The sequence below is a fragment of the Delphinapterus leucas genome, chromosome 5 (assembly GCF_059928025.1).
Source record: "Delphinapterus leucas isolate spDelLeu-1000000601 "Yukka" chromosome 5, BTC_Dleu_Yukka2, whole genome shotgun sequence".
NCBI lineage: Eukaryota > Metazoa > Chordata > Mammalia > Artiodactyla > Monodontidae > Delphinapterus > Delphinapterus leucas.
Genome location: NC_143133.1, coordinates 51,397,782 through 51,469,530, shown reverse-complemented (window position 1 = coordinate 51,469,530; position 71,749 = coordinate 51,397,782). Strand labels below are relative to the sequence as shown.

At 46.7% G+C, this 71,749-nt stretch overlaps 1 protein-coding gene across 1 annotated transcript; it reads left to right on the top strand.

Moving 5' to 3' along the window:
* Positions 1-13,672: 13,672 nt before the first annotated feature.
* On the top strand, positions 13,673-40,921 carry LGI2 (leucine rich repeat LGI family member 2). Its single transcript, XM_022567149.3, has 8 exons — positions 13,673-13,869; positions 15,793-15,864; positions 16,851-16,922; positions 18,911-18,982; positions 24,062-24,133; positions 24,825-24,994; positions 31,172-31,336; positions 39,364-40,921. The coding sequence occupies exons 1-8, from the start codon at positions 13,673-13,675 to the stop codon at positions 40,179-40,181; spliced, it is 1,638 nt and encodes a 545-aa protein (XP_022422857.1). The 3' UTR covers positions 40,182-40,921.
* Positions 40,922-71,749: the final 30,828 nt, after the last annotated feature.

The following is a 71,749-nucleotide window of genomic DNA, read 5'->3' as shown; positions in this document are numbered from 1 at the left end:
GCTCTCTGCCCTCGGGCTCCCCCAGAAACGTATCGCCTCAATGCCGTCCCCTCATCCACCCATTCTCCAGTATTTATCAAGAGACTATTCACCGCCGGGGGCTCTTCTAGGCCTTCCAGAGACAGCAGAGAACAGGCCAGGCAAGGCCTCTGCCTTCATGGAGGCCACATTCTAATGAGAAAAACAGTATTAAACAAGTAAACCAGCCAGTGAATATACACTCTGTCAGGCAATGGGAACTGCTTACAAAGAAAAAGCTACATGAACTGACGGAGGGTGATGGAGGGTCCGTTTTTGGCGGGCTGGGGGCAGGGGTGGCCTTGCTGAAGACGAGACACCTGAGAAAAGATCCGAATGAAGTGAGGGGTGAGCCTCTGCCGAGTGGAGATGAGTGATGGGTTATTATTCTTCCCACGGCAGAACCGACAATGAAGGGAGCCCATGTGGGCTCAGTCTCTGTGGCCTCTGAGCCGGGGAAGGGGTCTTCCCAGCGTCCCTTGGTCTGCCCCACCCACACCGGGCTCATGAATTTGTGTCTGAAGTTGCCCAATGACAGCGAAGCCAGGGGACTGTGGAGAGTCAGCTGGGATAGTCAAAGTCAGAGGGGCACAAAGGAGACACACCGCACGAAATTGCATGCCTCCTGCCTCCTGGGAATTTTTCATCCGTTCAGGAGAGGGGAAGGCATCATTTCCCAGAACTGCTTGATCAGAACCTAATTATCCCTGGAGCCATGAGTTTGAGCAGTGGGGTTTTTGTCACCTGGCTTTGGGAAATGGGTCAGCAGCCAGGACAGACTGTGCCACCCTCACCAAGTGGGCAGCCTTGCCAACACGCACATCAGGACACAGCTTCGGTACAGGGACACTTTCCCAATGGAACACACTTAGGCTCAGCACCTTTTACAAAAAGGAATTGTGAGGGGCTTCCCTGGTGGCGCAGTGGTTGAGAGTCCGCCTGCCGAAGCAGGGGACACGGGTTCGTGCCCCGGTCCGGGAGGATCCCACATGCCGCAGAGCGGCTGGGCTCGTGAGCCATGGCTGCTGAGCCTGCGCGTCGGGACCTGTGCTCTGCAACACGAGAGCCCACAACAGTGAGAGGACTGCGTACCGCAAAAAAAAAAGGAATTGTGGACACAATCTCCCAGACAGAAGGAGGGCACTTACCCTCCCCAGAGGCACTGCCCCTCGCCGCACCCACAGCAACTCTAAGTCCACAACCTTCTCCGTCTCCACACCTGACAGCACAGGAAGTTGCCTCCCTGTAACTCCCCTCTTTGCACACAGGACATGCAGCTCTTTGGGGTGTTCCTACCTTCTGCCAACCTTCCTGAAAGCCCGCAGGCATCATCAGTTGAAAAGCTCTGGGGTCCTGGGGTCTGGTGCTCGCATATGAGGACAGGAGACCCAGGGGTGCTCTGCTGATTTATCCAACGCCCGACAATTGCCTCAGGGCTGAGCCAGGCCCCATGCCCTGTCCGCTCAATGTCACGCCAGCCTTTCTCTAGTCTGCCCTTTGACTTCCCCTTCACTGGATTCGGTCTCCGCTGCACTTCTTCAGTGGCTGAAGTTCCATCCTCAGCGTGTTTCCTCTTGGCCATGGCCCCCTTGCTCCGTGGAGAACTTGACAGATTTGACTTGAATCTCCAGCCTGGGAAAGGCCGGGGCCCCACCCATGGTTTCTACGAATTCCTGGGTTGTCAGGGTCCCTCCTCCTTGGGCCCCTGCTGCAGGCAGACAGACTCTGTTGGACTCAGTGTGGATCTGACATGAAAGCCTCGTTTGCTGGCTTACACACACACACACACACAAAATCACTCATTGTGAGCATGTGTGCTTTCGGCAGTTTTCCCAAAGACTGGGCAGTGGCGAGGAAGGGCTCATAGCTAGCAGAGCCTTCCTCCTGTCTCTGTGTCTGTCCTTCCTGCTCTCTCCCTGTCTCTCTAGCCCACTCTCACCCCCAGCAAAACATACCCTGCTCCTCTTTCTCTGCAAACAAGGCACTTAGCCAACCTGAGACCCACTGCTTCCCTTGGTAAATAAACAGGTCTCCACCTCCTAGCACAGCAATGTCCTCTCCCCATGTCTCTCCCAGGCCCTTTCCCAACGCCAGTCTCTTGTCTGCATTTCAGATGCAAATTTCCACCTGGCTCTTCGGCATGTCCACCTGGATGTTCTACAGACAACCCAGGGCTGGACCCACTATTCTTCCCTAGAATCCTCCCTCGTTTCCCTCCTCATCCGGCTATGTGCCCTCCCTGGTGGCCACTGGTGTCATTGGTCTCCAATTTACCCATGTTAGGGGACAGCGTAGGGTTGGGAATTGACTTGCAGGTCAGGTGACCCGACTTAGACTCTTGAATCAGCTACTGCCTATGCAACCTTGGACAAATTACTTAACCTTCCTGAGACTCAGACTCTTCTCCTGTATGTTGGGGATATAAACACCTCCTTGGCAGAGATGTTTCAAGTCCTAAGTAAAATAAACTTATACAAAGTGCCTAACACAAATAGGCATTAGAAAAGTGTTAGCTACTATCCTTGCTGTCGTTATTAATCAGTGGCTTTGCTCCTTTTATTTCCTCCATGCAGAATGTCTCTCTCTGTATCTGTCTTCTCAGGCCCTACCCATCCATCAGGGCCCAATGAGAGCAGGCCTGGGAAGGCTTACAAATTAGAAGAAATGACTCCTTTTTCTGTACATTTATGGCACTCTGTGTTATTAACTCCTGTTAAGCAGTGAATTTAGAAGAAGAAATCACTGCTAATAGTGTCTTGGGTCCAGAAAGACCTGAAGATCTCCTGTAACAACTTTTATCGAGTTCCTCTCAGTTTTTGTCAACTGATCAAGCCCTCAACGCTTTTCTTTTCAATAGAGATTGTATGATCGCTTGCATTTCTTTAGTTATTTATCTGCTGCTTAAGTGCCAGGTCTTCGAGCACAGGGCTTAAGCCTCAGGAATCTTTGTAGCCTCAGTCCTTCGCTCCAGTTGCCATATTCAAGGACCTCAACAGATAAGTATTGAAAGTGCTCAGTAGATGCTTATTGAATCAACCAGTGAAATCTGAAAGGGTGGAATTCAATGAACCGCAGTTATCAGCTCTTCTTAAGCAGTACATTTCTCAGAAGAAATCACTGCTAATGTTCTCTTGGGTTCAGAAAGGCCTAGAGATCTTCTGTAACAGCTTTTACCAAGTTCCTCTCAGTTCATGTCAATTGGCAAAGCCCAAATGTCTTTTTCACCATTTATAGCAGACCCAGAGAATCACAACTCAGATGTCTCGTTGTGAAAGGCCTGGCTCTCCAGCGGCCAGGAGTGGGCTTAGCTGCCAGTCTCCAGCTTCCAGCTCCTTCTAGATCCTTCTCAGCTTGCAAGCCGAGCTCACTCTTCTCTCAGGGAAACTCTGCACTATGACTGAGCAAAGTGGAGGTACAAGGGCTGGCCATTTCTGCTGGAAGTTGGACCCCTTTACCAGGCAGCAAGGTCGGCTGAGCTTGGTGGGGTCTGCATTGCAGTCTGATGGCTCCCCCCCTCCCCCGACCTGCTTCTCCCTGTTTTCTTTTATAGGCATTCCTCCCTAATAGAGCTTTTGCAATTTCAACTTCAGCTCAGCCTCTGCTTCCTCCAGTTCCCAAATAGCACACCACTGTAGACCAGTGTCCCCAAAGAGCCTAGAAAGAGCCGGAAGGAAGACCGACCTCATCTTCCAGGAGAGATGCACACTTATGGCAGGTGAGGAAATACAGAATATTGAGCTGATCTGACAGCACCAACTTTGGCCATACTCTGACCATTGGAAGCCTTTTCCAGTGGCCTGTCCAGATACTACAAAGGATGCCAAGGGATCTTTGGTTTTTATGGGGAAATCCAACTATAAAATTACATTGTCTAAAATAGTGAAATCGATCAGGAAGAATGCATCCTCATGGCACATTTTCTGATTTCCCAAACGAGTCTAAAAATAAGACATTATTGATGAATTCTATTATTCCTCTCAGAGGACAAAAGATAAAAATAAAGAGCACTGCCTGGACTGTACACTCCAGGGAACTGCCTCAGCTTGTATGGGGATGGAGAAGAGTGTGGAGGGTTGCTGGGGGTAGTTTTCTCAGTTGGCCCTTTTTTGGTCTGGAGGCTCCAGGATTATTCATGATCTACAAAGGTGACTATGCCTTTTTCTCTCTCTGCCTTTGTCACCCTTCAGCAACTCTCTCTTGGTTCCTGGGGATTTTTGCCTCAAGCCAGGTCTCATGTGCATCAAGGAGAAATTTGTAGAGGGCCTTCATTCTGCCTTCATTCTTGTAGGTCACGTATGCCTAAAAATCATCAAGACCCACCCTCTGAGGGCTTGAGGAACGGTAATATTTAACATTGCTTTTGGACAATAGTCCAACATAGAGATATGCCTTCCTCTTCGGATACTTAGATGGTTTGCGTATCTTGGTTATTATGAATAATGCTGCAATGAACATGGGATTGCAGATATCCCTTCAAGATCCTGAGTTCATTTTCCTTTGGGTATATACCCAATAGTGGGACTGCTGGATCATATGGTAGCTCTATTTTAAGTTTTCAAGGAAACTCCACACCGTTTTCCATAATGACTGCACCAATTTATATTCCCATCAACAGTACATGGGGCGGCGGGGTGGGGTGGAGAAGATATGCTTTCAAATAACGGGGGGACAAGATGGAGAAAGGAATGCCAGGGTTACTGTTTTCTAGAATACTGTGAAAGGCATTGATTTTTTTTTTTTTTTTTTTTTTTGCAGTGCACGGGCCTCTCAGTGTTGTGGCCTCTCCCGTTGTGGAGCACAGGCTCCGGACGCACAGGCTCAGCGGCCATGGCTCACGGGCCCAGCTGCTCCGCAGCATGTGGGATCTTTCCGGACCGGGGCACGAACCCGTGTCCCCTGCATCGGCAGGCGGACTCTCAACCACTGCGCCACCAGGGAAGCCCGATATGTATTTTTTTCCCAAGCTGTCCCTAACACTCTCCCCAATACCCTCCAGCAGTATTGTGATGGGATAGGACAACTCTGTCCACTGCACTCTTTGACACCCTGACGTTGGCTGCCTGATCTTGGTCAGGACACTTAAACTGTCCACACCTCAGTTTCTTCCTCTGAAAATGCCTTCTGTTCATGAGGCTGCAATTGAGATCATGGAGTGTGAAAAGGCTTTGTAAGCTATGAAACTGCTGTGTGAATGTCAGATCCTATCACTGCACCCTCTTTTTTTTACAGTCTTTTATTGAATTTGTTACGATATTGCTTTTGTTTTATGCTTTGGTGTTTTGGCGGGGAGACCTGTGGGATCTTAGCTCCCCAATCAAGGATCCAACCTGCACCCCTTGCATTGGAAGGTGAAGTCTTAACCGCTGGACGGCCAGAGAAGTCCCCTATCACTGCACCCTTAAGAGGTACCTTACTTCTCCTGCCTGGGAAGGTAAATATCCCTACACAGAGATGCTTGAGTTAGAAACACTTGCAGACCTTTTTTTCAACAGAGGACAAGCCTTTGCCTGACATGAGCTAAGATGGCCTGCTGAGGACAAACTTGGGATTTACTACTGCCCTCTTCCTGAAATGACTGCCCCTGTGGGTCAGCATTCGTGCCAGTGGATACACCCCCTTGGCTTCCTTAAATGATGGATCCCCTGCTCTCCTACCGAATTAGCAGTCTTCAGGAGCCACATAAATTCTAAGCTCCAATGTCATCCTAACGATCGAGAACAAGGAGTCATGAGGTTTGTTTAAGGGATGTGAATTTATTTCAGTGCAGTGGCAGGTCTGGTCTTGCCCTGGTCTCGCCCTAGTGTAATGTGAGTGTGTGTGTTGGGGTGGGGAACAGCGTGCTGGAGTCACCACCATCTTGCCCTTTGGCCAGGCTCCTGAGATTCTGCCCAGTTGCCTGGGGGCTGCTAACCCAGGCACGCAGGACATCCTCCTCGATTTACTGCATGTGCAGGGCTGGCCGAGGGCAGTGGGAATCCACAGCTGGACCACATCTGTCTTGTCCACCACTGTATTCCCAGAGTCTAGCACAGTTTCTTCTCAATAAATATTTATTGGCCAATTAAACTAATTTTTCCAGCTTTCAGATAAATGCACAGATTCTGTCTCTTGGGATGTGGAAAGAAAGTGGTGGGGAAGAACTAAGACCCTTCTGAGTACCAGCAGGCTTTTTTGACATAGAAAAGTCTTATTTCCTTGGGTACTTTTTTTTTTTTTTTTTTTGCAGTGCGCGGGCCTCTCACTGTTGGGGCCTCTCCCGTTGCGGAGCACAGGCTCCGGACGCACAGGCTCAGCGGCCATGGCTCACGGGCCCAGCCGCTCCGCGGCATGTGGGATCTTCCCGGACCGGGGCATGAACCCGTGTCCCCTGCATCGGCAGGCGGACTCTCAACCACTGCGCCACCAGGGAAACCCTCCTTGGGTATATTTTAAGCTCCCTGAGGAGAATCTATTTATATTTAAATCTATATCTATCCATATCTATATCAATTTTTATTCATATCTAAAGCTATATCTTTATCTATTGTGATTTGTGGCTCTCAGTGAACAGGTAGAGCCCAACTAGCTAACCATGTAATTAATCACGTAATTAACTAACTTCAAATATGAAGAATTTTCATATTCTTCAACTGATTTCATCCTTCAAGCAATCCAGGGTGATGTGCATCGTCCTCTCCCATTTGCTGAAGAGGAAATCAAGGCCCTTTGAAGATGAGACCTGCCCAGGTTTCAGTGGTGATAAATGGTGAAACTGGGATCCATATCAGGACCCCTGACAACACATTCCATGATGCCTCCCACTCCACCCGTGGGTCCTAGTACTAGATTCTGAAGAGCTCAGGCAGGAAGTGTCGAGGGAGGACTCTGAAGATAAGCTCTTCCTATAAGACATGGGTGGGTTGAAGAGGGGAGACTCATAGCCAGGTCTGCAGGTAGCAGTGGAAGACTTAGTCCGTTTTCTGATTTCAGGGAGTCTGTCTGAAATTCTTCTCTTGGTGTTGAGCTTACTCCTGAAAGCTATGTTCAAACACAAACATCCCTGGGAAGGGCAGTCCAGTGAATTAATAGCCATTGGGATTAAATGTGGATGCATTTCAGATACTTCCCTCAGAATATATTTTGACGTGGGCTGGGGCGGTTTGAGCAGAGGGCATAAGATCACAGAATAACTCAGATGCTATTGAATGAAAGAAAAAATAAGCCCCAAATGTCTTTAATTTAGTCTTATTTAAAATTAAGTTGAGACCAGAGGCCACAGGCTTCAACAGCAAGAAACTTAAGAGGCTATATATCCTTAGAGAATGCAAAGCTTTGAATTAGCCACGGTTTATGGATTAGAGAAGAGCTTAGACGATATTTAAAGACCCATTATTATACATTGAAGTTAAATCTGTACTCATTTTGTAACTTGTTCTCCTAAAGTAGAATTTCTAAGTCTGTTTGCCAAGAAGAGTGAAGCGATTACCCATAAAATTATTATATTGACTTGTAAATTTGAGACTGTGAAAGTTGGTTATACAGAAAACCGTCCTTGTCTTAGGAGATTGACTTTACTCACAGACCCACTGTCTGGGACTCACAGATGTACTTCTAATCAACTCAACCCAACTCGAAGATCGGGGACGTTCTCCTAGAACTAGGAACATAGTAAAGGCCTTCTGATATAAATATAAATAAAGTGATGTATTCATCAAGGTTCTCCAGAAAAACAGAACCAATAAGATATAGATGAGGGGATTTATTATAGGAATTGGCTGGTTGCAGTTAGGGAGGCTGAGAAGTTCCATGATCTGCTGTCTGTAGACTGGAGACCCAGAAACACTGACAGTGTACTTTAGTTTAATCCAAAAGCCTGAGAACTGGGGAGGGGTGGATGGGTAGGGCACGGACGTGATGCTGCAAGTCCTGGTTTGACTCCTGCAACCTGAGATAGAGGAGCACCAATGTCTGAGGGCAGGAGAAGACAGATGTCTTAGCTCAAGCAGCGATAGCAAATGCGCCGTTGATCCGCCTTTTTGTCCTATTCAGGCCCTCAGTGGATTGGATGACGTCTGCTTGCACGGGTGAGGCTGGTGAGGGTGATCTTCTTTCCTCAGTCTACCAATTCCAAAGCTTACTTCTTCCTGAAATCCCCTCACAGACACACCCAGAAATCATGTTTTACCAGCGAGCTGGGCAACCCATGGTCCGGTCAAGCTGACACATAAAATTAACCATCGCAAGTGACTCTTGTGAAATAAAGTGACTTGTAAACTAACGTTACTCTGATGAACTCTTTTTAAAAAGGTGCGAAATTTCAGAATAAGTAGTAGAAAACAGGCGATGAAGATTAAAACATAGTAATGACATAGAGAACAAAGATCAAATAGAAAGAGATCAACAAAGGCATAGCTTGAGTCCTTGAGAAAACTAATAAAATAGACGAAATCCTGGCAGTATTGACCAAGAGAAGAAGAAAAATGACAAAAACAGTATAGAATTTCAAAATCTCCCTGACAAAGGGGAGGGAAAGGACATCACAAAATTGGGGAAAGAGGGGAAAGAGCTTTGAGAGGCAAAGCTGGGGACGCTTACTGAGTTTTACCTGCTTCTCAGTTTCATCTTGAAGGTGCTATGTATTGTCTCTGATGTCTGCATGCACTAATGATGTCTGAATGAACTAGTGATGTCTGGATGGACGAGGCAGGATTCATATTGTTGCAATGAACCAAAATCCATACTCCGGCTAGTTAAACAAAAAAGGGAAGTTATTATCTCAGAAAACTGCAGAATTTAATGGGTGACTTGATCTGAGACCCAAATGATACCATCAGGATTCCTCTCCTGGGTGTGTGGGGGGGACACCTTCTCAGGAACCTGTGTGGGTTTCCAGGCTCACACCACCCCAACTCTTCGGCCAGTGGAAGAGTGGGACTGCTTTCCAATATGTCAAGCACAGGTCCTGTCAAGCAGTTTTGTTAGCCCTGATTGCTCCAGTTGGATGAGGTATTCACCACAGAACCAGTCACTGTGGCTGGGAGAGTGGAATGTTCCGGACTGCTCTAGTCTAGAGCCATGTGCCATGGGAAATGGAAGTATTCATCAAGTGACCCACACGGATTGAATGTTGGGAAGGAATGATTCCCTCCAAAGCAAAATTGTGTCCTGTTGTCATGAGAAGGGGTGGCTCACGCTGGGCAACAAATTTCCCACAGGTGTCCGTCCCACTGGTGGTACGGTCAGCATCTTGAGGGCCTTTCAGCTGATTCAGGAAACTGCATGAAATATCCACAGGCGGCTCTTCAAGAACATGACTGAATTCAAGAGGCCAGTCTGGGGCAGATTCAGAATGAATTCCAGACTTGTGACACCCACTGAGTTTATGAAGCAAGGAAATGATGGGAAGCCAGAAACGGCATCTACATTTGACCAGCAGCCAACCACAAGAGTGGCTTATTAGGGTGATGTGGTCAAAGAGGGATTGGCAAACTCTTTGATTAAAAAACAAGAGAGAGACAAGACTCTGTTTTGTGTTTTTTGGGGTTTTTTCCCCAGAGAATCCAATTTGTAGCCATTCAAACCAAGTCTTTGAGGTTTGGATGAATAAGTTTTCTTCGGTTGTTACAGCAAGCATCAGAGCCAGTTAGATGTTAGTGAATGCTTTCCAAAGCTTAGAGCTCTGGTGAGAACACCAGCAAGGTGGGAGAGGGGAGGGTGGCGCGGTGGGGGTTATTTGAAAAATGGGGGAGGGGGATAAGAAGCATGATGAGGTCTCTGAGATTCTTACAAGATTTACAGTTTGGTTTAGAATTTGAAGATTATGCTTGGTTTAAAAATAGATCCCCAAACTGCAGTATTCTTAGATTTGCAGTTTCCTGCAAGATTTCTGTGATTCCTTGCTGATTGCACCTGAGAGAGATTTTCTCTTGAATGTCTTTAATGTTCTTATGTACAAAATATCATTCATTCATCCCCTCATTCATTCATTCAATCAACCAACATTACATTGAGGGCTTACTGAGGGAGAATCAAGGTTTCATCTTGAAGATTTCCTACCCACCACCCCCCATCTCCTCCTTACCATTTCCACTGGTCCTCTAGCTGCCAACTCAGCATTGGCATGTGGATGGCTCATGGGCATTCCGGAGTCAACACTTCCAATACCAAACCATTGATACCTGTCTCCCAGCCAAACCTTCTCCTCTCCTAGGCTTTCTCATCTAAAGGGATGGTGCCTCCATCTACCCACTGGCTCCAGTCAAAACCTGGGAGGGGGCATTTTTGACTTTTCCTTCAACTTCATGCCTAAATCCAACCCAGCACCTAGTAGGCTCTGAATCAATACTGACTTAATGACAGGTGGTTGAATGAGAGGTGAATGAATGAACAACGCTTTGAGCTGCCTACACATGCTACTCCAGCCTGTGCCTTTTCATCTCCCATAGGAATGTGTGCTCCTGCCATGGAGATACAGCTTGAGTAACTGTACATCTGAACAAGGATTTTTACATTTTGAAAAACTTGCTATTTCCTGGAAACAGATTGTGTCTCTCTGATTGTCTATTAAGTTTTTTTTTTTTTTAACCACTGAAGATCTTGGAATCAAACCAAAGTAATCTGCATTTCCATTTTTATATCTTAATTTATAAACGGCACCTTATAATTTACAAGCATTCACTTAGTGTCTCTAACGGAGCCGAAACAAATACCAACCGTGCCAGCTATACCACCCAAGTCTTCTCTCTGCACCCTTCCTATCAGGAACTTTCTAGTTTTTCAGGTTGGAGGGAATGGGTTGGAGCTAGACCTAGCTTGGGGAGGGTAAGGATAGAAGTAATAATGATATGTCACATTTATTTAGGGAAGAAAGAGGAAGGTCTCATTATACCCATTTTATAGATGATAAGATATAGGCTGGAGATAGGAGTGACATGACCAAGAAGGTTTGCTTATGAGTGATGGAGCCAGGCCTAGAATCTGCACCTCTGGAATTCTTCATGCCAAGGGTCTTTCTAGGATACTAGATTAGGATCTCTCCACTTTGGCACTGGTGGTATTTTGGGCTGGATCATGCTTTGTTGTGCATTGCAGGATGTTTAACAGCATCTCTGGCCTCTACTTATTAGACGCCAGTGTCACCCACCCCACTGTGACAACCAAAACTGTCCCCAGACATTGTCAAGTGTCACCCCTGCTTGAGAACCACTGTGCTAGACTGTGCCCTTGTCCTTGATTAAAATGGAGGCACAAAGGTTAGGAAAATTCATCCCCTTTCACTGCCTCTCACACCCCACCCACCACCCGTTCCCTCCAGTCCCAGGGTTTATCTGAGAATTGCCCTGCCCACAATATCACACAGATCTCTGAACAAATACCTAGTACCTCTTGTGTGGCATTGGATCCTTTATAGTCTTGATCTCATTTAGCTCCCAAAGGTGCATACAACTATCCCATTTTACAGGTGAGGAAAGTGAGGCATTGAGAGGTCATAACTTGCCCACAATTAACACAGTTAGTAAGTGGCAGTTTGGGTTGCAAACCCACAGCTGTCTAGCTCTGGGGACAGAGAGTTTACCTTCCCCAGCCTTTTCTCCTTGCTCCTCTTCAACACAGCTGAGAACCTTTTCCTGGGTCAGCAGGAAGGCACTGTGTTTGAGAATCCCCGCACCCTCCTCTCCATAAAGCAGTAGCCCATCTCACTTAAGGCAGACATCTTTCAGGATGTGCAGGACACACACCCATGATTGTGGGTTCATGTGCCTATCACCCTCTCCAGACCGTGGTCTGCGTCCTCAGTGCCAGCACTGGGCCTTGCTGAGTAAGGCATGTGGGCAATGCATGTCCACACAGCAGTGAGGGCTACGCACAGCAGCCAGCTCTGGAGTAGGATTCTCCTGGCTGTGTCCTGTGTGACCCTGGGCAAGAGAAAAAACATCTCTGAGCTCAGTTTTCCCATCTGTAAGATGGGAAGACCCATTTCTCAGGGCAGATGTGAATTGTGTGATGATAAATGTACACTGGTTCCCATGGATGCTAGGTGCTGGCTAAATGGTGACCTGTAACGAATGTCAACTCCCTCCATGAAGTTACCTGCAACAAACTGACTTTCGATTCCTGAACCCCTTTTGGTCGATGTGTGACCCCCATGTAGCCACGTGGACTTGCTTCTTCAGGGCTATCTGCCCAGCTAGACTTCAAGCTCCCTGAGGATAGGACCTGTCCCTTTGTTCCCCTGCCCCCTCCAACCAGTGGCCAGCCATACGTGCTCCAAGTGACTGCTGAAGGAGTCTAGTATTGGTGATCCCTACAGTAATAATAACCTTTTGCATCGGTCACTGCCTTTCCAGGGTATAGCCTAACATATGAAATGGTTTTCCTTGGCTAGTAGCCTGATGATGGGCCCTTGATTCCCCACTCTGAGCAGCCCTGGTTTTCAGCAATTTTGATTCTGCTTTGGCCATTTTCTTTGATTTCTCCAGTTCACACTACCTTGTGGTAAGATTCAAGCTCCCTGCACCAAAGGTGCGGAGAGAAGAGGGACCCAGTAGGGCCTGGTTACCAATCCCCAGCCCAGGCTCTCATCCCCATCTCTCCCCAGCCACTTCCTCCTTGATCACCGGCCAGTTACTGATGCTTTCGGTGCCTCAGTTTCCTAATCCGTAGATTAGGACCTGCCTCAAAGGGTTAGAAGATTAAATGTACAGAGCCTAGAATGTATCACGCCATTGATCTCTATTAACAATTGCCCCCTGTCCTTTAACTGGGGTGAGTGCGGTGCCTAGTGAGCCGCCGAGGGAGGGAGAACTGGTACGGGCGTTTGAGCTCTGCGGCAAGCAGGCGGCAGGCCCCAGAGCAGCCGGGCACGCACTGCCGTAGCAGCTTTGCTTGCCTACATGCCTTCAGGAGGGAAAGGGGGCTGGCTTCAGTGAGCCCAGGGCGCCGTGGGCAGGGAGCCAGCCCCATCGCGCACCCCAAAAGACAAGCAAAGCCATGCCCGCTGAACTCAATGGCAGTATTCACGTCTTTTAAACATTAATAAAGGCTGCTCAAAATTCCGTACTCTTCAGAGACCCGGGACAAAGTCTCCCTTCCCAGTCATCAAGCCAGTTCCCCAGGCTCTACTCTTTCCGCCGCCAGCCCCTCACGTTTTGGCCCGGCTAAAAGGAGCCCAGTGTCTCCCCCAAATTATTTCGAGCCGGTGGAGGGACTGCGGGCTTCTGATCCCCAACCGCTCGGCCAGGTCCACAGAGGGTCTCCGTCCAGGCCGGCTCCTCCCCTAAGGTCACCCAACTTTCTCCTCTCTCCGCAGCTCCTGGGAATGGTCCGGGAGGGGCCGGCGGGGCGCGGCGGGGGGCGGCGCGAGGCCCCCTCCCCTGCGGGCGGGCGCCCGCCCCGCATTATTCATTGGCCAGAGCTGGCTGCGGGCTCGGGTGCTGATGTCAGGCGGGCGCGGGCGAGGCCCGAGCGCCGGTGGGGGGGCGCCGAGTGGGGGTGACGGCCAGCATGCTGCTCGGCTGCGGCTCGGCCTCCCACACCCGCGGCGCCCTAGTCCTAGCCAGCAGCGGCGGCGGCGGCGGCGGAGCAGCGAGCGGCGCCCGCGTCTGCAGCGGCGCGGAGTCCGAGCGCGCGGCGCGGCAGCGGGGTTCGCGGCCGGGGCGGGGACCGGGGACGCGGCATGGCGCTGCGGCGGGGCGGCGGCGGGGCGCCGGGTCGGCTGCTGTTGCTGCTGGGAGCCGCGTGCCTGATCCCGCCGAGCGCGCAGGTGAGGCGGCTGGCGCGCTGCCCCGCCACTTGCAGCTGTACCAAGGAGTCCATCATCTGCGTGGGCTCCTCCTGGGTGCCCAGGATCGTGCCGGGCGACATCAGCTCCCTGTGAGTGAGTGGGACCCCGGCAGCCCCTGCCCCGTCCTGCCCCACCCGGCGCCCGCCGCCGCCCGGGAGTTGCCTCTGGCGCCGGGACAGCGCGACCCTGACCCCACTTCCCAGCCCCTTCCTTTGCGTTTGGGTTGGGGCGCGCGGTGGGACGTGGGTTGGAGTCTCGGGCCCCGGGGAGGATGAGGGGAGCCCGAGATCCAGAGTCTGGGAAGCCAGACAAGTCCCTGGGGCAGTGTTTCTCAAAGTCTGGCCCGCGGGCCACCTGCATCAGATCCACCTGGGGGGGCTTGTGCCAATGCAGATTCTGGGGCCCGCACCGAATGATGCAGGGTCTGAGAGAGGAGCCTTGGAGTCTGCGTTTGGCCTCCCCAGGTGATTCTGGGGCGCATTAAAGTTTGAGAGGATGTGTGTTGGGGGTGGGAAGGTTGTGTGGGGGGCTTGTGTATGCAGCCGAGCATGACTGGAGCGCTTGCAGAGGGATGAGGCCTCACTGTCCCTCCTGAGGTCTGGGGCTGTGGTTTACACGATGCCCTCCTCTGGACCTGTCCACACTGCAGGTGGGGCAGTACCTGGGAGAAGGCATGTCACCTCTAGAAGTGGAGATGCCGCCGCATGTGGCCCGGAAGAGGGAAGCACAGAGGACCTGGCGGAGCATTGGGGAATGTGGGCATCCAGCCCAGAGGGCAAGTGCTGGGAATCAGCCGGACTCCTTGCCCTGAGCTCATAAGGGCTTCTTGCCCCCCTCCTCACCGCGTGTTGTGCTGGCTGCTTATTCAGTGCTGGAGGAACGGACAGGAAAGGGCTTCCCATTATTGGTCCACCTGCTCAGGGGCTTTCAGCCTGGCCTCACACAGCCACTCAAACCACATGGCCAGCTCTCATAATGGCTGGGGAAGGGGCTACTGGGCAATATCTTCACTGCCGGGAAATGTTTCCTGCTGAAATGACTCCCACATCCAGGCCAAGGTGCTGGGTGATGCCCACTCCGTCGTAGAGGCAGGGATTCCCATGGGGGAGCAGCGGGTTGCTCTCACTTGCTCTTGTGCTCCACTTCCGTGTCTCCACCCCAGGCAAGGCGCTGGAGCCTGGACCCAGGAGTGAAGGGCTTCCTGTTTGCATTTATAGGCAGTCAGAAGAGTCTGGCTGAGCAGAAACAGAGGGCCTGTTTGACGCCTAATATTGCTAAGTCGGGTGACATGGAGCATTCCAGAAATGAGAATTCCCCTGGTTAAATCCCTTAGGCCAGCAGCTTCTTAACGGATCTGCATATTAACTGAAATAATTCTGAAATGATGTATTGAGGTCCTACTGCGGCCAGAAAGGATAGGGGCCCTGGTGGCTAAAATAGTCAGGTTCCTTGTTCTGATTGGCCGTTAACTCTGGAAGATGGCGTGGCCTCCCACCACACATTCAAGTTCAGGTGTCTCTGGGTTGTTTCCCAAGGCTTTCACGGTGCATTTAATCAGAAGCGCTCTGAGCGACTTTCAGAGATGTGCTCCCAAGGGGAACGCTTAATCCTACCCTTGAGTTTCGTCGGCCAACACTAATGCTGTGTCTACACAAACAGAATCATGGGCAGAGGTGAAGGAATTATCCATCTTCAGCTAGGGCCTCCTGTAGTTAAGAAAAGGAAGTGAGGGGTTATTGATATAAACCGGCTGAGATGATGTCTATGCAAGGAGCTAGACTGATAGTAACGGTTTCTATTATTCAGTCCAGTTTTCCTATTGATCCAGTTCATTGGAAAATGGCTGGACTCATCTTGTTCGTACCCCTGAGAAGACCCTGGCCAACCATTTGAAGCCTCATTCCTGAGTGGAGGAGTTTAAAGCACAGGTAGAGGATAAGGCCTCTCGTCCATCTTGCCCGGCACTTCCTCAAAGCAACCTAGTCCTTGCTTTGTTCCTCTCTTGCCCGTAGGAGCCTGGTAAACGGAACGTTCTCGGAAATCAAGGACCGAATGTTTTCTCACCTGCCTTCCCTGCAGCTGCTGTGAGTATGGGAAGTCCTCTCTGGAAATGGCTCTCCTGGAGGTGCGGTCCTGGGAAGAGCCGTCTCTGTCTCTTGGGTATCAGTCCTTCCCAAGATACCCAAGCTCCACAAGTAAACTGTGGCTGGCTCTTAGTGTTTACTTGCCCTGTTGTGTCCCCACTGAGCTGAGTCCCCAGTGCGCAGTGTCCTTTCCTTCTTTCAGCACATGTTTTCCTCAAGGACTTTATTTATTTATTTATTTTAACATCTTTATTGGAGTATAATTGCTTTACATTGTTGTGTTAGTTTCTGCTTTATAACAAAATGAATCAGCTATACGTATACATATATCCCCATATCCCCTCCCTCTTGTGTCTCCCTCCCACCCTCCCTATCCCACCCCTCTAGGTGGACACAAAGCACCGAGCTGATCTCCCCGTGCTATGCGGCTGCTTCCCACTAGCTATCTATTTCACATTTGGTAGTGTATATGTGTCCATGCCACTCTCTCACGTCTTCCCAGCTTACCCTTCCCCCTCCCCGTGTCCTCAAGTCCATTCTCTACGTCTGCATCTTTATTCCTGTCAAGGACTTTACTGTAGATGCCATCGCCCATATCCAGCAACTGGGGACATGATTACACTGAATTATGACCTGAATTTCACCTAAACGTACCATTTCCCAAACACCTCACTTTAAAAGAGAGCCTCCATTTTTAACCTCTAAATGTTATTATGGAAATAGGAGCTCTCAGGTCATATTTACTGAGACCCGTAGGGAAGAAAGGTGAAATAATGGGGGTGACCAGAAAATCTGGCCAAAGAGAATCCACTTGCCATTGTCCATCAGTGTCTGAGTCAGGTTGCACACCGAATGGGCCAGTTTTACACTGAGAAGAGCCCGTGTTTGCCCGCAGATCAGAACATAACAAAAGAAACAGAAATGGCTTCACTCCGTGACTCAAATTTTACACTTCTGCATTGAAACCTAATGTCTCTTATTTTCAGATTGCTGAATTCTAACTCATTCACCGTCATCCGGGATGATGCTTTTGCTGGACTTTTTCATCTTGAATACCTGTAAGTTTTGTGCTTTGTGTATTTGCTGAGTGTTTGGTATGTCAGTGGAATGGCTGTATTGCTTTCCAAGCTGGAACAGCATCTCTTAGAGAGCTTAAGGGTGGAGAAAATTCAGAAAACCCCATTCTGTTTTCAGCGCTGACCTTTTATAGTTTACTTGTGTATAAACATGCTGAGACAGGAGGAGGTTGGAGACAAAGAGGGGGAAAGGAAACAAAGAAGGAAAGAAGGAAAGATATTCATTCATTCTCTGCTGACATTTAATTTGTCATGTCATAAGCACAATTGGAAATTATATTGGATATTTTTACCTCTCAAAGCTAGACATGGATTTGCTGATCAGCCAGAAATGAAGCTGAAGGATTCTGAGGGTTACATACTTTTAAGAAAGTCTCCCTATTTGGGGATACAGCTTCACGTTTTTAGTTTACCTGCCCTATATCCCGTTTGCAGTGTCTCCCGTGAGCTGCAGCTGAGGGTCTAATTTTTTTTTTCTCCTTTAAAATAAAGGTTATTTTTCCCTTTTCAGTTGTGCATTTCCCCCCCCCCCCCACCCCCAGCAATGCCTGGCTCTGATTTCTGCCTCTTCACACTTTCAGGTAGTCTTTTTTTCCCCTTAAGTTCTTCCACCCTTGTCTTCTGTCACTTTGTAATAATATTAATCCTGCTATCAGATGGGATTTCCTTACCTAGCATTCAGGGGGATTTTTAAAATCCATGTCTCTGCTTTCTTATCTGAGGTTAACAGGTAGATGTTGGAATTCTAAATACATCCTGGGTCTAAGAAAGCTCTCTGCTGATTTCCTGTCCTCAGGAAAGATGTCTCTGGAGAAATTGTTTCTTCAGAGGATACATAATATGGGTACTCTCATAATACTTGATAGTCTGGGTAACCTGGGAAGAGTGGTCAGGCTGAAGTGCTAGGCCAACTAGGTTCTATCAGAGCACATCAACAGCCGATGGAGGTGGTGAACAAAGAACCATCCATTCTCTCTTTCAAGCAGTACATCTTCCTGTCAAGGTTACTGAGGAGGAAGTTCGCTTCTCAGCTTATACTGAAGTCTATTACTGAATAGACCCCTGATTTAAAAAAAAAAACCAGGCACCGGATCATTCTCAGTGTACGAATCAAGAACTGTTTCACTAACGAAAAACATCATGTTGCAAAGTTTCCCTTGGACCATCTCATCAGAGACTTTCTTACATTTGAAGAAATGCGATGCCGTAAACGAAAATTTAGTTCTCTGTGGCCCTAGGGAATAGTCCTAGTGCATTCACTTCATGTATTCCCCATTTTAAAGCATGGCTGGAGTTATTACTGCAAGGTCCTGTGTGCAAGCCCTAAGACATCTTAGCACAGAGAAAGAAGTGTGGCCCATGCTCAACTTCCTTATACTTTCTATTTCCAAGTAGCCTAGAGATCTTGAGAATATCCTTGCCTTGTCACCCACTTGTTCAGAGATGACACTGTGTAGGACATGATGAACTCAAGCTTGCCGGAAGCCAAGCTTAATGGAATTCTCCCTGGGCAAAGACTTTAATATGAAGAGGTAAAACAATGGGCTCCCCTCAAGGGGCAATGATGTTAACAGAAGTATTATAGCCAGGCACTGTGAAATGTAAGAAGGTTGGAGGGGGGAAGATGTCTGGAAGCGTTCCAGTCTTGTGGAATTTGAGAATATCTTGCCTTTGTGTAGGGCTTTCTCCTCCTTTTTCCCCCAAGATGTTTTTACCCATGCTGCCAATCCTGACTTTGAAGACTTCCAGGCTGCTTCTGGAAGGAGTGCAAAAAGCACACTTGTGTGGAGGCACTCTTGCACACACACCCAGCTCCCACTTGGAATCTGGTATAGCTGACCAAGCCTTTGGAGATGAATTTCTGAAATTTATAAATGCTTTTAGATTTCATTCTGAAAGCATCCCAGTATCGTTTTTTCGAGATATTAAGCAGAGAAAATTCAGTTTAATTATATGGCTGTTCTCCTTAGGTTCATTGAGGGGAACAAAATAGAAACCATTTCAAGAAACGCCTTCCGTGGCCTTCGTGACCTGACTCACCTGTAAGTCCTGTGAAAAGTGTTGTAAGCCCTATTTAATGTGTAGAGTGAGGGTCACTTCCCAGTGCCTCTCTCTTTCTTGACTGTTTTCTACATATTGTGATAGCTTCTGAAGGAAACTCATTGCCAGATTGCCCGAGCGGTTTCTGTAGTGTCGATCAGACACCAGCCCATTGTGATCACTCACACACTTGGCTTTCTTATCTTCTCCGTCCTCCCGAATTGCCGTTATGGTCCACATGACTGCATGTGACAGGAGCGCTCTGAGCTGGGAGTGATGGACGAGGTGGGAAGGGATGGAACATGTATCATATACCTACTCTGTGCCAGGCCCTGGGCTGAGTGCTCACTAAGCCTTCTCTCTTTATATTTCACCATAATCTGTGAGTCCCCATTGTACAGATTTGGGAACTGAGGCTTACCTGACTCATTGAAGAATGTTTGTTGAATGGAGGATCAACATTAGGATGAAGTAGAATAGAGACATTTTTGTGGTTCCTTTAATTTGGATGCAAATAGCTTTTCTTTTTTTTATGTTGGATTAATCTGTGGTTTAAGCTAAGCTCTCTGGGTTCTTTAATAGCTTTCTGGAGGAAAAAATTAAACAAATTGATTTGAATTGGCATATCAAATAAAACAAGCACACACACTTAGCAAATTTAGAAAACTGGAAGAATAGTGCCTGTGCTTATGAAAATGTGAACATCGTCATTGTCTTGGCAGGAGCAATTTATTAACCATTTGCACGCTAGAAACTTTGTGTTTGAGTAGGATAACATAGGATAACATATCCCATCTCCATAGTCAGCTTATCTGTGGTAAAAAGACAATTGGGGAAGTTACAGGGCTTTGAGTAGGGGTATTAGGCAGGGTGGCAATACCTCCAGGGTGTGTAACCGAAACCGATACAACATCTAAGGAGATAATCATTCACATCTGACCCTGATAGAGGCAAAGGTGTCTGTCAGTAGGCTCAGTAAGCACTTGATTCTGGAATGCTACCGATCAGAAGTCCTGCCTAAGTTACAGCTTGTAGAGTAAGGAGATGAGGGAGTGGAAATGGGAGTCTCTAAACATCTGGAGCAGCACAGCCGATCCTGGACAACATCAGACTCTTATTGGCATCATTCCTCCATGTTTTCTTTCCTTGCTATAAAAGTCTTGATTGTTTTTTCAGATTCAACCTAGATGCCAAATCCCCACGTTCTCGTAGGGGCGAAGACCATGGGCTTTGAGTCACAATAGACTCGAGTGCAAATCTCAAGGCCACCATTTGTTAGTATTACTTAGCCTTTTTCGAGCCTCACTTTTCTCATCCTTAAAAATGGGGATGATTATACAGACCTCATAAGATTGCCGCACGTAGTGGGTTAGTGCTTGCTTGCAAATCATCCGGCCCATTATCCACGGTAAATGTTCAAGGTCTGGTTGGCGTTGTTATCATCATCGTCGTCATCGTTCACAACAATAGCATCATTCCCTCCCTCCGCTAATGAAGAAGCCTCAGTTTTTTCCTGCGGCTGCCGAGTAGCCTTGGCAGTTTGGGTGGCTAGACAGGATGTGCTAGGAAGACAACTGTGGGGGCCTGGAGAAGAACAGCTGTGGCAAGACAAAGCCAGTTCCCAGAAGTCAGGAATGAAGGGCTTTGCTTTTGAGCAAAGGCTCTGGGCAGATTATACGCCTAAAGTAAAGCCCGTGTGACTGGTTGAGCTCGCCCAGATGTCAACTTTCATCTGACCAGTTGGCTATGGGTCCTTGGTCTGAAAACAGATGTAAATATGCAGGTATTGTGCATATGTATTTGCATATCTTTGTGCATGTGGGCCCTTGGGTACATGGACTTCTACTCATGTGTGCACATAACTGTGTGTGTGTGCTTGCACATTTGCACATACAACCATATGCTGTGTATCACCCATATGTGTGCAAGAGGCACCTCCTTGTCTGTGTGACATGCAGGGGGCACACACAGAGGGAACAAAGGAGTCCTTTGTTTGGGTCCAGAGCGCATCTGATGCATTAGAGGAGATGTAAGCCCATCCAGCGTGTGTTCCCATCCCACAGTCAAGCCTATGGGGCCCGCCTCCCCCCAGCTCTCCAGCTCATTTCCCTGAATGTGCCCACAGCACTGGGCTCTCAGGGTGCCCCTGTGCACACCCAATTCACCCCATTACTGGGCCTTTCCCTTACATCCTTTCCCTTGCCCAGGATACGGTTTCTTCTGCCCTTGATCTCCTGGAATCCACCTTTTCTTTCACAGTCCAGATTAAGTTCTGTCTTTTCCTTGGAGCCATTCCTGATCTCCCCTCCACACCTCTTGCAGCCCTCCTAGCTGATTCCACACAACCGGCACTTTGCTGTAGACACTGGCCATATTGGTTGGTGCCCTTTCACGGATGTTAGTTTCATCTCCCCAGCTGTGTTGAAAGCTCCCTGAGGGCAGGGCCCCTGCTGATCTTCCATTAGTTCTGCTCTTCCCCCAGGGTCTCACACAGGGCTGAGCCAGCAGGACATTCTTTCTGATTCACTGACTGACCAATGAGTTACTAAGCTGGGTTTTCCATATGTGCTCTACTGCAGGGCAAGTCTTATGACTTTTAAAGTTGACTCCTCTGGGCTGGAGATGTTCGTAGTAATAAAAACATTTAATACACTGTTGAAAGAATGAACTGATCCTCCCAGCCCACCCCATCCCCCTTTTTTTGTAAACTTCTAAGCAAGGAGAACACATCAGGTCTCTAAAGTTCACTCCTGTGCTTAAGGAAGTGACTATCTGGAAGTTGCTTGTTTTAAGTATCTGCTTTTTACCTTTATGAACTTTTCCAACACCTGCAGACTCACATCCATAGGTAAAGAAACATAGATCAGGTTTCAAAGCATTGAAGGAGCAGTGCCAATCTGTAACTAAAATCTAGGACATTTGTTTTCCAGCGGTCCCACAAAGCCCAAGGGACCAGTTGCTGTTAAGTAGTTTTAGAAATGAAGTGCCATGAACTTGTACACAAAATGAAGTGGAAAGTGAGATGTTATGCACGGAGTCTGGGCGGGGTAGGGGTGGACAGTCCATCTAAATAATTCAGCTTTCTGAAATCTAAATTGAACACTTGGAACAGTTACTAAACATTCAGCTTTTTTTCTTTTGGCCTTGACCATTCCGTATATGCTTATCACTTCAATCCAATGCATTTCAATTCACTAAAAATGTTTCGCTAAACTAGTAACCTTTAATTAGCTAAAAATATTGTACTTTACTTTCCAGAAAAAGTGACTAGCAGCCAGAAAAAAAAATCAAAACTGTCTCCTTTTTAAATGTCAAGAAACTACTTCTAGAGAATGTTCAGTCTGATTAATCTACAGTCTGTAGTTACGATTTCAATCTGCTCAGCCTGTTTTCCAACATGTTTAAAATTGTACCAATAAATCATTTAGGAAAGGAAGGTAAAATAATACATGAAATTGTATTGTAATCCATTCGTGGTTAACTGGATGGGAAAAGACATAATTTAGAAACTATAGGTCTCCCTGTATTCCATGGCTCTCACTCAGCAAGAATGTTTGGATTTAAAATGGGCACAAACTTTCTACCCTAGTTGACTCTAAGGAGGAGCACCCTTTCATTCCTCCTTCTGGGATGGGTCATTATGATGCTACAAAAGATTAATTTCATATATATTTTTAGAGAGGTTGGTGCTGAATTACCTACATGTGGATTATCATTTCTATGTTTTGCTGTTTGTATACTCAAATGTATAAAAGAAAACAAAAGTAAGCATTGGTTTTTTGGCTGACTCACATTAGGGCATGATGCCTGGGAGAAATCAGACTTGATGTACGTCATTTCAACACCTGTCATCTTTCTACGTCAGCAGCCCAGCACGCCGTACATTCACCTTCAGCAGGATGATGACAGGGCACTGCATAACCCTGAATCATCAGAGAAAGCATTGATGATGTTTGTTCAAGTCTGCTTCCCGGAGATGGGGGGTAGATTAGGACATTTTAGAAAGATCTCCAACACTAAGGGCAAAAATACAAAATATGGTTTCTGGTCAACCTTAATTAATGAGAAAATGAAATTGATCACAATCAGTCATTCCCTAAACATTGTGGTTCACTGAGATTTTCTATTATCATTAGTGTTAGAGCTGAGATTCTTTATGTAAAAGAATATTTACATAAAGTAAATACTATTTTTTAATAGTCACAAGTAATAAAGTTCACTTAGATGCCCCATGAGGGAACTTCTTAGGATAAGGCTGTACATCTATCTTTTTATCATTCTCATTTTAGTGCTTAAGTCATCCATTCAGAAAGACTTTACTGAGTACCCACTATGTGCCAGGCACTGTTCTAGATGCCAGGGATACAGATGTGGACAGACAAAAATCTCTGTCCTCATGTTGCTTATGTATAGGGAGAATACAGAGTCAGTAAACAAATAGATAGATAATTAATAGATATTGTATGCTAAGTGACAGTAGTGCAGTGGAGATCAACAGGGCACGGAAAGGAGTTGTGTAGAGATCAGGGAAGGTGGTGAAAGTGGAGGACAGACCTAAAGGAGGTGATGGATGAACCACACCTAGGGTGAGAGCGTCGGGCAGATGAACACCGAGTTCAGAGAACTTGAGCTGGGAGTGTGACTAGCCTGTGGGAGCAATAGCAAAGGAACCAGTGTGGGTGACCTGAGTCATCAGAGATTCAGTCCCACAGGTAAGTGGGAATGGAGGTAACTAGACAATGGAGGGCCTTGGGTGCCATCAAAGGGACTTTGACTTTTATTCTGAGAAACGTGAGATGCCATCTGAGGATTATTAACATGTGTATCAAGAGCTTAATAAATGCTTGTTTTAAAAACAAAACAAAAAACGGACATTGTATGCTCCAGCATCTATAATGTTATCTTTGTATAACTAAACTCATTTCTTTATCTCAGTATCAATGACCAAAGCCAGAAATTGAACTACCTTTTGCTAAAGAGGCTTAGAACTCTGTTTTAAATCACTTGCTTTATTTAAGGGACTTCAGAGGGATAGGACATGGAGATAATAACCACATTAAAATGTGACTTTTTTGTTCTAGTTCTTTGGCCAATAATCACATAAAAGCACTCCCAAGGGATGTCTTCAGTGATTTAGACTCTCTGATTGAACTGTAAGTAATGAAAATTAAGTTTATGTGTGCTTGTCTTGAAATCCCCTCTCCCCCTAGACTGCATTTTTTTTGTGTTGTACCTAAAAATCTATGACAAAGTAGCGAATACTGGGAAACAGCATATAGTTTGTATTGTGTTAGCTTTGCCACATACTTAGTAGCATTAGGCCAATGGTAATTCGGCATGCTGGGTCGGGGGGTGGGGGGGGCTTCCTTTCTCCCAGAGAGCAGTAACGTATCCATCTGCATTGTCTTCTAGTGCTTGTCACTCCTTGCTGGGCAAAGTTTAACAAGATCTTAAAGTTTCAATTGTGTTTGTCCAAACTATCTTCCTGTAATGTCCTGTTTTTGCTTGCGAGAACCTCTGCTGGGTGGTGTTCTTCTGTCGCCCCTCCCCCATTTCCACCATGGCGTGGTGACAGTTTCAAGAGGATTTGGAAAAATGGTGCTGTGTCAACTCTGAGCACCCTCTGCGTGCTATACGGTTAGAATCATGGGCACTGAAGAGTGTTAAATAAAGTCAGTGGTACGCAAAAGACATCGGATGTATTAAATACAAAACTAAAAAGAAATTCCATTTGGGGGAGTTATTAAATATGTCAGGGTATCAGGATTTCTGGAGTTTCATGTTAGGGCCAAAATATTTCCGACATGTCTGTTTCTCTGTGTCTGTGTTTGTTTTGCTTTTTAGAGATTTAAGGGGCAATAAGTTTGAATGTGACTGCAAAGCCAAGTGGTTGTATCTGTGGTTGAAGATGACAAATTCCACTGTTTCTGATGTCCTGTGTATCGGTCCACCAGAATATCAGGAAAAGAAGCTGAATGACGTGACCAGCTTTGACTACGAATGCACAACTACAGGTATTCAGAACCTCTATCATCCAAGTCTGATATTTAGAATAACCCTTTGTTTTTCTTTTAGACTGTCAACAGGGAGTGGGGAAACATGGGGGTAAAAGTTTGCTATCAAAATTATTTTAGGGGAAATTTAAGCATTCTCAAAGAAATGATTTGATGTGGCAAGGAAAATATCTCAACAGTTTGGAAGGATTTTTGTTAACTGCACTGGCTTTACTTTTGATTCTTTTTGATTCTCTACAAAATTCAAATTTGTCTAAAGATTTTTTTTTTTTAAGCTCAAAGGTGAGTTTGGCATGAGAACATTTTCAAAGCAGTCTAGGTTTCATATAAAGACAGTACAGAGAGACCTAAGTCACTGTTCTCTTGATTGAATACTATGAAATTTATAGGACATTTAACTAATAAACACCAGACTTTAAAATTTATAAATTGCTTTTGTAGTTCCATGTAAAATGAGATAGCTAGGCATCTTAGTCAATGGCAAAGTAGGAATATAAGTTAACAAGTAGTTATCAAAAGGAAAAATTCACATTGAGGAAAAAAATGTCAAGAAAGTTTGATTTTGTTTTCCACAGTCTGCCTCAGGGTTTCAGTTTATACATTTTCAGGTTATAAGATAAAGCTAAAATCTAACTGCCTCAACTGTCATATCTTGTAGAGAGCCCAAGAATATCTCCATATGAAAGGCTTAGATGGAGTTTCTATAGCTTCTAAAAGCCAGATTTTAAAGGAGAGTGGATCAATCCACAGTATGAAACCTGCTTACCGGACTTATAAAAATAAACACTTAGGCTGACAGTTGGTATCTACAAAGCCTCAAGTCATGTCAGTAGGAGCAGCAGAAAAGAGAACTCAGTAAATAGTTATGGAAGCTCAAAAGACAAAAAAACCCTAAGAACAAAATATCACATTTAGGCTAGTCCTACTGCTATCCCCCGATCTAATAAACAAACTCAAAAGTAAAAATTATTTCTAGATATCTTTGTAAATAAGGGACCTGACAAGTTCTGTTCTTTTCTGAGAGGAAACCTGAAGTCTTATGGAAATGCCCTTGTCTTTCATCACTGAACAAGGACTTATTCAGCTGTGTAATTGACAGGTGCCCTTTAGCCAGCTGAGGCCACTGGGGGGTTATTTATTGTATTGTAGAGCAGTGCAATCTATCAGAGGTCACGGTCAGTGACGTTTGCACCAAAAGGTGGCATTCAAGGCCATGCCGTATGAAACGTGAAACCCCAGCTCGCTGGGGCGCCTCTCTGCCTCTTCTCATTTTTCTGGAGAGTTCTCTAAACCCCATGCTGAAGTGAGCAGCTTTTCCATTGTTTTCTTCACTCCCGGCCCTAGTGTGTGACAACGTTGCCAATCTCAGAGAGAAATGGCTTGGACGATAGAGGGCCTTGGAAACTAGGAATCTGTCCTAAACCCAGAATCTCTGGGGCGTCATGAGCCCCTTAACACACTTGGGGGCATTCTCTTATACATATTTATCTTTGCTAACAAGCTTTTTGCTAAAATTTAGGAAGTCAAGCCCCCCCTCCGCGACCTGGAAACAGGGAGAAGATGATTCTGTCTTTGCTCTTGTTTTATCCCTTTAAGGCTCATGAACAGATGAGCTCTCACCCACGGTGTCTTCCATCACGAAAAAATCGTGCCACCAAGTTGTGACCCCCTCCCCCCAAATGTAGCCCCTGCCTTGTAAGAACTAGGTCGATAAAGTATGAGTTTTGGGGGTTCCTATCTTCTGGCTCAGATCAAGCCTCACACGCTGGTGCTCTTTTTAAGGCCAGGGAGGAGATAGGTGAGGATGGATGGAAGTTGGAAAGCCAAGTCTAAGACTCATGGTACCGTTACCACATCCTCACTCGAGTTTGGGGAAGAAGCACATTTTCTGAGTGAACTGTTTTCCTCTTAGCTCGGGGTTTTAGCAAAGGAGTAAATTCTTCCGGTAGATGTCTCACCTTGTTCTTCCCAGGGAGAGGAGGGTACATTACCATCCTGTTCCTCAGCACAGGGGTGTAATTAGCACCACAAAGCCACCCCTGGCCCGTTTCAGCTTTAACCAGTCCCTCCATAACCCTCTGCTTCAAGTCTATTTTTAACCACCTCAAAAACCCCTGTTACCTACTCATAATTCCCCATGTTAGGTGGATAATTCACTAAATTCCTTAAGAGGGAGTGAATTTTGCATCCTAATTGTCCCGTTAGTTTCCCTATTTCAGGGCTGATGAAAATGCAGAGAGAAATAATGCATTAATGTGCAGTTTCTCTCCCAATAGGATCAGCATCATGTATAATTTATTTTCTGCAAGTGCTATAAATAGGTATGTAAAAATCTGTTGATTCCAGTGGGAGCAAGACCTAAATTGTAAGAGTCCCACTGACATCATGAACTTAATCCAATGTGAATGGAAGTGGAAGTGCTTTTTGCAGAGAAGGCCATTAATACTTTAACACCAGTAAATTGATGTCACATCAGCGTGTGGATTGTTTGAGATCTTTCCACAATGAATGTGCTTTTGTCGTTTGTGAGAAATAACTTCCGATGGTGATGGGGGAAGATGTTTAAATTCCCTGAGTCCTCTCCCCCATTCACACAAACACACATTCATCAATCATATTGTTTCACCGGTTTCTTCCCTTCTTCCTTCTTTCTCTTCTCCTCCTTTTTTTTGGACAGGAGCAGGGAAGGGGGAGAAGGAGTGTCCTATTAAGAATTAGATTTATAACTCGAATGATTTAACAGTCTGTGCTGTGCCAGATAGCCAGTATATAGAAAATATTATGAAACCAATGTTTGGGGGAAATCAATGAAAATAGGACCATGAAAGGCTAGATTTGTAAAATGCTCTCTGTATTTCTTTTAAAAATAAAATTAAAATTCTGGAATTTTTTAAAAATAAAAAACTGAAACTTTTGGGTCTGCACTTTAAACGGCCTGCATTTTTAAGCTCACAAGTGCTTGAGAATTCAGAGTGTAGTCAGGAAGCTCTGAACGCAAGCAGAGGGGGTTATAAAGCATCAGGAGTGTTGGGAACCTTGGGCAGACTTGGATGAGGCAAGGCAACCGGAGATGCTGGAGGAGGTTATAGACGTCTTGGTGGTAATTAGAAGAACGCAGCTGTACTCTCTGAGTCCTCTTCTACCTCCAGGAAAGAAAGCAGACCGTGACTGCTTCCATTTCCCTTTTCCCATTTATCAGCCTGTGAACACGGAAGCCTTTTGCAGCGTTTTCCGACTTCTACACTGGGGCCACCGGGGCCCACAGGAATGAACCAGGAGTTTTTCAGGTTTTAGTCTTTGACCAAGCAACGCTGGTATTTTGGGGGACTTGATAGGGGAGGGGGAACTAGGATCCATGGTGACTCTGCCCTAAGTCTTCACGCAGGCAGCTTCACGCTGTCACTGTTACACATGTAGAACTCCTGAGGAATCACCGCAGCCGAGGCTGGGCGCTAACACTTAATCCTCAGTCTCCTATTCGGCCTCTACAGCAACCTTGTGAAATAGACGTTGCCCTCATTTTACTCCTGGGGAACCTGAGGCTCTTGCCCGAGCTCCTGGAGCTGCAAGTGCAGGCGGGGTAGAAACCAGTCTGTCTCACCTGCCCCAGCTCTTCCGAATGTTCCAGAAGGGCGGGGTACCTCCTCCACTCCTGCCGACTGTCCCCACTGTCCCTCGGCCACCTCTTGCTGTCGGGTGCAGAGGCAGCCTCCTCTTTGCTTCTCCCTCTTCTCCCTGTACGTCCTTCATTCAGCCCCGTCCTCTCCCACCACAGTCAGGGGCGAGGCCAGCCCTCCCACACTCGCCAAGCCAGCAAGCATTTACTCAGCAGCTCCTGTCCACTGAGAAAGAGAGGGGCCCCTCCAAAAGGTAGCATGTATTGAGCACGCACCTTGTGCAAAGCACTGTTCTACGTGAGTATGGATTCAACCGACGATGAAGAAACTGAGGCAGAGAGAGGTTGGGTAACTTCCGTAAGGTCACTCAGCAAAAAGGCAGAGTCAGCGCTCCGGCATTTTATCTTAGATGCCGTTAAAATGAACACTGTCCCCAAGAGATGGCCCAGTGGTGACCAGGGCAGTGGAGGGGGACTGTCCTTGCTTGGATCTCAGTTCCATATTTATCAGTCACCTACTGTGTGCTGAGCCTGAGGTCGGCATGTCCACCGCATTACCTAGTCTGTTCCTGCCATCGAGCTTGGATCATTGCCCCCATACTGCAGATGAGTAAACCGAGGCCTTGTAAGGGGAGGTGCGCACGCAGCCCACGGAGTCAAACACAGGGAGTGGTTTCAGGTGGTCTGACTCCAGGCACAGCGCTCTTTCCAGTGCCTCACGCCACCCTTACTCCTCAGCTTTACCTTCTGCCCGCTGACGGGCACCTGCTCTTCCGGCCCCGGCTCCACACTTCCCACCTTAACACTCGCTCAGCTGCTCTGCCCCCTTACCTGCCTCTAGTCCTTTTGCACTGGCCCTCCTTACTCACTACCTGGTACCTGCCCTTTTAATGCCTTTCTCAGTTGACATTTTTTTTTTTTTTTTTTGCGGTACGCGGGCCTTTCACCGTTGTGGCCTCTCCCGTTGCAGAGCACAGGCTCCGGACGCGCAGGCTCAGTGGCCATGGCTCATGGGCCCAGCCGCTCCGTGGCATGTGGGATCTTCCCAGACCGGGGCACGAACCCGTGTCCTCTGCATCGGCAGGCGGACTCTCAACCACTGCGCCACCAGGGAAGCCCTCAGTTGACATCTTTCATGAGGCTTCTGAATCAATTATTTCTTGAGTGGCTGCTGTGGGCTTGTGTCATTGGAGCTCTGAGAAGTGTAGGACCTTCCTTAGGAAGCCCTTGGTTCAGGAGACACACCACGCTGGCTGTGTGTCCATGGCCGGGCACACACCCTCTCTGAGCTTCAGCTTGTGGCTCTAAGATCTCTCCCATTTCTTCAAATCTGACCCTGATGTCTCTGTGTTGGAGACTAAATCCTAGTAAATAATAATATGTAAACAACATTGCTTGATTATGAGTCCAGCAAGTTAGGAAGGGCCCCTGATTGGACTGGTCAGGGCAGCTTTGCAAGAGGAGATGGGACTTCAGTGGGCATGGATGAGGATTGGGTGGGGGAAGAGGTGGGCAAAGCCAGGATTTTCTCATAGGAACTACTTTTCTAAGCCAGACGTCCACCCTCAATTTACCCTGGGCACTTTTAGCCTGCTAAGAAGCAGTGCACCCTGAAAGATCTCTGGCCAAAGAAATAACTTAAACTTTATTAGTATTTTGTTTTTTTTACAAAAACTTCTTTCTTCATTGTTTCTCTAGCTACTGCACACACTAACCGTTCTTGCATCCGAGGGCATGCTAACCCTGTTTCTTGGTAAGACTGTACATTCCGTACCAAGATTTCACAGAGTAAGTCATTGTAGCTCAGGGAGCGACACAGATGATGGGTATTGACTTGCCACTAAGTGTAAGAGCAGAATGCGTGCTTAAATAGGATGGCGTCTATATTGCTGGAAAATCTAATAGATCTCCTGTAACTGCTCCCTGAGCTGCAGAGCAGTACCCAGATCCCAGGCACAGCCGTACTTAGCACTGCTACCAGTCCAGTAACCAGTAAACACACCTAGGTTAACTTCCCCGCACAGTGGGCTTTATAAACCTCCAAGACCCCGTCAAAGAGTTTGGTTTGGTTTCCAAAACTGCAGTGTGCCCTCTGGGGAATTTACTTTTAGTTTTCTTTACTACCTGTACTATTCTGAGAGAGCTAAAAAGAACAGCATTCTCCAAAGAAATTTGACCCACAGCAGCCCTTCTTCATAGAGTAAATTTCACCATAGTTTCAGGAATGTTGTCCTGCAGTATCCTTTCTGTCCTGTCTTTCTGAAAGCCAGGTCTCACCAAATTTGTTTAAAACTTTGAGATCCTCTAGCCAGACTTGTGAGCTATTTATCTCAGGGAAGCTGTATTAGAAGCTGTGCGTTCAGTCTGCTATTTCTGCACAAGCCAGAACTCTCTGGACTCATCCAGAGTGAAACGTGCCATGATGTGTGTTGCTTCTCTCCTGCCCTCCCCCGTCCCCAGTCCTCTTTGGAACTGATGAGAGAAAGGATAGAAGGGGAATGGCGGTCCATAATGCCCACAGGAGAGCTCACGGAGACTTTTTTTTAAACACTCCTTCCCAGATTTTGTTGTTCATCAGACTCTGCCCTACCAGTCGGTTTCAGTGGATACGTTCAACTCCAAGAATGATGTGTACGTGGCCATCGCTCAGCCCAGCATGGAGAACTGCATGGTGCTGGAGTGGGACCACATCGAAATGAATTTCCGGAGCTATGACAATATTACAGGTGTGTTATGGCTTTCACTGGATGTACTGACCTCATTTCAGCGTGGCCTAAAGCCCGGGAGAGAAGAAATGTTCTCTGTTATCCCGAGAGGGAGCTTGGCTCTCTGGCTTGGTTTGATTTGGGAACACATTCCAGCCCACCCTCTTCCCTCCAACTTTTTCTGGACATGGTCAGTTATTGGTGAGAGCAGAAACCTTAGGTGGTGATTCTATTTATTGTTGGTGATCCTTTTGTAAAGGGAGAGGGTGATGGGGGCCTGTGGTGGGAAGCATTTTCCTGAAATGGTGAGAAGTCACTCCCAGAATCCCTTGATTTTGAGCAGTTATGACAGCCTCAGCCTGCATGAGCGTTTTAGCAGCTAAATGAATCCTTTGACTTTTTTTTTTTTTTTTGCCGTTCGCGGCCCTCTCACTGTTGTGGCCGCTCCCGTTGCGGAGCACAGGCTCCGGACGTGCAGGCTCAGCGGCCATGGCTCACGGGCCCAGCCGCTCCGCGGCATGTGGGATCCTCCCGGACCGGGGCACGAACCCGTGTCCCCCGCATCGGCAGGCGGACTCTCAACCACTGCGCCACCAGGGAAGCCCGAATCCTTTGACTTTTGTAAGCTCTTAACTAATATGCTAATGCACACACACACGTCCTCACGTACACATATGCACACACTCATGAACCCACACACACTATAGCTGTTTCTATTGCCCCCTTGCGAAGTTCTGGTGATCACTACTTCCTTTTAATAAGTACATACACAATAAGCATAAATGGCTTCCTAATTCAAGCCTTTGGGATAAGACTTAGAGCTTCATTTGGGGCCATCATTGAATCCCAGTGTCTTAGCGCTACTAAAAATAGACCGTCTACTTGCTTTTTAAATCAGTGGATAAAGTCAAAACAATCTTTCAAAGACTTCTCATTTATCAAAGTGCAATCTGATACTAATACTGACTTTACAGACAGCACCACGTGGCCTAACTCTTGCCCCACGTGAGGGTTTCCTTCAGTGATTCCTTCTCTGGTTCGAGCAGCGTCTTGCTGGGGCAGAGAGAAGCGTATCCAGGTAGCATTTCCAGATACGGAGGTTCTGGCCTTGCAGCAGGTGCAGGGATGCAGGGAGAGCATCGTTCACCCTCGGGGAGCAGAGCTGCTAATGAGGCTGATCTGGCAGCCCGGAGAGGTCTATGAGACGTAGATCCTGACGCTCCGACATGCCATCTGGCCTCCCAGTGCTGAGCCCACATTCCTGGGAGCAGCCCCGCTCGCTCCAAGCGCAGACTCAGCACAGAGCAGTGCAGGTGAACCTGTGGAGGGAGCCCAGGCCTCAGGACCCTAAAGCCGGTCCATGTTAGAGGAAACGAGGTGAGAGAGGAACTCACCACCCGCATGGTTTTTTGCTTCCATCTTTTCTCTGACCTGGAAGGTCGGTGAGGGCTGAAGGAGCAGGCCCCTCTGCCTTCTCTCCTCCCTCTCACACGAGGAGGTGGGAGCAGAGTGAAGCCGTGCTCTCGTGCAGGCAGTTCTGAGGCCAGTGCTTGTTGCCGGTGCTGGTTGTGGGCTTGCAGAGAGCCAGGTTCGGGTTAGTCTCGTTGGGGCTCATAACAGCTGTTTGAGGTGTTATTGCGGGTTCCCTGCCCGTAGGTAGAGGACAAGCGACCTCTCTTCAAGAGAGAGGAGGCATATGAACTATAAAGAGCTCAGGTTTTGAAAACCTATGAACGTGGATTCTACTCCTGACTCTGCCATGTGCTAGGAAGTAGCTGTGGCCTTTGAGCCTCTGTTTTCTCATGGGTGAAATGGGCAGGAGATGTACCTCCCATGGATGTTGTGAGAACTGGATGAGTGCCAGGCACAGAGAAGGCAGTTCTTTTTTGTTTGTTTGTTTCCTCTTTTAAAAATTTATTTATTTTAGGCTGCGTTCAGTCTTCAGCGCTGCGCATGGGCTTTCTCTAGTTGCGGAGAGCTGGGGCTACTCTTCGTTGCTGTGCGTGGGCTTCTCATTGCGGTGGCTTCTCTTGTTGCGGAGCACGGGCTCTAGAGCACAGGCTCAGTAGTTGTGGCACATGGGTTTAACTGCTCTGTGGCATGTGGGATCTTCCCAGAACAGAGCTCGAACCCGTGTCCCCTGCACTGGCAAGCAGATTCTTAACCACTGCACCACCAGGGAAGTCCCAAGCAGGCAGTTCTTAATGCTGGCTTCCTCCTTACCTTTCCAAAAGAAGAGATGTAGGCTCAGGCATGTTGAATCACTCCACTGTTACTTCCAAGGCAGAGCCCGGGACCTGCCACTGCTGCATCCCACCCTTTCCTTCTCCCAGGTTGACCTTGGTAGGAGGCGACAGCATTGCCCTCCACCTGCCCTTCCTACATACAGCAGCTGGTCACACCCCTAGGTTCATCAAGTCATTCATTCATTTTTTTTCACTTGTTCCCAAAGATTTCTTGAGTGCTTACTCTGAGCCAGGCCCAGTCTAGGTGCTGGGGCCATAGCAGTGAACAAGTCACAAGAAAACCTCCACCCTCAAGGAGTCTGTGTTATAATGGGAGAGAGAGGGACAGTAAAATAAGACAAAGAATTGTAATACGTACAACGCATTAGATGACAGCATGCTAAGAAGGGAAACGGTGGCAGGGAGGAAAGATTTGAAGTGTTGGCATGAGAGGACTGAAATTTTAGGTAGAGTGTCCGGTAGAGGCCTCATTAAGAAGGTGTTTGAATAAAACTTGTGGGACGTGAGGGCTCGATGCACATGGAGGGTGGGAACAGCGGGGAGAACATTCCGGACAGGGAAGAGTGAGCGCAGCAGTCCAGAGGCAGGAGGCATTTTTCCTGTTGGATGAACAGGCAGGTGGCTGGTTTGGCTTGGACGGAATGATCCAGGGGCAGTTGTAGGAGACGAAGTCAGAGAGGTAGGAGGGCTGATCACGGGAGCCTTGCAGGTCCTACGAAGAACTTGGGCTTTTACCTTTGTGCAGAGGTCAGCCAGGCTGCACAGAAGGTGCAGGTGCTACAGAATGCTGGGTTGTGTCCAGCTGCTGGGCTGAGAGTAGTCCGTGTGTGGGGAGGGGACCAAAGTGGAACCAGAGCAAGCAGTTGGAGGCTATTGCAAGGATTCAGGCAAGTGCTAATGGCCTGGACCCAGCGGAGGCCGCAGAGCTGCGGGTAGGAAGTGGTCAGTGAGAGCAGAGTGGGTGTGGCCAGAGCCAGGGCTGGAGCTTACTGGTTTCCAGGGATCCCTTGGCCTCTGAGTGTTGAAGTCTGAATCTTCTGAGAGGTGGGCAGCTGGACATGCAGCCCACTGGGATCCTCTTCACAGCCAGGCCCAAGAAGTGAGCTACAAAATTGTGTTCGTTAAGTTTATGAACTCCAGCGTCACACTGGTTTTTCATAAATCTGTCTCTAGATCTTTCTAGCTGGTGACCTTGGCCAAGTTTTAATTTCCATGAGCCCCTTTCATCTGTAAAGTGGGAATTCCATCTGTAAAATGGTATCATCATAGTATTGGGCCCATGGGAATTTAACTGGGTGGCTTATATAACACTTAGCATGGGGCCTGGCGTATAGTAAGTTCTCAACAAGTGTTGGGATATCAGTTGCGGATAAAAAATAGATATTTGATTATTATTCCTTGCTACCACCGCTAGGGAAATCCACCAGGTTTGGATCTTTTACTCTTCTTAATTCATGAAAGCACACAGATTTCATACATCAGGGTCCCAACACACATTTCCGAATACATATTGCCAAATTCCTGTCACGTTGATTCCTGATCACATCTTACAATTCAACCACCTCTCTTTTGTTTCTCCCTTCACCTGGGTTTCCAGGCTCAAATGCAGCCTCCTACAGGAAGCATTTCTTGATGACCGGATTGGAATGAAGTCTGCCTTCTCTGCTCCCTTATTACATGAATTTCCATTAAACACAAATCTCGTCACATAATTTTTCACTTAGAGGAAGGCAACTCACATTTACATACTCAGTGATTTATAAGCTGTTTCTTTCGTCAGCTACACAACCTCATGATGTGTACTTATTGTCTCTATTTTATAGTGAAAAAAAAAATAGGAGCAGCCCTCCTTCTCCCATAGACCCTAATTCTTTGACTTCAATAAAATTGTCTCCACAACTTTCAAAAGCATAGGAGTGCCAGGACCAGCAGAGCATGGCCTGAGGGAGGCTGGGAAAGAGGGTGGTTACAGAAGTAGGGGCCTTGCTCGCTCTGTGGAGGAAAGAGTGTGGCTTGCTGGAATTCAGCCTGGTGTGAAGAAAAGCCCTGCAGCTCACACGAGCTGGGCAGATGACAAATGGATGAGCAAGGGCACAGCCCCAGAACCACTTGCCTCGAACAAGACCAAGGTAAACGTGGACCGTTCTCTCCTCATGGGGCTGTGCATGCCTCATTTATCATCTCGTTTGATCACAGGGTGATCCCAGAGTCAGCAAGAGCTGGGCAGGATTTTCTTCATCCATGGCCGGCAAGTCTGGGGCTCCGAGGAATGGGCGGGACACATGCTTCCCCCTCTGTGGCCCTGCTGGGCATTGTGCAAAAGGGACATCCATCCTCTGGTGAGAGAGGGAGACCCAGGGTCATGAGCCGCCCCGCCCCCCGAAGTTTTGCTCCTTACGTCTTCTCCTTTTTCTCTCTACATGTCTTCTCACCTCTCCTGTTTTTGGTTAATTTTGTTTGCCTTTTGATTTCTGCCCACTAAGTATGTTGCAGCATCTCTCCTCCTAGATTAAAACACATATTCACTCACACACACACACACACACACACACACACACACGAGGATTTCTGCTGCTGCTGACAACTCCATAAGCTACAACTACACAGGCTACACCTGGAAAGAGGATGCTTTATGGAGCATCTCCAAGAAAGGAATTCTTTCTTTCTCACACGGCCCCTCGGCTGAGACCAGTATAGCTGCAGGATGCTTCTGGGTAGAAGGGACCTCCGTAGCCAGGGACTCAGGAGGAGCATGCACCTCAGTTAGTGCTGTCGGGGGGAGTCAATGCAGTTTCTGAGGAGCAGTTTGGTAGTTTAAACCCAGAAGCCTTAACAATGTGCACAATGTCTACCCCGCAATCTCTCCATTTAAGAACACTGCCAGATGGTTTTCAAACACAGATTTCTCTACAGGGAAGCCTATTACTTACAATAATGAAAAACTGGAAATAAGTGCAATGTCCAGCAGTAGGGGATTAAATAAAATATGGTGCCTCCATGCAATGGAATACCACGTAGTGTTAAAAAATCAAGCTGTAGAAGACGCAATAACATGGGAAAATGTTCACAACATAGTGGTCAAGGGAAAAAAGCAGGTTATAAAAAAATCCATGTACACTATAAGCCCAGATCTATTTTTAAAAGGCACATTTGGATATGTGCAGAGATTGGCAATTAAAGAAATATATCAAGATATTAAATGTTATTTCAGCATTTGCAGTTCAAGTGATTTTGATTTTGTACTTTTTGGTACATTGGTGGTGGAGTGTAGACTGGAGCCAGACTACCTGGATTTGGATCCCAGGCTCCATCACATTGTAGCTGTGTGACCTTGTATAAGTTACTTAACTTCTCTGTGCCTTTATAAAACGGGGTACAAAATTAAGTGTGTGCTAAGTATATAATAAGCATGTAAAGTGCTTAGTATAGCGCCTTTATGTGTTACCTATTATTATTTTCAAAATTTGCTTTGATGAACATTAAAAACCTTTATACTCAGAAAAAATGTAATAATTAGTTTTAAACAAAGGAAGGGGACCAGGTTCTTGCAGGAAAGCCAAAGCAGTGGAAGAGAAAAGTAAATACCACCCGAAAATCCACCAACCGTCTGCCCCCAATGTTAATACTGAGGACAGAAATGGGGTAATTATCCTTGTAATTTACAGACCAAATTCACTTTGGTCCAAACTGCCTAGAAAATTAGGGGAAAGAAATAACTTTGAATTGAATGACCTAGATGACGGGCCAATACTCTTTGAGATGTGGGTGGTCTTATTGCTGTCTGGCTGGAACGGTGTGGGTGGGGGGTCTGGGTGCAGATAGGGAGAAGGTGATGGGAGGTGACCCAGACAGGGGAGTCAACGACTGAAAATGTTACCCTTTTCCTGCAAAGTTCTGGTTTGGTGGCACCTGAGCTAGATCATTCAGATCATGGCTCGTGATCTCAATTGCCTCAATGACCCAATAATGAGAGCGACTAGTTGTTGATCACTTCCTGTGTGTGCAAGCTCTGTACTAAAAACCCTGACCGTGAAGTTTCTCAGGTAGTCTTTACAGCGGCTGTGTAAGGTCAGGGCTGGCAGCATCCTTAGTCTCATCTGGTAGGGGAGGAGCCTGAGCACAGGGAGTTGAGGGAACTGCCACAGGGTCAGAAAGCTTATGAGGTGCTGGGCCGTGTGGTCTAGAGTCACCAGGTTTAACACTGGTCTGTTCTGCCTCCGCTCGGCTTCAGAAATCAGAAAAGGTCAAACGTCCTCAAGAGCTCTCATTACATTTTTTTTTTCCTGCCTCTAAGTCCTGACTCCTAGCTTTTTACCCCCCAAGAGAAGAAACCCGTTTAAATGCCTCATTCTCCCCTATGGAGTCGGGAATAGCATACAGACAATTCGCTTGGTGTCTTAGTGAATTTCCTGAATTATACACCTGCCTCTAAAGATGCCAGAGGCCCAGGTGACCAACACTTACCTATTTCGATGGAGGTACTTTTAAAACTATTTGTTTTAATTGCGGGGAAATATACATAACATAACATTTACCGTCTTAACTGTGTTTATGTGTGGTTCAATAAATGCATCAATCCCCAGAGCTCTTCATCTTGAAAAACTGAAACTCGGTACCCATTAAACTGTAATTCCCCATTCTCCCCTCCTCTCAGACCCTGGCAACCACCCTTCTGCTTTCTATCTCTATGAGTCTGACACCTCTAGGTACCTCATATGAGTGGAATCAAACACTATGTGTCTTTTTGTGACTGCTTATATCACTTAGCATAATGTCTTCAACATTCATCCATGACACAGCATGTGTTGGAATTTCCTTCCTTTTTAAGGTGTAACAATAATCCGTTGTGTGTATAAACCACATTTTGTTTATCCATTCATCCATCAGTGGACACTTGGGTTGTTTCCACCTTTTGGCTATTGTGAATAATGCTGCTATGAACACGGCGTACACATATCTCTTCAAAACCCTGCTTTCAGTTCTTTGGGTACAGACCCAGGAGTGGAATTGCTGGATCGTATGGTAATTCTTTGTTAAATTTTCTGATGAATCGCCATACTGTTTTCCACAGTGGCTGAACATGTTATATTTCTCACCAGCAGTTCATAAGGGTTCCAGTTTCACTGTGGACGGGCATTTTTTTTTTTTTTTTTACCTAAAGATTTTATTATTGTTTTGTACCAATTAGATTTACATAAAGATTTATCCTTTTCATTCTCTTGATTAAACGCAAAAAATATTCTGATTGTTTAATATATTATTATTCAATACAGTTAATTTACCTAAAGAAATTTTTGTTATATATAGTTTAGATTTACATAAATAAATATTTACTCTGTTCATTGTTCTTTGTTATTTCTTTTTTTAAAAAAATGAACTATAGTTGATTTACAATATTGTGTTAGTTTCAGGCGTACAGCAAAGTGATTCCGTTTTATATATATATGTGTGTGTGTGTATATATATATATTTCAGATTATTTTCCATTATAGATTATTATAAGGTATTGGATATAGTTCCCTGTGCCATGCAGTAGGTCCTTGTTGTTTATCTGTTTTACATATAGTAGTGTGTATCTGTTAACCCCATACTCCTGATTTATCCACCCCCTTTCCCCTTTGGTAACCATAAGTTTACTTTCTATGTCTGTGAGTCTGTTTCTGTTTTATAAATAAGTTCACTTGTTTTATTTTTAGATTCCACATATAAGTGGTATCATATAATATTTGTCTTTCTCTGACTCTGGACGAGTGTTTCTCACGGTGGCTGCCCTAACCCCATCTCCCCTCTTCTGGAGCGCAGGTCAGTCCATCGTGGGCTGTAAGGCCATCCTCATCGACGACCAGGTCTTTGTGGTGGTGGCCCAGCTCTTCGGTGGCTCCCACATTTACAGATACGACGAGAGCTGGACCAAGTTTGTCAAATTCCAGGACATAGAAGTCTCTCGCATTTCCAAGCCCAACGACATCGAGCTGTTTCAGATCGAGGACGAGACGTTCTTTGTCATCGCAGACAGCTCCAAAGCTGGTCTGTCGACCGTGTATAAATGGAACAGCAAAGGATTCTACTCATACCAGTCTCTGCACGAGTGGTTCAGGGACACGGATGCCGAGTTTGTTGAAATAGACGGCAAATCACACCTGATCCTCTCCAGCCGCTCCCAGGTCCCCATCATCCTCCAGTGGAATAAAAGCTCTAAGAAGTTTGTCCCGCACAGCGACATCCCCAACATGGAGGATGTGCTGGCCGTGAAGAGCTTCAGGATGCAGAACGCCCTCTACCTTTCCCTCACCCGCTTCATCGGGGACTCTAGGGTCATGAGGTGGAATAGTAAGCAGTTTGTGGAGATCCAGGCTCTCCCATCCCGGGGGGCCATGACCCTGCAGCCCTTTTCTTTTAAAGAGAATCACTACCTGGCCCTGGGGAGTGACTATACGTTCTCCCAGATATACCAGTGGGATAAAGAGAAGCAGCTCTTCAAAAAATTTAAGGAGATTTATGTGCAGGCGCCTCGTTCCTTCACAGCCGTCTCCACTGACAGGAGAGATTTCTTTTTTGCATCCAGTTTCAAAGGGAAAACAAAGATTTTTGAACACATAGTTGTTGACTTAAGTTTGTGAAGGTGTGATTGGTGAATGTAAAAGACGCGTAGCTTTAGCTGTCACAGGAGAGGACCAAGGGGGCAAAAAGAATCCAGGTTCACAGGTCTGAAATTACAAATGCACTGGGGAAATAGTTAGAAGTTTTCAAACTTTTAGAACTCATATTTTAATCAGGGATTGCATTTATTGGCTAACTGCATGACATGTCCATTCTCCCACTTAAAAACACATCTGAAAGCCTGTAATTACTGAGAAAAGAGTACAACGTTAAGTCTTACCATCTAGGGAAACAATGCGCCTTTTTTTCTTTTTAATGAGGAAGGAGAAAATCGGATAAGATGGGACAGCTCTTATAACGAAATAAAAACAAAAAAAGACCAAACACACTATGGGCCCTTCTCATTCCATTTTAGCAATCGAGTGGGTGAGGACGCTCACAGCCAAAGTCAGCTGAAGAGATTTGGTGACGATTAGTTTAAAAATCGGATAACGCTCAGCAACGCTATTTTGAGCCTTCCCTGTTTCCTGAATCCCCCCTAATAGCAGAGCCTTGACTGTTTCATTGGCTCATATAGATGGATGTTCATCACGGGTGTGTTAACAAAATAACGTTTAACATTGCTTCCTCTGCTACAGAAAAAAATATTCTGCTGACACATGTATTGGTCCATCACAGGCTGTGGACCCAGGAGTGAGACAAAGTTTCCCCCTCTTCTTGGGGTTCAGAGATGACCCGCATGGTGGCCAGAGCAATTGTGCTTGTTTGATGCTGTCCATGACTCACCTGCTTCTCTGGACCCATCCTTCGAGTTTGTGGGTAACCAGCAGACAGGCCAAAGACTGAATGGTGCTTTTTATTCTGTCCTTTAGAGCAATAGAACAGGTATTTTCATCTGTTGAGCATTTGGTAGAATTTTTGAAGTAAGTCTTTGTGGAGTCAGAGAGGGCTTTTTTATACAAGTCTTGATGTTCTTTGAAACCTAGAGATGATTCTGTGATGGATGGAATGTCCTATAAATATCAGTTAAGTCCATCTTGTTTAATGTATCATTTAAAGCTTGTGTCTTCTTATTTATTTTCATTTTGGATTATCTGTCCGTCGGTGAAAGTGGGGTGTTAAAGTCCCCCACTATGATTGTGTTACTGTCGATTTCCCCTTTTATGGCTGTTAGCGTTTGCCTTATGTATTGAGGTGCTCCTATGTTGGGTGCATAAATATTTACAATTGTTACATCTTCTTGGATTGATCCCTTGATCATTATGTAGTGTCCTTCTTTGTCTCTTCTAATAGTCTTTATTTTAAAGTCTATTTTGTCTGATATGAGAATTGCTACTCCAGCTTTCTTTTGGTTTCCATTTGCATGGAATATCTTTTACCATCCCCTCACTTTCAGTCTGTATGTGTCTCTAGGTCTGAAGTGGGTCTCTTGTAGACAGCAAATATATGGGTCTTGTTTTTGTATCTATTCAGCCAGTCTGTGTCTTTTGGTGGGAGCATTTAGTCCATTTACATTTAAGGTAATTATCGATATGTATGTTCCTATTCCCATTTTCTTAATTGTTTTGGGTTCGTTATTGTAGTTCTTTTCCTTCTCTTGTGTTTCTTGCCTAGAGGATGATTCTGTGATGGATGCATGTCTTTGTCCTCTGGGCAACTTAATATTTCAAGTAACTGGATACCAGCCTACCTACCTGACCATCTGCCTACCCGCCTACTCACGTCACAGTCCTGCTTCGTCGACTTGCTTATATTGCTGCTGCCACTCCAGTCCTTCTGAAGGTGCTGTGGCACCAAATTGCAGAACCCCGGGTATTCGTGATGGCAATGCCCCTTCCTCTCCCAGCACGTTTGCAGAGGAAACCCATGCCCTTACACAGGGTGACGTGCTGGCAGGGGCTCATCTGGTACAGGCTGGGGTTGGGGGTGGGAAGCGTCTCAGGTTGATCCAGAGGGACCAGATTTGGAGCCAGACATACTGAACCCCGGTCCACACGCAGGGGACAAGATGGCCTCTCTGGTGTGGCCCATTTAGGAAGCTCATGGGGTCTGGTTTTGTAGAAGTTTCCAGGTAGATAGTCTGCCTGGTTAGCTGGTTCTCTTCAGAGAATATGAAATGAGCGCTTTCAAGAGTGGCTCTCAAAGAGAAACCCAACAAGTTTTCTTGTGGCTGTGAAAGTAGCACAGTCACCTTGTATTGTATTGCTGTTTTTTTTTTGTTTGTTTGTTTTGTTTTGTTTATCTTTGGCTGTGTTGGGTCTTCGTTGCTGCACACAGGCTTTCTCTAGTTGCGGGGAGCGGGGGCTACTCTTCGTTGTGGTGCACGGGCTTCTCACTGCGGTGGCTTCTCTTGTTGTGGAGCACGGGCTCTAGGTGCACGGGCTGCAGTAGTTGTAGCTCGTGGACTCTAGAGCGCAGGCTCAGTAGTTGTGGCGCACGGGCTTAGTTGCTCCATGGCATGTGGGATCTTCCCGGACCAGGGCTTGAACCCGTGTCCCCTGCATTGGCAGGCAGATTCTTATCCACTGCGCCACGAGGGAAGCCCTGTATTGCTGTTTTTTAATGATTGTTTGCCAAGTCATGAGTAGGTAGATGTTTTGTCACAAATATGGATGTGTTTGTTGTTTCCAGACTTTGAGCGGTGCAGATGGAGGCAATAAACAGCACTTAGAGAACGATGTGGTCATGTCACAGCAGCGCTCTTGGGAACATTGTGGGACTGCAGGCTCAGGGCTTCCAGCCGAACTAATTCACCCACACATAGTAGCGCTGCTGCTTGAAACTTTCCTACTAACCATGGAGCAAACAAGAAAAAAGTGGTTTGTTTTCATTTTTAAGCACAAATCACTCTTTCTTCCATGTTCTTTTGCCTTCCTGGTTTATTTGAGTTGACTAGAAATACCCAGATCCTCACATCAGAGGCTGATCTGCCTTTCCTCTGACTGTCAAGACGGGCAAGCTATGCTTTCTGGCGCATGGAGCCCCTCAGGCAACAAGCCTGGGTGGAAAAATGCGCACTCGGCAAGGAGTGTAAGAGACATTTAGATTGTCCTAGCACTCGCGCCGGGTTGAAATGTAGAGGAGACAGCAGGAGCATCTTTTCTCAGTGCTGTCTCCATGGAGCAGTGACCACCTTCCCAGCCTTTACCTCTGAGGGCGGAGTTAGGGGCCGCCCTCTGCACTCACCATGCTGGGAACCATGGCCTGGAATCTGGAAAACCAGGGAGCAAAGGGGGCGGGACTGGGAGTGGGGGGACTTGCTAAGTCCAGATGAGATACTGGAGAGTGAAAGGAAGATCTAAAGCAACTGGGGATGGGGAGGGGTGTGGGGATGAGAGGGTGGGAAACCCACTCGGCTACAATCAGTTTTTCTTTTTTAAAAATTGCAGACAACATCGGAGGCTGCAGTGTACAGTCGCCGTGCTAAGGGAGGAGGTATTTGTTCTGGCCAACTTACCGAAACAGCATAGATGTTTTTGACGGGAGGCTGTGGAAGCTTTGCTTCATTAATTTTACTGCTCCGTCCCAAGAACCCCAAGAAAGAATTTCTGCAAGAAGCTTTCTTCCAGTAATAATGGAAGACAAACAAACAAAAAAACCCCAAAGAGCAGCAACAGAAACCCAAAGCAGAGAGACATGTGGGCCCATCCCCTGTGGAGCTGGCCTTAGGAGAGTCTACTTTGCATCTCCATTCCTTCCCATTACCCACATCTTCTCAGTTTGTTTCTTCTTTATAATCTCAGCGTCTAGGCTCCCAGATCGAGTCCCTCCCCATGGCCATGTGGCCAAGCCACACAGCCTTAAATTGAGGACTTGTCCCCAGACTCCACGGGGTCAGGAATACATCTCTCACGAACACTCTAAAAACAAGCCTTAGGTGTGAGTATCACTGTGTTCTCAGGCAATGGATAATAAGACCACCCTGCATTTTGGCAAAACTTCATATTTTTCAATGTACATTTGTGTTCATCTCAGTTGTTCATAAATAGTTCTTCAGTTTTTGAAGGCATATTGGAGGGCAGATATTATTCTAATTTCAGAGAGAAGGAAATAGACACAGAAAACCTTAAGTCAATCGCTCAAGGTTATCCAGTTGTGAGTGGCAGAGCTAGAGCTTTCCCTCTGAACAGCAGGCTTTGTATTTTCTTTCTGTGACACTGCCATGCCCTCCCAGTAAAGACTTTTTATCCCAATTTTGAATGTAGCAGCACTTTGAGATAAAATAAAAAATGCCACAAAATGTGCATAGACAGAGGGAAAATCGTGCTGAACAGACACCATTCCATCAACCGGTCCATTTAACAATTAAACAGTACAGAACTGCTCTTACAAGCAAGACCCCCTTAAAAGTCTGCCAGAAGTTATAGATAATTTTCTGTTCTAAGGAGGGTTTTTAGCTAGCATGAGAGTTTCTCCCCAACCCCTTCCCCAGATAGCTATGGGAGGGATGTTAAAGTTGAGACACATCTGGTTCTTGTCACAATGTCCACAAGATCAACAAGAAGAGTTCCATGAGGGAAAAACTAAAACCTCCAATGCACGAGTGATAATGAATTGCTCCCGGGCCATAATCAGCCTTTGGGGAGCGTGCTGGAAATGGCAGTGTTGCATTTTTCTTCCCCATGGAGTGAGAGGCTGTGTATTTTTAGGCAAGAAATCAGCGTGGGATGCTGGAGGTTTGGCTGCCAGGAACACTCACGATGGAAATTTCTCCGACCTGGGTATAATGAAAGAGAGATGAAGGTCTGCAGGAGGGGAGTCTATTTGCATGCCATCTAAAGAAAATGTCCTTAGGCAGCTTCCTGATTCTTCTGCAGAGGTATCAGGCCTTCGCTGGCTCGTGGTTTTGGAAGAGAATTCTTTAATTAGGCCGTAGTCAAAGAATCTGTTAAACAGCATTCTGGAGTGGAATGCTATAATCTAGAAGTTGATGCAGTGAGCAAGGTGGCCCAGACTTGGGGGATAATGGAATGGGCAGAAAAGCAGGGCAGATGGCTGTGGAGGAAACTCTCTTGGGAAAGTAGAAATAAAGTGGAAGTAAAGAAAAAGTAATAATGGTTTCCTTTGCCTCAGCCGAGCTAGTAGATTGTGGAAAGACCAGGCAAATTTAACAGCATCCCAATTGTTAATGAAGAGAACCAAGTGTAATGCAATTTAAAATAAGAATTATATTGTAAAGCTACTGAGATCTACACTGAGGCACTCCTATCCTGACATCATTCCATTGCTTGTATCAGAAACTGCCTTTTTTCTAGTAGGAAACTATGCATTCCCTATCAATCTCTTTGACTATCAGGAATGTATAAGACCTGTGACAAACTGGCCAATATGCCATTTGGTACCATTTCTATGTATTTTAAATGCATAACTTAGGCCAAATAAGAATAGTTTATATGTATATGAAAGCAGATTTTGCAATCTACAATACAATGCAAGCTACCATGGATGAATTTTAAGGCTGAATATATATTTAGCTCTTGTTGGTAAATAGACTTAACGAATGACTTGCCTCTTAATTCAATATATTCTGTAAGCCTGTGAATAAAAAGTAACCTGTGCCTAATATGGCTTTGATTTCTGGTCTCCTTGAATCTGGATAGAGCCACTTGAGTCGTGGAGTTGAAGGGCTGCCCACAATGGGCTACTGAGGAAGGGCAGCGCGTGCCCATTTCTCTTGGTGGCTTCCTCCCCGTTTACATGGAAGATGGGCATGGCAGGTGCCTCTTGCTTCTACTTGCAAAGTAAAAAGTCACTGAAGAACTTTTACGGTTATACCTTGGCCGGATCAGCAGAATCGTAATCTTGACAGATTGACAAAGAACTCTAGGGATCTTTGGGTATTTTCTGATTCTGCTGGTGCGAAGGAGATGAGATTATAAGATCCCATTGGCTGGGTTGAGCCATGATCAACTTCAGGTCAGGACTTCTGATTTGTTCTCTGCATGTCTGAGGTCTAATCTGGTACCCAGTAGCCATGCAGTCAAAGTCGGCCACCTGCCTTTAATCTAAGACGCATTTGGTTTAGTTGAACAAATGAAGGGTCAAAACCTCAAATCATGTATGACTGTGTCCCTACTGTGTGTCAGGTACTTTGATATGCTGTGGGGCTTTTTAAAAAATACAAGACCAGAGTTCTTGCCCTCATTGGATTTACAATCCAGTGAAGAGGAAAAGTCATAATTGCATGAAGCTATAGTTACAATATGGGGTTTAAGGAATATTCTGCAAAACAGTGTGTGACTAACCGTGCAATGAATGGGACAAGTAAGGGTGACAACCAAATATTTAACTATTGGTATGGCATGTGCCCTGAATTAGTTTAATAAATGACCACACATGTAGTGGCTTAAACAGAGGCACATCCATCAGCTTCCAGTCCCCGTGGGTCAGGAGTCCTGGCCGGTCTCACCAGGTCCTCTGCTCAGGGCGTCACGAGGCTACAATCAGGTGTCAGCCAGACCACATTCTCATTTGGAGGCTCAGCTAGGAAAAGATCTGATTTCAAGCTCATTCTGATGGTTGGTAGAATTCATTTCCTTGTGATTATAGGACTGAGGGCCCATTTCTTGCTGGCTGTGGTTGGGGGGACACTTCCAGCTCCTCGAGGCCCCTCATGGCTCCATGCCACTGACCTTCACCATAGCTGTCTTCACAACATGAACTGTTGGTTTCTTCATGGTCATCAGGAATCTTGGGCATGACATTCCATCACCTTTGCCCTGTTACTGATTTGAAACAGGTCCCACCCTCACTCATAGGGAGGGAATTATAAAGAGCATGACTCCTGGAGACAGATCACCTTAGACTGTGTCCAAAACAGGCACCAGCCAAATAGAATGGATGCCTTGCTGATCAGAGTAGATACTAGTCATGAACAACCTTGACCAGTGCATTCCAGTGGAACATGAGCTATAAATACAGATAATAAATTTGTAGGAGAGAAGGTCACTTCATGCCAGGGCAAGAACTCTTGACCAGGATAGAGGGGAGAAGGGCCTCGTTCCTTTTCATGATTGTTTTGTGTTAGTGGAGACGTGCAGGAAAGAACTGAATTTTTCCACACCTGCAAGTCAGAAGCTCATTCATCTCAGTCTTTCAGCGCATTTCATCTTGGAGCTAAAATGCTCTGTGCAAGTTGCCCGGTCCTGACCATGTGCCCATTAGCAAGGCAAGCGCACTTATTTTCTCTGTTTCTCAGAGAGCTGATTGAGGGGGACTAATTGTCTAAAAAGAACTGGAGGCATAAGTAATGTGTTACTTGCATTGATCACCTATTCTTGCAATTGGCTTCTCTACCTATCTCCCAGACACTACAGCCCTTTACCAACCGTGTCTAATTGGCACAAATGACTTCTTCCAACAAATTGGTAGCAGAGCTGAGACTGAAGGCCTTTGGCGAAGCCCACCTCTTGGCCTCTGCTCCAGGCAGCCTGTTAGTAAACCTGAGATTCTCCTTCACCCAGACAACAAACCGAAACAACACAGGCAGAGAGGTCCACAGTAATGGAGGAACCACGCCAGAATCCCCAGGCCTTTCCGAAATTACATGTGAGCCCTGGAGAACATTCTCCTGCATACATCTCCAGGTTCTGCTCCAGAAAGTCTACTAGAAACCGGCCGCGCCCTCCAGACCCCACCTCCCCGCATCCAGCATCCCCAGAAATGATCCAGAGCCCCAGTCAGCATCTCCAGCAGGAGGGCTGTGAGATTCCAGGTTGTGTCGGCAGCCCAGTGAGCTCTGTCATCTCCCTATTTGCTCTCAAGGGCAGTAGGCCTGAAGAGCATCTGAAAGTAAGGTTGTGGCCTCGGGAAAAAATAGCAGTCTTGACATTTTGCCTGGCCCCGAGCGCAACTCTGCTCACCCCTGAGGTGATTCGCTCCTAATCTCCTGCCTTTGTTTTTGCTGACCCACCTAAGAATTCTGGACACATTGCAACTCCAAAATATTTTCATTTCAAGTTTACCTTGTTCCTCTGTTCCTTTGGATTATAGCATCTTGGTTCATAAATTATGTGAAAATCCAAATGATCTTTTTCACTTGATTCTTTTCCGATAATATTGAGTACCCACTATGTGAACAGTGCTGTGCTAGATACCAAGAATACAAAAGTCTTTAGTAAGAGGCAGAAGCATTTAAGAAGCTTTAAAAATAGTATTTCCTTGCCATTTTACGTTCATGGCGAAAATTCTCAGGAAGTGTGAATGTAACCCGAATAAATAATGAGGCCCATGTGATCCAGTCTCACCACAGTGTAGCACTTAATGAAACAGCCCCAAACCAAAGAGTTAACACGAGTGATTCTGATCTCTACTTGTGTCCCTGAAAGGAGAGGAAAGCCTGTTCATAACCTTCTACACACTGCTTCCTAAATCCAGTCTCCCTGAAGCCCTTCACTCTCCAACAGCTTACCCCCAGAAGCAGCCCCAGTCCTGAGTCTCCACTGTTCCAAAAACCTCCCCTCCATCACCTTGTCATCCGCTGCCTGGCCCTCTTTCCCATTTCTTCACCTCAGTTCTTCTGGGACAACAGTAGAGGGAAAGAAGCACTAATGCTCAAACATTAATATATTTTATTGCTGCTGTAGTAAATTCCGAAAATTTTAAGATTCTTCTTACTTTGCTTCTCTCTTTCTGCACCATGTTACTCACGGTGGTTTTAAAATATGTGTACAAATTCTTTGATTTCCCTCCCCCCTCCCAGGAGCTGGAGCCTGATTTCACTCTCTGAGTGCAAGTTGTAGTTGGTGACTCGCTTCTAAGGAACAGAATGTAGTGGAAGTGTCAGTGTGTAACTTCTGAGAATAGGTCTTAAAAGGCACTGTGGCTTCCTTCTTGTTCTCTCTTGGGCCGCTCCCTCTGGGAAGCCAGCTGCCATGTTGTGAGGACACTTAAGGAGCCTGTTGAGAGGCCCATGGGGGAGGAACTGCGGCTTCCTGCCAACAGCAGCACCGTGTGAGTGAACCGCCTTGGAGGTGGATCTGTCGACCTCAGTCAAGACTTCAGATGACTGCAGACCTGGCCAACATCTTGACTCCAGCCTCATGAGAGGCCCTGCGCCACTGAGCCACTCCTGCATTTCTGACTCACAGAAACTGAGATAATAAGTGTTATTATTTTAAGCTGCTGAGTTTGGGAGTAATTTGTTGTGCAGTAATGAATAACTATATAATGTTTTTATTGGCTTATAGGAATGAGATTGTTGCCAAGTGAATCCATTAATTTGAGGAAGTTTAATAGCCAACATATACACATGCCACACAGCCCCACACATACATACCACATCACACACACACTACATGCACACACACCACACTATACCACACTCCACCACACGCCATGCCACGTCAGACACACACACACACACACACACACACACACACACATTGTTTAAGGGATAGGTGCCATTTCCACAAATAGTTCATTCCTAGGTTGGTATATGCCTCCTGAGTAAACAGCTTTATTAAAATTAAAAGGAGAAAATATTCAGTTTACCTAGAAAAATCAGAAGAGGCTACCTGAAGACATATGATCAGAATCTTGACTGGGATTTGAGTGTGGAAGAGGAATGCAATTGTCTTAACTTCCTTAACCACTCCCAAGAAGAATTCTTAGTGACAGTGAGGCTTGTGGGTTGTGGTTGACCTAGAGAAAGATAGCGATGCTCTGAAGACCATCCAGGATACCTCAGAGACATCTTTGTCAACTCTTGGGCTTTGAGGTAAGCCTGTCACTAGCTGCTATGGACTGAATGTTTCCCCCTAAAATTCATATGTTGAAGCCTAATCCCCAATGGGATGATATTTGGAGGTGGGGCTTTTGGGGGGTGATTAGCTCATGAGGGCGGAGCCCTTAAGAATGGCATTAGTGGGCTTCCCTGGTGGCACAGTGGCTGAGAGTCCGCCTGCCAATGCAGGGGACACGGGTTCATGCCCCGGTCCGGGAAGATCCCACGTGCCGCGGAGCGGCTGGGCCCGTGAGCCATGGCCGCTGGGCCTGTGCGTCCGGAGCCTGTGCTCCACAACGGGAGAGGCCACAATAGTGAGAGGCCCATGTACCGCAAAAAGAAAACCAACAAAACAACAACAGCAACAACAACAAAAATGGCATTAGTGCCCTTATAAAAGAGGAGGAGACACGGGATCTCTCCCTCTGCCACATGAGGATATAACAAGAAGATAGCCGTCTGCAAGCCAGGAAGCGGGTCCTCACCAGACACAAATCTGTCAGCACCTTGATCATAGACTTCCCGCCTCCAGAACTGCAAGAAATAAATGTGGTTTAAGCCACCCGGTCTATGGTATTCTGTCCTAGCAGCCTGAACAGACTAAGACACAAGCCCCTGTTCTCTGTCTGAAAGCTGTTCTCATTGAGAAATACGAAAATGCCAGAATAGCACCTCTATAGCTGATAAGGGTCACTTCAGAGACTGTGACTTATCTGCGGGCAAGTGGGCTTCTTAACACTGAACCCCAAAACAGACTGCCATACCTGGTCACAGACTTACAGTTTGGAGGAGCAAGGGACACGCTTGCTCTCTGCAGGCAGACCAGGAGGGAGAGGGTGTGACTGGGTTTAGCACGTCCAATTTCTCATCCTAAGTCACCAATTGCATTCAGACATCTCACCCCCCTTTCCAGGGTGGAGAGAGAAAGCCAACACGCTGGTGCCAGGAATAAATGCTCCTGGGCTTCCTCCACGTGGAGGGCAACCTCAGGAGAAGGAAAGCAGCCTTTTCTCTGCCACCATCAACAGCTCAGGATAAGGCAATGTTTCTTGATCCTTGAGTGGATCTGGGGAGCTCAGTTCCCTGTTCCTTAACTCTGTTTGCAAGTCGTCCACAGGGACCAGGGGAACATATTCTTAACCATTTGGAAAAGATCTTTTGGTATAAGATAGACCAGAAGAAAAGGGAAATTTGCCAGCACTGAGGGAGGATCCTCCCTGCAGGTGATGGGAGTAGATAAGACTCAGTAAAGCTCTGTTCTCCCCATAATCCCTTTCTAAGTTTTATTTGCTATTTTATCAGCTTTTCACATTACATAGCACCAAATATAGTGAAATGTAATGTCATTCCAGGGTCCTGAAAGAAGAAGCAGGTCAACTTTATTTGTCTTTCAGTAACATAGAAATTCAGGGGAATTTTCTGGCATTCCATATTTTCAGCAAAGTGGAGTATCTGCTCTACTTACTAAACATGACAATCTCTCCCCACCGTTTCCATCTGCATTTACGTTCTGTGCGTACTGCTGAGGTAGCTTTTTGCCCTGATGTTTACTGCCAATGCATTTGCATTTTCTGTCACAATAAATAACCCAGTGAAACCCTCCAATGAGTAGGTTCTAGCCCTGGCTCTTTCTAAGCATGGAATCACAGACAATGATTTATAGTCGTGATGGCCCAGAGGAAGGGATAAGTGGACATTTGTAAAGGAAAAATAAGTGAATTCAAACAAAAGCTCAATGGCTGTTAGGAAATGAAAGGCGTGGAACTTCTATAACCATTAAAGTCGTGGGTGGAGAAGGAGGCCATGGCAGGAGGAAGCTCTCATTCCACGGGCTGTGTCTGTGGGTCACCACTGTTTCCCCAGCACCCAGTATGTCACGAGCCTGTGAAGCAGACACTCTCGTATCCTCACTTCACAGACAAGAGAATGGAGTCACAAATAGTTTGAGGGCTTCTCTGGGTCACACTGTTACAGAGTGGCAAAGTCAGGTGACTTGTTCACGTTTGTTCAGCGATTAAGACCTGGGTTGAGAACACAATTACATAGTTCACCTCCAGACTAGGGTTAAAAATTCAGGATGCCCAGTTAGATTTGACTTTCAGATAGCAACAGTGTTTTTAAGCATAAGGATATCCCAAATATTGCATGGGATATACTTATGCTAAAAAATTCTTCTTTGTTTTTCTGAAATTCAAATTTCACAGGTACAGTGTCCTGTACTTTTTTTTTTTTTTTTGCATTATGCGGACCTCTCACTGTTGTGGCCTCTCCCATTGCGGAGCACAGGCTCCGGATGTGCAGGCTTAGCGGCCATGGCTCACGGGCCCAGCCGCTCCGCGGCATGTGGGATCTTACCAGACCGGGGCACGAACCCGTGTCCCCTGCATCGGCAGGTGGACTCCCAACAAATGCGCCACCAGGGAAGCCCTGTCCTGTACTTTTATTTGCTAAATCTGGCAACCTTAATCCAGAACCCACACTTTTAACCACTGCACTGCACTGTCTTCAAGATGCTCAGCTTCACTGCAGCTGGGGAGAAGGATCCCCCCTGTCATTTTAGTTTGTATGTCTGGATAGTTTACGTCATATGTAAATTTTTGCATCTCATCTTCAAAACCAATGTGCAGGGTCAATACTAAGAGGAATCTGAGGCCCAAAGAGCTCATGTCTTTTGCCTTAAAATCACACAGAAAATGCTAATTACATCTGTCCCTTACATTGCACTTGCCCAGTGCTGGGTGCTCTTTTAAGAACTTTATACCTATTTTCTCACTTAGTCCTCACAAGTCCTGCAAGACAGTTCCAATCATTATACCCTTTTCATAGATGGAGCAATAGCATCACAGAGAGATTAAGGAACTTGTCTGGAGTCACACAGCCAGCAGGTGGAAGAGCCTGGCTTTGAACCCAGGAAAATCTGGCATCAAAGAGTATACTCTCATCCACTGTCCTACATTCACGCTTTATTTCACAAATACAAAAAAAGGCTGTAGCTTTGTAAGTGCCGACTGCTGGTCCACATGTGTTTGACTCCATTCTAAGTAAAGCCTGTGTGTGTAGTATTGGATCGAGGAACACAAAGAGTGCTGCGTGGGGAACATGAAAAGCTGGAGACGTCATCCTTGTCCCCAGTCCTCACCACGGCAAGGACTCCCCTGATCAGCTCTGTCTGATTTTGTAAATAAAGTTTTATTAGAACACAGCCATGCTCACCATTTATGTATCACCTGTGGCTGCTTTTGTGCTTCAACCACAGAGCAGAATAGTTGTGACAGAGATTCCATGACCAGCAAAGCCTAAAATATTTACTCTCTGGACCTTTATAGAAAATGTTTGCTGGCCTCTGATCTAAAGAACATACACTCGTGATCATCATTTTACATGTGAAGAAACTGAAGCCCTCGAGGGTTAAATAAGTTGTTCAAAGTCAAATAGCTAGTGAGTAGTAGCTCAGCTGCAATTCCAACCCAGAACTGTCTGAATCTCAAGTTTAGACCAAATAGTGCCTTTGATAAGCCAGGCTAGCGTTGATGTTAAGTCGTAAGTTGACTTGCACTCCAGTTAAACATGCAAAAAATTAAGCTTCTGTATTTTTCCTCTAATTGACTTAATATATTTTTAATGGATCCCACCCCAGGGGTAATGAGTAAGCTAAGTGCAGGCCAATCTAGTAAACTCAGTCTAACCCAACAATTTAAATAGTCTCATTAGATCATTCAGGCTGTGGTGAGTCAAACACACAGTTTTACAGATTTCCACCCTCTCGACTTCTCCTTCAGGAGAGCTTTCAAGGTCCTCAGGGCAGTGGGATTGGGGTAGGGAGTGGTCCTCACGTACATGTAGAATTTTCTGGCCTCTGCCCTGCCCTGGTCCGGTCTCTGGCCCTGGGACCACTAAGGTCTGACTGATCCCATCTCTTCTCTCTGAGTGACCTTGCACAGATTCCCTCATCTACAAAATTGTGATCATAATAAAAGATCAATGGCTTCTTTGTCCCCCTCGCAGGCCTCCCTGCCAGCCCCCTCAGCCTCTGCAACTCTGCTCCCCAAGGTGCATAGACGTTGAGAGCCCACAGGGCCAGAAGCTTCTCCGTCAGGGTCACCATCCCTCCCCTCGCGCCATATTGGAAGAAGCCACTAGGTGAGCTTCTCTTAGACCCTGCAGCCACCACTGGGACGTGTAGAGAAGTGGGTCACTGGCTCTGCTGAGTTGTTGGCCCTCACCTTGACCTTTGCAACACATCCTGCACAGCCAGGACCTTGACTGGTCCTTGGCTTCCCCTGCATCTTTCCCCTTTTCCATAATCTCCCAAAGTAGAAGAAATGGACTGCCCATCTTCTCTGCCTCATACCATGGCTTCTTTCTCCTCCGTCTTAAGGTAAAACTCTCTGTTCTAGTCAGCCAAGCTCTAACATGTAATCAAACTAGAGGAATTTAGACAGTGCCTTTTGACAGTGCCTGGCCGTGAAGACTGTTGACTTGCCAAGGAGGTCAAGGAAGGGAGCTTAGAGACTCAAGCTGATGAATGGCCTCTTTCTTCCAGATAGAACCTGTTCTTTTCCTTCCCTGGGACAACTGGGGTTTATTATTATCCCCACTGGAGAAGCACTCCAGCAGACCCACTAGATGGGGATGTTGTAGAAGGGAACAGAGCCCAGATATCTGGTTGGCCTAGAGGTCTCCAGGGGCCTTCCCAGCTGGGGGCACCTGAGCCAGGCTTTTTGTTACGCCCTCAGGTACCGTGCAAGCCCAGACTGGGGGCTTCTCACAGCAGATACCGCCTCCCACCCCCCAAGAACCTATGTCAGGGGCCACTTGACAGGGTGTTGAGACACACGCTTCCCATCACTCACCACACTCATGCTTTCCCAGCCTTGACAGATGGAATCAGCCACTGGAAACAGCAAAGGTGGGATGAAGGAAAATCTATGAAAATAAATCAATGTTTCTATCAAGGCACCATGAGAAAATGTCTGACTGAAGAGTCATAAAATGTGGGTGGTATGTTTGGAAAAGCCTGTTTTATAAGCCATGCTGGTATTATGTAAGTTGGTGGGTGTCCTCAAAGGAACAGACAACCATCCTCCAGAGGGACTCAAACAGGCCTCAGTAGAGGCCCATGTGAAGACCTCTTGGAGAAAGCATGCAGTGTAAACTAAGATGATGTAGATAAAGAACAGGCTACCGTTTCAGCCACGAGCCACAAATTAAAGTTTAATTATACAGGTGCTACAGGCTGTATTTTCCAAATTTGGTCCCAGCAATAACTCCCATTTCAGTGTTTGAATCTGGGTGGGCTTATGGCTCACTTGTCCCCAGTGAAGTGCAGCAGAAATGATGCTGTGACTTCCAAGGCCGGATCAGAAAAGATGGGTTCAGTGTCTATGCTGAGTAGTCAATTACCACAAATACAGCAGCTAACCGCAACACTCATTATGATTGCACACTCCCTGTGGGTCAAAAGTCCAGGCACAGCTTAGCTGGCTTCTCTGCTCAGGGTCTCCCAAGGATGAAATCAAGGCATTTGGCTGGACTGTGTTCTTGTCTGGAAGCTCAACTAGGGAAGGAGCCACTTTCCAGCTCCCTTGGCATTCTGGCAGAATTTATGTCCTTGTGACTGTCCAATTCGTGGCAGCTGACTTGTTCAAGGCAATGTCCTAGCTTGCTGGGGCTGCCATAACGAAACACCACAGCATCAGGTGGCTTAAAGAACACAAATTTATTTCCTCACAGTTCTGGAGGCTGGAAGTCTGAGATCAAGGTGTTGGCAAGTTTGGATTCTTCTGAGGTTTCCCTCTCTTTGGCTTGCGGGTAGTTGCCTTCGCGCTGGGTCCTCACATGGTCCTTTCTCTGTGTGTGTGCATCCTGGGTGTCTCTTTGTGTGTCCTAACTTCCTTTTCTTATAAAGACACCAGTTGGGTTGGATTAGGGACCACTCTCATGGTCTCATTTTAACTTAATCACCTCTTTAAAGGCCCTATCTCCAAACAGTCACATTCAGAGATATGGTGGGGTGGGTTAGGACTTCAACATATGAATTTAGAGAGAACACAGTCCAGCCCATAACAGCAAGCAATGGACAGAGACAGTCTCTGCTTCTTGGAGTCCCTCACTTCTGGAAAGGTCTAGGCGTTCTTTTAGAGGGTACATGTGATTAGGTCAGGCCCATTCAGGATCATCTCCTTCTTTATTAACTCAGAGTCAACTGATTAGTAACCTTAATTGCATCTGAAGAATCCTTACACTTTTCTCATATAACGTAACCTAATCATGGGGGCGACAGTCTGTTGCCTTGGCCACATTCTTAGAATCAGGGCACAATTCCTGCTACTTCAAGGCATGGGGATTACACAGGGTGTAGACATTAGGGCACAAAAATCATAGGGGCCTCCCTAGGGGATGTCCACCATGTGCACCCTAAAAGGTGTTACAATGTCCGTCTGGTTTGCTGGGATGCTCACCTGGAACTCTGTGCCATCATATGAGGGGTCTGATTGCACTGCGGCCTCCATGCTGTGAGGAAGCTCAAACTACCTCATGTAGACAGACCTTCTGGAGAAACTCGAAGCTTCCGTGAAGAGAGACAGATGTCCAGGAGGCTCCCAGCTGCTCCAGCCCCCATCTGACTGCACTGCAGGAGAGACTCCGAGCCCAAACCACCTGGCTGTGCACTTCCCAAATTCCTAGACAACAGAAACAATGTGAGATGATGAAATAATTATTGTTTTAAGCCACTACAATTTGGGGCCTTTCTCTATGTAGCACTAGTGACTAGAACAGCAGGCATTCCAAATGAGAACCTGCCCCTCATAGACGATTCTGGGATGAGTATTATAAGGAATTTATCTATTTGGCAAACCTCCCTTGCCTCCTAACCTCCACATTCCTTAACCCTTTACTATCTGGCACACTCGATGTTTAGTTGTTTTCTTGCTGTCTATTCACCCACCCCCACCCCTAGCTCCTCCCAAAATGTAAATTTCATAATGGCAAACTTTGTCTCATCTGTCAAAGCCTGGCAGGTATGGATGCTCAGTGCAAACTTTATTATTTCAACTCTCAATGGCTGATCTAACAGCTGAAGGAAGGCCAGGCAAGAAAACAAGTGTTCAGAAAAGGTCAGAAGATCAGAAAACCATATAGAAATAGAGCAGAACTGGTCCTTAATGAGCACACAGTTCAATGCCACACTTTATCCTTGAGGAGACGGATGCCCGGAGAAAAGGACTCGAATGACACAGGAGGTTAACGGCAGAGCTGACTCCTAAAGCCAGGTCCCCGATCCTCCTTCCAGGTTCTTCCCACCAGGTCACATTCAAGGTGACTCCACAAGAAGGTGCTGGTATTCAGCCTGCTCATCTGGCCTTCTAGTAGAGTTTGGTCTGAACATGTACAAATTGAAAGATGTATTTTTTTATTACTTCCTTTTATTTCTCCATTGAAATCCAGTTAGAACTCCATATTGATTTTTTAAAAGAAATACGTGTGGAGGTAGGTTATTATGAATGAATTTCATTTCAGGAGAGCCATGGGGATCGTCTCAGCCTGGGTCCCCAGAAAGCAGGGCCTGAGACAAAAGCTTTGGTTGCAAGGGCATTGTGACCCTCGGGAGAAGGAAGAGACAGGTTGGCCGGTGCTCTGGGGGCTGCTACAGGGACATCTAAGTGGCCGTGTGACCTGAATTTCAGAGCTGCCTGCTGAGGGGATGGAAGTACTTATCCATCAGCTGTCACTCCCCATTGGCCAAGCGTTGCCTTGCACTGTTGCCCACTTCTGGGTTGGGCAGCCTCTGGGAGTGCCCCGTACGATGACATCAAGATGTATATGTCCTCCCAAGGAGGATTCCACGCGATGTTTCCTGTTGCCCCCTGGGCAAAGCTGGTCAGGGTCTGCCTGGAACTGGTCACTGCAGAAGCAGCTGAAACAAAAGGCAAAGTCCAGAGAGCTCTCAATGTTGTGGCCTCTCCCATTGCGGAGCACACGCTCCGGACGCGCAGGCTCAGCGGCCATGGCTCACCGGCCCAGCTGCTCTGCGGCATGTGGGATCTTCCCGGACCGGGGCATGAACCCGTGTCCCCTGCATCGGCAGGCAGACTCTCACCCACTGTGCCACCAGGGAAGCCCCCAGAGAGTTTTAAGGAGCATTCAGGAGGGGTCTGATCCCTAAACCTCAGTTCTTTCCCGCGCAGATGGATGTCGGCGTTCAGAAGAGGAAGGTGACTATGAGCCTGTGGCGTTTCCGGCTAATTACATGGCCTGGGTTTCTCATCGTGGAGTTCTCTAGGAAATTCCATCTGCAGCCTCAAACTCATAGAAGTTCAATGTGCCCTTACATTGGGAAAGAACTGAAATAAAATCTCACCTCTGGGAATTTTGAGTTGCCTAAGGTTTCCCACTTCCTTGTTGCTGCAGTGGGTGTCATAGTTGTCCCCAGATGGGCCCTGACTATACGGAGGTTAGCAAGCGAGTGGGGACTTATCCTGCCAGGGAAGATGCCACATGAAAATTAACCTGCGTCGACATGGGGCAGTTATCATTTGCTGAGATGATGCTATTACCAGGCACCAGGCTAAGCACATAAGAGCTGTTTTCTCATTTAATTCTCATGGCAAACTTTTGAGGTACATATCATTCACATTTTATAAAGTAGCAGGACTACCTACATCATTTGCAAGGCCCAGTGCAAAATGAAAAGGCTGGGCTCCTTGTTCAAAAATTAAGCATTTCAAGATGGTGATAACAAAGCAGGAAACAAAGTGGGGACCCTTCTAAGCAGAGTGGGCCCTGTGTGACCACAGCTTGCACGATCCAGAAGATGGTTCTGTAGAAGAGGAAACCAAAGCTCAGAGAGGTTACGTGTCCTGCCTACAGTCACACAGCGGTTTAAGTGTTGCTGCAACAATTTGAATCCATGCTGTCTAACTCTATATACATTTCCTTAGGTTGAAGGCAGAGGGCTGAGCTGAAAAGCACACTTCATTTGGAGTCAGAAGGCTGAGGTCTGAGCAACTCCTCACTTGTTAGGTTTCCCTACAAAGGTCTGGTTTTTGCCTTAGTTTCCACATCAGTAACTTCAACTCAAAAAGCCCAGCATCGTGGTAGCCTCTGGGAATGAGATGGGTGGAGACACTAAGAACTGTCTTGCATTTTGTCTGTGTCACAGAAGTCCAAAGGAAGTGCCTGATCTCAGGTCGGCCATTCCTGCTGAGGCGTCCAGGGCTCTTGTGTCCTTTCTTGAGGAATTGGAGTTTAATAGAGACTTTGGAGGAGCAGGGCTTTCACCAAGTCACAGCTGCGTATATTGGGCCTCTAGGTCGCAGGTCGTAGGTGCTGACTTGGGATGACTAAGCCAAAAAGGAGCTTACTAAAAGGCTACTGGGGCATAGCCCATAGATCCCCTTCTCCAGTTTCTCTGAATTGAAGTCTCCCTTACATCAGTTTGATCGCCAGAGTCTCATGCTGGGAGGGGCCCGAGCATTTTTGTTTTCTGAGTTCTGCTGTGGGGAAGCCCAAGTCTTAACGTCAGAATTTCCCCAGACATACCGAGGATGCTCCAATGTTTGGGAAAAACTGAAAATGGGATAAATATCCCCTGTATTGACTCCAACAGGTAAAGATGATAATTGGTTAGTCTCGCGTTCAGCTCATGTAACAGAAACCCAGCTTCAGGGGCCTAACCAAAAGAGGTGTCTGTTCTGCTTACATCACGAAGAGTCCAGGGGTGGAGAGTGCTGGGCTGGTGATGCTGCACAGGGAACCAGTCTCTTTCCTCCTCCCACCATTCTTAGAGTGTGACTGTGAACCTCATGGTTCCAAGAAGGCTGCCTTACCTCTAGACATTGTGTCTGCATTCCAGGCTGGAAAAGGGGTGAAGAGCAATGGTCAAAAGTCACGTGTCAGCCAAATCCCCCTTTTCTCAGGTTAATGATAGCTTTCCCAGATGCCCCATCCAGTAGACTTCCATTTGTACCTTTTGGGCAAGAACTAGGTTACATGGGAAGCTAAGGAAAAGAGTATTTTTAACACAAGGCCATTCCAAACTCAATTAGGATATTGTTAGCACAGAGGAAACAGAATACAGATATTTGCTGGGCTGGCCCAGCAGTGTGCCTCAGCAGCTCAGGGCACCATTGTGGCTCCAAAACCCTCTACAACATCCCAGTCCATATTGGCAATGCCCAGTAAAAATATAACACAAACCGCAAATGCAAGTTATGGGCTACTTTAACATTATCTCATAGCCACATTTTTAAAAGTAAAAAAGAATCAGGTGAAATTGAATTCATGTATCTTATTTAATACAATATTTCCAAGGTATTATTATTTCATCATGTAACCAATATTACAAAACATTCATGAGATGCTTCAGGGTTTTTTCCATGCCAAGTCTTCAAAATCCAGTGTGTATTATTTTATACTCACGGCACATCTCAATTCAAACTAGCTTCATTTCAACAGCCCCATCGTCACATGTGGCTGGGAGCTTCCATACTGGACGGTACATGCCTACACTGTAGCAGACAGGTACTCAGCTGGATATTTTAAGAAGTGCAGGGGGTTGGAATGTCATATGACTGAAAATGCACTCACTGCGCTGGGTGGCCAGAGAAACTGAGGGTCCTGCAAGAATCTTGACATTCACACAATGCCCAGGACGGTCCCAAAGAGGATGAAGAAGTGTCCTGCTCAAGTGCTGAGAGTTCTCTGACTGAGACCCACTGCATGGATGGATTAATTAATTAATGCATGAAAAGTGCTCAGAGCAGTGCCTGACTCATAGTAAGCACCCAATGCAAGTTTATCATTATCATTATTATTATTAGGTAGTCAAGTCTGGACTTCATCTCCCGGCATATAAAACCCTCTATAATCTGATCCCTATTACCTAGAAACTACACACACATGCACACACAATACTCATAATAATATATATGGGCAGTTGCTATATTTACTGTACAAATTATACGTGTGTGTATCTATCTATTTCCATCTCTATCTGTCTACATCTAGCTATCTGTAGGTTCTTCAAATTTCCTTCCATTGGTCCTCAAATCTGCTTTGGGAATAGGAGAGTAAATATTGCTTATCCCATTGTACAGATGAGAAAACTAAGGCCAGAGAAGTTAAGTTGCTTTCTTAAGTACACACAGTTGATGAGGGCAAAGCCACGACTTCAACTGTCTTTGTGAGAGATAATCCATACACCTGGGAGCCATACCAAGACCAAGGCTACAGGCATCATGGCTGAAGTCAGTCCATCTTTCATTTCCAGTGATTTGCCAAGCCCTTCCTTGGGCGACAACCAGAACAATCCTCCTCACCCTGGCCTCAGGCTCACCACGCAGTTTCTCTACTGTCCTAGAAACGAGCTTGGAGCAGGCAACAGAGAAATATCCCAGCGCAATTGCAGCCCCGACAATGACAACTGATGAGGTACAATAGCAGGCTCTGGCCTGTACTCAGTCTCAAACGATACTCAGCTACGTAGGCGTCCATTCTGCTCGCTCCAAAGAGAGTGGGGGCAGAGGCATGCACCCCCCAACTGCAGCTCCTTGCTCATCATTGTGTGCACCGTTGCCGAGAAGGACCCCTTTGTGACAGCACCGCAAATTATAGCCCCAGCCGTCTGGAGTCTCAGCTAGAGCTGATTCTCCTCTTTCCTAAAAGAAAAATCTGTCTTAAGCTTAATTATAGTCTGTCATTACCAGCAATCTTATAATGATCCAAAGTCCCTGGCAAAATGATAATAATAATAAAGAGAGAGAGAGAGAGAGAGAGAGAGAGAGAGAAAATCAATTCGAATATGAGTTGACAAGACCCAGGCAAGTGTGGGGAAGGGAGGTGATGGTGGCATTCTTCATAAACAATTGTGAAATGAGGATCAGAGGTTTAGAATGGTAAATAGTTATTCTGGCACGATTGTCAATTTACCAGGCCAAGGGCTCAGTGGTAACTTTACCCTTTCTGAATATTTAATCTTGTTGCTCCAGAATTCACCTTGTAAAATGTAGGGGCAGCTCCCAAGGTAAACTGATGCCCAAAATCAAATGACCTAGATTTAATAGGACAATGCTTCTCAGATCCCAGGAGGATGCATTGAACAGACTAAAAGTGTTCAGCGATTGTTCTTGGCATGTTAGCAAGAAGACGCTGAGGTTTATCAGAAGACACCTTTTAAATCAAGTTTTCTTTGTCAGTTTCCATGGACTGGACTATAATTTCCTTTCAGGTACAGCCAATCATTGGGCGCTCCCTCTTGTGGCCATATCAGGAATGGAACTGTATCTCTTTTCCCACCTCCCCACTCATCCCCCAAAAGCAAAACTGAGAAGAGGAATTGCCCCAAGTTGGTGGATCCAGGATTGGATACTGGAGAGGCAGGCTTTCAGGGAGTCTCAGATGTTATGCTAAATCTTCCTAGAGCCCAGATGTCCTCCTGAATCTTTGTGAATCTTTGTGAAATGATGTGAATTTCAAGAGAAATTTCTTTTTCTAACTTCTTCCTTAGTTATTTTTCATAAATTATTTGTAGAAATAAGTATTTTATATTGTATACAAATAACTCCTTAGTTATTTTCCATTTATTGTTCTGTAAGAATCCCTGAAGCATCAAAGAAACCTTTTAAGCCTTTGTGCTTAGAAGCAAGATTTTTGATGTGAATTCAGTTTTCTGGAAGAAACACTAATGCATTGGACATGGGATTCAGTTTGGAACATGGAGCTGACTGTGTTTAGAGAGAGCTGGGTGGGTTCCCCAGTGAGGTCCTCTTCACTGGAAGGCCTGCTGGGTCACAAGAAGAACTCGGCCCCCACCTCCTGCAGCTCCTCATTCACTTACCATTGCACTCTGGTTTCAGGAAGGAAATAACGGCATGACTTACCCGTCAACCCTGATTTTGAAACCACAGGGAGTCTTCTCAGTTGTGGGAACAAAGTTAAGAAAGAAACAAGTTAGGAATCAATATGTTGCCTATAAAGGAAAACTCTGCTTTTGTCTATGCTTAGTATCATTCTCATTCTCAGGCAGGCTCTCCCCACAAGATAGCGAAGATCACCATCCTGCTAGCTTAGTATCCTCAATGGCAAAAAAAAAAAAAAAAGAAGCCTCTTTCCCAACAGTTTCAGCAAAGACCTGCAGAGGGATCTCATTGGTCTGGCATGGGCCCGTTCCCATCCCTGACCCAATAACTATATCCCAGGATTAAGTCAAGTGTCCACCTCTGGCGCCATGAAAGCAAGAGAGAGTCGGGGGCGGGTCCCTAAAGGAGAAGGGAATAATGGGTACCGGGCAAGCAGGAACCACTGATGTTTCCCCCACAGATCTTGAGTGTCTGGCCTAGGGTTTGCCTCATTAGGGATGAGCCTTTTCTAACCAGTGCTCTGGGTTAACTCAAGCTTGGAAAGGAGAAACTGGGAAGTACAGTGACTGTGCTCTGGGGTGCTCCATGGACACTGCCAGATGTCCCCCTCAGTCAAGCATCACTTCCAGATACCCCCTTGGCTCCCAGCCGGCATGAACTGCACAGAGCACTTGACGATGCTTCTGGTGACGTCCTTTGGACCAGGGCATGGGACCTGCATGGGCTAGAGGATGGCTCCGTGTGGGTAACTGTCCTGGTGATACCTCTCCTCTCATGTCCACCTTCCCCTGCCGCCTATTAGATTACACTTCTACCCTCCAGCCAGTCACCTCTACCCACACAGATGCACTTCCAGGGCTAAACCGTGCCCAAGCACAGGGGGCAACTGCAGGCTCCCGCATTGCTTTTCTTGCCAAGTGGGCCCTGGGATGACTCTGCGGGGCCCAGATATATGAGCAGGATCCCTTTGAGTACAAGGTACTCTTCAAAAGAACTAAACTGACTTAAGGAAAAAGGTAATTTATTGACTCATGCAACTGAAAAATCCAAGGTAGACACAGCTAAACAGAGAGAACTCAAGTGACTGCTGCCACATCCCTTCCCTCCGCACTCGGCCTCTCCTGGTTCTGCTCTCCTCTGCTTGCCTCTTATTCAGTTGCTGCAGAAAAAGCCCCAGAGTGGGCTTTGCTTGGCTGTCCTTGAACCAGTCGCTGTGGCCAGGGAGTGGAATGAGCCGAATGGCCAGTCCTGGGTCCGATGGTCACCCGGATAGAGCGGGGGAGGGGAGAAGGAAGGTTCTCGAGGCCACATAGATTGGGAGTGAAGGAGAGCTGGCTCCTCAAGGAATCATTTGCTGGAAAGTGAGAGGATGGAGGCTGGGCAGGCAAAACCAGCCACGTCCTTCCTATGCCTACGTCGCAGACTCTTCTCTCCCCAGCTGTGGAGGCTCCACTCGAAGCTGTGTCCAGTTATCCGTCAGGAGCCCTGTCAGACCCGACCCCTGCTGCTGGGTCCCGCTGTCCCCACCCCAGCCCTGGAAGCCAGGGCCCTTCCAGCGGGCTGCCCACACCGGTGCCAAGTCTGAAGGGCTTCCTCCTGTCACCTTCCTATTGGTTCATTCAGCAGCTATGATTAAGCTTGATTGGATGCCAGCACTATTCTAAGCACTGGGCCTAAGATTTGAACAAAGTGGACAAACATTCACATTTGGGAAAGAGAGACAAACAAGGAGCACGCACAAGGGAACAAGATAATTTCAGAGGTTGCGCTGTTGAGGTAGGTGAGACAGAGATGGAAGGAGGGTCCCCTTGGGCAGGGAGGATGCGGGGGGGCCTCTCTGACAGCAGCTGAGCTGAGCCCTGAATGAGGGAAGGAGCCAGCCTCACACAAAGCCAGGGAGGGAATATTCCAGACTGAGGAAATGGCGGGAGCAGAGCAAACTCTGTGTGTGTTTGAGGAACAGTGCTGCTGGGGCGCGGGGACCACACTGTTTGCAAGATGAGGCAAGTTCACGATGGCTCTGGTGATCATGTGAGGAATTTGGGCTTTTCCTGAATGCCAGGGAAAGCTACCAGAAGGTTCCAAACAGGGAAGTGGTATGATCAGAGTCACATCCATAGGCCCTGCAGACTGAGGTTCTTGATGTGTCTGTTCTGAGGCCTCAACCTCGACCCCATGCAGGCCTCAGTGAAGCAAACACAAATGGAGATTCAGAGATGCTTCACGCCGACTTTGAGTGGACGGTTGAAATAGAGACCCTCAGAATCAGGGTGCCTGGAGCCCCACAGAATTGCCCCAGCTGAGGCCAGGCAGTGCAAACGGGAAGACGCGATTCAGTCCTACGCTTGTTCAGCAGACGTTTACTGAGCACCTACTGTGTGCGGGCATTGGTGTGGAGGTGGAGAGGTGACTGGGACACGCTCGCCCACCTACCCTCACCACATGGATACTTAAGAAGCTCAGAATCCAGCAAGGAGGAAAAAGGGAAGTCCCACTGCGGGAGCACTTCTAAGAGCTGGGGAAATATATCATTAAATCCTTGGCATAAGTCAGCCCGGAAGACACAGAAATTCCAGCAGTTTCTGTTGCCACAGAGGAGCTGGGAGTAGATGTCAGGTCTGCCTGGCTCCAAGGTGATCACACGTTTGCAACTCGACAAGACCACGTCTCCTGTAATTGCTGCGAGACAAAGCAGTGGGGCTTCCTTTTGTGGAATTCAGGGGATTTTCAGGCCTCTGGGTTCTGGATTGGGGTGGGGTTACACCCTCGTGGAAGTGGGGAGCATGGAGCCAATGGCATCCCGGGTTTCTCCCAGGCCCGGTCGTCTCAAACCGCTGACGGCGGATTGGTGGGAAAGGCAGCAGGCACCTGCGGGTCACCTCCAGGAGCAAACTGTCAAAAGCAGTTGTGTACATATGTCCATGCCACTCTTGCACTTTGTCACAGCTTACACTACCAAACGTAAAACAGAGAGCTAGTGGGAAGCAGCTACATAGCACAGGGAGATGGGCTGGGTGCTTTGTGACCGCCTAGAGGGGTGGGATAGGGAGGGTGGAGGGAGGGAGACGCAAGAGGGAAGAGATATGGGGATATATGTATATGTACAGCTGATTCACTTTGTTATAAAGAAGAAACTAACACACCATTGTAAAGCAATTATACTCCAATAAAGATGTTAAAAAAACCACAAAACACTATGACTCACGTAGGAAAAGTGAACACCAAACCCCAGAATATGATAAGCACCCCCTTAAAGTTTGAGAGAGGTAGTTTAGAGCAACTTAAAGAAATTCTTCAGCCAACAGTGAAAAGCAAATTTATCCACCTCAAGTTACCCCACAAGAAGTAACACAGGCAGAAAATGTAAATGTATTTTTTAAATAAATGAATGCTGGAGTTCAAAAAAAAAAAAGCAGTTGTTCCCGAGGCTGACCTAGTTTCACAGTGGCCGCACACAGATGCTCTCCTTTTCAGGATTTGTTCCAGGTGTTTGTTTATCTGCAGACCACCCTACTTGCTGCTAAAAATACTCCTCCAAATCAGATGCACAACTGACTGTGACTCTCTGTGAGACAGCCCAGAGTGCAAGCACTGAAGCCTCCCCCTCGGGCCTCTGCACTCAGGGACCACCAGGGAGCTGGGCACGGCCTTCCTGCCTGAAGACAGGCAGCACTGGTCACTCCCATAATCCCAAAGTGAATCCTTCCCTAAGATAGGTGCCTAACGTGCCTTAAGAAGGGCTTCTCAGTCTGTGTCTGACTGTGGACAGTGTTATATGGAACTCTTCAGTTGCAGCAGAGAAAACTCAACTCAGACTGAGTTACACACACACACACACACACACACACACAAGTGTTGTCTCAATAAACAAAAATGTCAGGGATGGTTTCAGGCACAGCTGGATCCAGGTGCTCTATGGATCACCAGAATCTGGTCTTTTTCTGGCCTTCCTCTTTCAAGTTCTGTTTTCCTCTGGGTTGGCTTCATTCTCAAACAGGTTTACTCCTCATAATGTCAAGATGGCTGCAAGTAGCCTCAGGCTTACATCCTTTGCTCCAAGTTGAACCAAATGAGAGCTTCTTTTCTTTGCTAATTTTTTTTTTTTTTTTTTGTGGTACGCGGGCCTCTCCCGTTGCGGAGCACAGGCTCCGGATGCGCAGGCCCAGTGGCCATGGCTCAGGGGCCCAGCCGCTCCGCGGCATGTGGGATCCTCACAGACCGGGACACGAACCCGTGTCCCCTGCATCAGCAGGCGGACTCTCAACCACTGCGCCACCAGGGAAGCTCTGATCCTCCTTCTTGATGGGTGTGGGGAAAAACACATTCACCATCTTAATAGCCACATACCATGATGCCAAGGCTGTATTAATTTGCTCTAGTAAAGATACCACATATGGCACATTAGCTGAAACTGGGGCTATTACTTGATTAAATTTGTGCTAGTGTCTTTCCATCCACCATGATCCATCTGATTTTTGCAGGGGCCAGACTGGTAAATTAAATGGGAATCTGATGGGGACCAGGACCCCTGCATCCTTTTAAGTCTTTGAAGATGGCACTGATCTCTCCATACCCCTTCCTCAAAGGACCAGATAGATATAGAGAGAGATTCATATTTATAAAAATCCGTATAAAATATGTATACTATCATGTCTTGGCAGGGCTGGGAAGATGCTGAAATTTTAGGAGCTTCCACTTGGTGTTTACAGACAAGAAACCAAGGTGATGGCTCTGTCAGTTGCCGACTGTGCCTATTCACATTATACATTTGGAAACCAGAGAAACTACCAGTGGGTAGTTTCATGGACCCAAAGTCTCACTGTGAAACAGACTTGCCCCAGGACTCCATTTATCACCTGACCCCGTATGTGTATACTAACAGTGTTGCTTTTCGCCTCTGAGTTTCAGTGTTAAGAGTGACCTTACCAAAAGCCCTTGGAATCTCTGGGTATCCCCCTCCCCCCGGTTACCTGAATTGATGGACATTGACCCTTGAGGAAGGATGACACTGGCTCAGCTGCTGCAGGATCCATCCTTACAAGACTTTTCCTCCAGGCAGCGGGTTCTGGGTCTGAGAAGTGGTTCAGGTCTGGAAACCGGCAGAGGGCCATGACTTTCTACAGAGGTGGTTGACCTCAGTCTTCTCACCCAACTTCAAGCTCTTGATTTTCCATTTTACACAGTTACCCTTGTTGGCTGCCCATCCAGCACCATGTTCTGTGAGCCAGAAGGAGGCGGTGAAGGTCTGGAGTAGCAGGGGGAAGGTGTGGGAGTGGGATGTGTGCTGGGGAGAATTGAGGTAACTGATCACTAAAATAATTTGCACTGAGAGCATGAAGTCGCCTAGACCTGGTTCAGTCCTCACAGGATGGTCATATAGCAAATTCACAAGTTCAGGCTGGAGGATGGAGTCAGAAGCCTGTCAGCAGCCTTTAAACAAAACAGGACAGCTTTAGAAGTCACTTTGAAAGTCTTTACATATGTTAATAGAAGGTCACCAAGAGGGTGTGTTTGGGTCATCAGGCCCAGGGCAAGTTCAGAGAAATCCTTGCTATGGGGTCAGGTTGGGTTAACTAGGTTTTGCGTCATCTCCTAAGAACCACTTTTGCTTCTACCTCAGCACCAGGAGAAATGACTCAGCACAGATCCAATTAATTTGGTAGAAGATACATGAAAACCTTGAGATTTATAGTTTGGCCTCTTACTATTCTAACGATGGTGTCCATTTTTTTTCAGAACCACCTCTAGAGTCTAACATATGCGTTAAGCTTCCTTCCACCTTCTCGGGTGAAGATTAAAGCAAAGGTTGTTTTCCTCTCTTTTGGGGAGGAGGGCAGGTGTCATTCAACCAAAGTCCCTAGAAGAATTTTATCTTTGTTTCTTCAAAAAGCCTCCTTCAAATGTAACCTAGGAATGGCACTCTCCTCCTTTTCTTTCCACCAGGGGAAGTTGGTCTTATTGTCTCTCAGGCTGGAAGGAGTTATCCTGGCCCACATGGGGCTTCCAGGGCAGACGAAAACCTGGGGCAGCTCCTTGCTAATCCAGGCAGTGGACAGGAAGTTGCAGCGAGGGATGCCTGTCAGCCTCAGCTCCGATGGAGTCCCCACCAGGTGTGACAGAAGCGGTCTTCATTCCTTTCCCAGCTGTCACCCACTTGCCATCCTCTCCAGAGCAAAAAGCCAGTGGGTGACAACGGGAAGAGGAGCGAGCTTTGTCACTGGGAGATGAGCGCTTTACTGGAGGGTCTGCTGGACCTCACGGAGCCACACAGAAGTATCAGCTATGTCTCCAGTGACATCATGACCTTCTCCTAATAGAAATTCTCAAATCCAACCTTCTTATAAAAGGCATTTACCAAAAGACAAATACTCTATGAATCCACCTGTATGAGCTACCTAAAGTAGTCAGATTCATAGCAACAGAAAGTAGAGTAGTGGTTACCAGGTCCTGGGGGGGAGAAGAAACGAGAAGTTATTGTTTAATGGGTACAGAGCTTCAGTTTTACAAGATGAAAAAATTCTGGGGAGGTTGGGGAGGGATGAATAGGCAGAGGATTTGGGGGGTGGTGAAAATACTCTCCATGATACCCTACTGACTGACACATGTCATCATACATTCGTCCAAACCCACAGAATGTACAACACCAAGAGTGAACAGTGATGTAAACTACAGACTCCAGGTGATCATGGTGTGTCAGTATAGGTTCATTGATTGTAACAAATGTACCACTTTGGTGAGGGATGTTGATGAGGGAGGCTATGTACGTCTGGGGGCAGGGGTCTATGGAAATATCTGTATCTTCCCCTGAATTTTACTGCCAACCTAAAGCTGGCTCTAGAAAACTGTCTTAATTTTTAAAAATCCTCCCCACCCCCACAAAGTTCTGGAGATCAGTTTTACAACAATGTGAATACACTTAACATTACTGTATACTTAAAAACGCTTCTGATGGTAGATTTTATGTTATGTGTTTTTATCACAATAAAAAAAGAATTTTAAGTCGTTTAAACTTCACATACTTCCAAACCCAGGTGGCTCCAGTTAATATACATACGCAGAGTGATATGTATGAACAAAGCTGTATGTTCAAGGCATGTCCATCTGCACACACTCCATATGGATGTACACACATATGTCCCATAATACTTTCAGGAGAGTGGAGTTGTGAGCGCCCCAAAGCCAGATGGAGGAAAATTGTTTGGGACACTGGGAATCAGAGCTCCTGTGTTGGGAGTCATGAGAGTGTGGCGGTCTAGCTGAGCTCAGGGGCTGGAGTAGAGGGAGGTGGGACCCCCTAGAAGAGGATGGCAGAGACAGAAAGGAAGGGCCTTGCCCTTCGCGGAACCTCTTCGTCCTCTAGGATCTGAGGAGCCACATTTTTTTTTTTAACATCTTTATTGGAGTATAATTGCCTTCCAATGGTGTGTTAGTTTCTGCTGTATAACAAAATGAATCAGCTATACACATACATATGTTCCCATATCTCTTCCCTCTTGTGTCTCCCTCCCTCCCACCCTCCCTATCCCACCCCTCTAGGCGGTCACAAAGCACCGAGCTGATCTCCCTGTGCTATGTGGCTGCTTCCCACTAGCTATCTAAACACGCTGATCTCCCTGTGCTATGCCACATTTTATTTACAGCGCTGACCCTCCGCAGAGATTCGGAGGATGCCTCTGCAGTGTGAGCTTTTGTGCAGACTTGGATTATTAAGATGCAAATTAATGATCATAATGCCTGGCCCTTAAATGGCACCTCTTCCTGAAAGGCCTCAAAGAACTTTCCTATTTACTGGTCCACGCAAAATGCTGCTTTGTCTAATAACACTGTGAGGTATAAACGGCCACAAACAAATATTAAAGGAAAACATTTTAAATACAGTCACTATCGCAGGTGAGTTTGGGGTGGGACATGTATTTGGTCGTATAAATTGTTATCAGCTAGGTTTTCCCTTCTTTTCTCCCTTTTTTTTTTTTTTGCGGTACGCGGGCCTCTCACTGTTGCGGCCTCTCCCGTTGCGGAGCACAGGCTCCGGATGCGCAGGCTCCGGATGCGCAGGCTCAGCGGCCATGGCTCACGGGTCTAGTTGCTCTGCGGCATGTGGGATCTTCCCAGACCGGTGCACGAACCCATGTCCCCTGCATCGGCAGGCGGAGTCTCAACCACTGCGCCACCGGGGAAGCCCCTTTTCTCCCTTTTTAAGCCACCATAAAAACCCAGAGTAAGTTACCATGAAAATCTATAATAATGCTAATTTTGTTCCCATTTCCTGGCTTTTTCCACCAGACTTGAGGCTCTTTAATATGACTTAACATTTTTTTTCCTGTTAATAATACCCTTTCTCTTGGGCTCTTTTGAAGTTGTATTATTATTTCGCTCTATGACTGACTGTGGCATATTTGCTGTTTAAGATCGACCCTTAATGCATGAAAGCACATTCCCAAGGGCCACGCTGTCCACCCTGAAGTTTAAAAGCTTCCCCAAATGAGTGGGGATGCATCATTCTGAATGGAAATGTTGGGGGCAACTTGCCCTGAGACCTCCTTGGGGACAGGCAGATCTGGAGTAGGGGTCATATGTAAATGACGAAGCATGAGTCTCATCTGTCACTCGCTGCCTGCCGTCCTGGTCACCGCCCAGGCACAAGTGGTACCACACATGGGGAAATCATCCACTGTGGGCAACAATTTCCTGCACACTCCTGCCCATCTCTCCCCCTCCTCCCCAGCATGGGAACAGCTGCTTTTTCTCCAGAAGGGGTTTCTGAGGGAACACAGATGCTGCTGAGGTGAGGTGTCCAGGGAATCTGAGTCCTTGAAGGCTGGATGTGAGAAACACAGGGAGCATCTAACTAAGAAGTGAGAATTCTATCAACTCCTTGTGGCAACTTTCATCTGGTCCTGCTCTTCAGAGGCTCTGAAAGATCATTATGTGTGCCTTAGACCCACCCCAAATTGAGAAACAAGTTTGTTACCTTAATAAACACATCTAGTTTGGTGGGGGAAAA

What these genes read in the sequence shown, in the direction of transcription:
- LGI2 (XM_022567149.3), top strand. Translation starts at nt 13,673, where the DNA reads ATGGCGCTGCGGCGGGGCGGCGGCGGGGCGCCGGGTCGGCTGCTGTTG. An exon ending in TTAGACTCTCTGATTGAACT is followed by an intron (nt 24,134 to 24,824) that starts GTAAGTAATGAA and finishes TTTGCTTTTTAG; the next exon opens with AGATTTAAGGGGCAATAAGT. An exon ending in GAGCTATGACAATATTACAG is followed by an intron (nt 31,337 to 39,363) that starts GTGTGTTATGGC and finishes TCTGGAGCGCAG; the next exon opens with GTCAGTCCATCGTGGGCTGT.